Source organism: Diceros bicornis, chromosome 20 (assembly GCF_020826845.1).
Source record: "Diceros bicornis minor isolate mBicDic1 chromosome 20, mDicBic1.mat.cur, whole genome shotgun sequence".
In the NCBI taxonomy this organism is placed as follows: Eukaryota; Metazoa; Chordata; class Mammalia; order Perissodactyla; family Rhinocerotidae; genus Diceros; species Diceros bicornis.
In genome coordinates this window covers 2,433,999-2,494,946 of record NC_080759.1, presented here as the reverse complement: position 1 = coordinate 2,494,946, position 60,948 = coordinate 2,433,999, and the positions used below count along the sequence as shown (strand labels likewise).

The following is a 60,948-nucleotide window of genomic DNA, read 5'->3' as shown; positions in this document are numbered from 1 at the left end:
CACCTCACGCCCGTCAGAATGGCTATAATTAACAAGACAGGAAACAATATGTGTTGGAGAGGATGTGGAGAAAAGGGAACTCTCATACACTGCTGGTGGGAGTGCACTGGTGCAGCCACTATGGAAAACAGTATGGAGATTCCTCAAAAAATCAAGGATAGAACTACCATATGATCCAGCTATTCCACTGTTGGGTATTTATCCAAAGAACTTGAAAACACCAATTTGCAAAGGTACATGCACCCCTGTGTTCACTGCAGCGTTATTCACAATAGCCAAGACTTGGAAGCAACCTAAGTGCCCATCAAGGGACGAATGGATAAAGAAGATGTGGTATATATACACAATGGAATACTACTCAGCCATAAGAAACGATGAAATCCAGGCATTTGTGACAACATGGATGGACATTGAGGGTATAATGCAAAGTGAAATAACTCAGAGGGAGAAGATCAAATACCGTATGATTTCCTTCATTAAGTAGTAGATAATAACAACAATAAACAAACACATAGGGACAGAGATTGGATTGGTGGTTACCAGAGGGGAAGGGGGGAGGGAGGAGGGTGAAAGGGATAATTTGGTACATGTGTGTGGTGATGGGTTGTAATTAGTATTTTGGTGGTGAACATGATGTAGTCCATGCAGAAATAGAAGCACAATGATGTACACCTGAAATTTTTACAATGTTATAAACCAATAAAAAAATAAATAAATAAAAAAATAAAAAAGCAGTAAAAGATTGAGTGATATGTACCGTTGTGCAAACGTGATTCTCTTATGGATGACTGTAAGTGCACTTTTGACAAATGGATGCCCAAAGGTGCAATAAATTGTCGCCCTTCTGCTATATCATTGGGCACAAGGGTTATTAAATGTTGCCACACGCAGGATCAGTTCTCAGGAGCCTCATAGTCCTGCAGTAGAAACCCTGCGGGCACCCTTGACTACCTCCTCGTCCTGATTAGACATGGGAGCTGGCGCTTCTCTTTCTATTTGGAGCTAAAGTATAGTCTTCCCTATCTTTCCTTTAGCAAATCACTTTCCTGGATGGCTGTGCCATGTCAGGAAGGGCCTGGGCTGCTGGGAACCAGGATGTATGCTCAACACCAGCTTGCACTGTAAAGGCCTCCCTGGCAGAGTCCAGCCTGCTGTGTGTCTGAAGGACACTTGCAGCCTTCTGATGGAGGAGGATAGCTCAGAACTGCCAAGCAATTCATCTGGGCCTTGACTTACAGGGTGTTTCCAGACGTGATGTTCAAAAAGCCACGTGGGAACCCTTTAGTTCCTGGTCATGGGGTGGGTTCTCAGGGTGAGCTCAGAGCAGTGTCTGTTCACCACCAGATGGGAAGCACTTCAGTATTTTGATTGGTAAGACTGTGTCCATTCATGGCCATGGATCATCAGTGTGGTGGCATTCCCTCAATGGACCTGCCTACACCCTCCCCTCTCATGCCTCATCTTTCAAAGCTCCCAACAGGAAAGGTTCACAGCCCCCATGACACATAACCACAGCACAAGGCTGTGGCAAATAACACAGCCATCCCAGGGGGCTACAAAATCTATGGGTTCAGGCCCATCTAGCCCTTTAGGACACGTCAGTAAAATCATGACTGAATGTGTAAACTGGCGAATGTCAGAGACCATGGACTTCAGAACCACACAAACCCAGAAGTCACCTTGGTATGCAACGGAGAGGGTGGTGGTTTTCTGTGGCCAAATAGAGGGACCCATAGCCTGGGAAATGAAAACCCATCCCTGATCCACCAGATCAACTCCCTCAGGGAAGAGTGGCCACAATGTACCTGACAGAGGCTGGGGCCTCCAGGACATTTCCTCCTGAAACAGCATTACATAAGTACGTGAAGGGATGCTGGAGAGCCTAGTGTGTAGGCAGCATAGACATGACGGAAGGAGGCCCAGATGTAGCCTTAAAAGCTGCATCACAAATCTTCGCCTGTGGATAGAAAACAAGCAGGAAAAGGAAGTCAGAGACCTGGACAAGGATCCCAGGAGGATTCAAATCTAGGTCAGGGGTGAACACGGAGCCCCTAGAGGGGCCTGAGGAAGGAAAGTCCTGCCTGCCTTTAGACCATTTACAAGTGACCTTCCTCGGGCCTTGTCCTCTCCCTGTGCACGTTTTGATATTTTTACCTCGTTTTCCCCACTTACAGCTGATGCAATTCCAGAGGTTGAACTAGAAAACTACAAGTTCCTAAAATGTGATCAAAAGAAACCTCAACAAGATAAGCAGAATGTAGAAAGGCAGCCCCTGCCTGTAGCACGACATGGTCCTGGGTAGTGCTGTTTTAAAGACACCCACATTTCAGTGGTTGTTGCTCTGCCTGTGAAAGTACCTTCAACCTTTAAATCCCAACAGAATGGGCACCGGGCCGTGTCTGCTCCTGGAGCAGCTGAATGATACTGAAATGAACTTGTCCTCTGACTTAGGAGTGACCCCACTGGCCAGGGAAGGGGCTGGCCCTTCTCCCTTCTCCTACATACAATAAGCTGATGACCCAGAAGAGTTCTTGATTCAAGGAGAAATGTGAGATTCTATGTCTCCCTTACATGCCGACAGAAAGCGACAGAACCACACCACAACTCCCAGGCTATAAAGGGAACAGGACTTTAATATAATATTCAAATATGGCATTTATTATTTACAACACATAACTACTGTCACTCCCCAATGGGTGAATAGGCGCTGGGGTAGACATGTCAGGGAGCTGGGGTGGGGTCGTCCCCGCTCTCTTGGGGTTCACGGGGCCCCAGGAATCAGCTTGCAATGCTCCCCTACCCATCAGGTGGGAGGAGCCGGCCCGGTGCATCGCAAGCGTCCCAGCTGTGTCCCCGCTGCTGAGGATGCGGCTGTGATTGGCCACTGGTATGGGGCTCGGTGTTGGGGCCTGGGGGCTGAGTAGAAGAGTCGGGTTATCTTGGGGGCCCTCCCTCAGAACCATGGCGCCACACCCTGTCCCCACTGCACTGGGTGCTCCAGTCCCTGTGCTCAGTGCTGTCAGCCACCAGTACCCCATTTGTCCCTGTCACATGAGCGATCATTTAGTATCACCTATTTTACAGAGGAGGAAACAGAGTCTCAGGAAGCTGGAGAGAGTCACCCCAGTCACAGGACTGCTCAGTAGTGGAGCTGGGATTCCAGTGCCAGCTGTCCGACTCCCAAAGGCCACGCTTAGCCCGAAGCTTTACTGAACCCCTAGGAGTCAGTCACCCCGGCCCAGACACTCACTCACCCCTGACCTTGATGATGGCCGGTTCTTCTTGGCCTTGAGTATTCTGCTGGCCAACTAGGCCTGGGGCCCTAGCTGGCAGGACAGGCTGTAGCTACAGGACACAGAAGCACCTGTGAGCCTACCAGGAGCCACACCTCAGGTGCCCCCCCACTGCCTGCCCAGCAGCTGGAGTCTGGGTGTCCCAGAGGTCGCAACACGGTAAGGCCTGGGGCTGACCAGGGGGCCACGGAGACAGGCTCTCTGGACTGGCCAACAAGGAGGGTCCACCTCTGCCCTCAGCCAACTCCTGCCTGGCCTCACCTATCATTCTCCTTGAGCAGCTCCATGTCCTGGAACCAGGCCCCAAATCACTCCTCGGGCTCTAGGTTGTAATTCTTTGCAGCCACCTGGAGCAACAGGATCTCCCTCATGACTCGGTATTCCTGGGGCCAGAGGGAAGGAGAGGATGGAGACAGGGCCTGGGTGGGGGATGCTGCAGAGGCCTTGTGGGGGGTGAGGAGTGGGGCAGGGGACCAGTCCTGGGAACTATCCTTCCCTCCAGTCACATGCAGGCTCTACCTGTTCTCAGAAGGGGAATAATCAACCCCTCCTCCAGGAAGTTTTCCTTAACGCCATCCTCCCCTCAACTCACCTGCCAATTGGATGGATCTCCCTCTTCTCTGTTATCAAACTCTTCCTCTCAATCTAAGATACTGGGGGTGGAGCCAGGGACTGTTCTGCCCAGAGGGTCTCTGATTTCCACCTCCTTCCCCTCCCCTGCAGGGAGGGCCACAGCTGCTCACCTCAGTCCTTTTCTCAAGGTTGATCTCATTCCCCTGGAAGGCAGACAGCCAGAGTCCATCAGAGCCCCCCAGCCTGACTGGCCCTCTATGCCCACCCCTTCTCATGGTGCACGACTGCCAGGTCCCCAGAGGGGGCCGGGCATGCAGAGAAAACAGGACTTGGACCTAGGCTGGGCTCTGGGCTCCAGAGGAGGAGGACAGGGGGGTGAGGCTGAGGGATCCTCTCTGATGACAGACATGGAGGCTGAGGCCTCAGGCAGAGGGGACTGCTCAGCCACTTATGTGCTGCCTGACTTGGGGGGACCCGACATCTCTCTCCCCCATGGGCAGCATGGGACGGAGAGGCTGAGTCCAGCTTAGATAAAACCTCACGCAGCTGTGCCATCAGGCAGCTCTGAGCTTCCCCAGCCTGGGGATAGTTTCTCAAGTGAGAAACTATCAAAACCACAGCCTGCCCAGTCCCCCTTTCCCCCTCGCCCCTCCTCTCTTTCCAGACCTCCAGCCTCCACTCTACCTTGGTCATCAATTCTCTTCTCAAGGACTTGTCATGGCTATAGAGCTCCTTAAGTTTTTCTGAGCTCTCCCTGAGGGGAGTGGAAAGAAGGAAGGATAAATTGGGGGATAATGAGAGGGGTCTGAGTGCAAATCCCTTTTCTTTGCAAACCCAAGAGATGCAACCTGCCTGGAGGAGTGTTCTCACTGGGCTCCTCTGAGCGCTAAAGTCTCGTGGGACTGGGCGGGGGCTCTCCTGTTGGTCACTGGGGTCTCCATTCCCCAGCTCTACAGAGCACCTCTGTTTGACCACTTTGAGTTTCAACTGGGCATAGAGTTCTGTTGCCATAAACACTTGAAAATCTCCAATGTGGCTCAACCTTGGCATTTAGGGAAACTGAGTCCTGAAGCAGAACTGGTGCACTAAGGACCCCGGGAGGCTTAGAGACCCCCCACCGAGGCCCAGGCCCTGTCCCCAGCATTTGCTGCCTCCCAGGAGTTCCCACGTGACTGAGGGGGCAATGGCAGACATACGAGAGATCCCCCATCCACCCTGGTCCTCCTATGGAGAGGGGCCTACCCACTGGGAAACATCCACCCACTTGTTCTTCAGGTGGCTTATGGAGGTTTTCTGCAGAGCAGAGATGACAGCACGGAGTGAGGAGAAGTTCTTCAGGATCTCGCACTCCTGGGGAAGGAAAGAGAATGAGCTGTGAGGTGGGGTGCTGGAGACCCGCTTGCTCTAGCTTCAGTCCCCTTCTATTTAAATCTCTCCTCCTGGATGAGACAGATGCTCAGGGAGCCCCAGAAGGGCACATTTAGGACCCAGAGAGTAACACTCACAGGGAGGAGGATTTTAGCTCAACCCAGGGAAGGAGCCAGGGAGGAAGTGAGCATCCTCCCACTGGGACCTGGAGTCAAGGTCAGCGGGCCCCTGGAAGGAAAGGCCTAGGGACTGTGCAGGGGCTTAGACCACACACTGCAATCCTGGGAGCTGATAAAGGTGGAGAGGCCGTTCCCAAGGCTCCAGAGAGGGGCTCCACTGGGCCTCCCGCAGCACACCTGGGCCACTTGGATGCAGTGTTCCACCACCCTCGCCCTGTCCTGGGCCGTCATGCTCGGGTCCCCGAGGCAGGTGGTGACGACGAGGCTGACCACCCTTCTGAAGTGGTCAACGGTGGCTCGGACGGTGGGTGCCAGGTGCTCATTGCCGGGCTTGTTCCTCTTGCCCCAGGTGGATCCCAGGCACTGAGAGGGTACCACCTTCCGGAAGAGCTCCTGGGGAACAGGGGGAGTGTCACCCAGCCCTGCCACACCCCAGCTCCGTGTCTACCACCCCCAAAGTGCCGCACAGGGGTCACGGTTTAGAGCTGGAGCTCAGGAAGCTCAGGATGTGGTCTGAGCCTTGTGAGAGTCCCTGGGTTTTCTTCTCTGTCCACTGCAGGCACCCAGCACAGGATGACCCAGGACCCAATACTGGCAGGGAAGGGAGGGGGCATTTGCACCCAGCCCGTCCTGGCTAACTCCAAGCTCCAGACGGTGGCTCAACTAGGCTCATCCCAAGGGGGCATCTTCCACCACCCTGATGCCCCCTCTGGTCCCACTCCGATTCTGATGCACATTCCCCTGCGGCAGCTACAACCACAGGCTCTGTCTGTCTCCCTTGTAGTGAAGTACACATCAGGTCTCTAATAAATGCTGAGGCTGTTGAGCCTCCTGAGCAGCCGGTTGGGTCACCAGTGACCTGGCTGCACACAGTGAGTTCCCCTCCCCCACTGATGGGCCAGGCCCCGCGCAGCTTTCCATCTCTTCTACCTCATGGAGCCGGCACAGCCACTCTGTGCAGCAGGTCCTGTTAGTGTCCACCTCTACGGTCTGCAGGTGGACAGCAAAGCCTTGGGGGTTCAGAAAGTTGCCCAGGTCGTACGGTTGGTAAGGGGGAGCACCAGGATTTGGGCCCAGGTCATAGGAGTCCGGATCAGGTCTGGGGCACTGATGGCAGAGGGAAGGCCTGCCCCTCCGCCCTGAGAGCCCAGCTGCTCACCACATCCATCACGGTCAACAGCTCCGCCACCAGCTTAGGAGGGAAGGCCGTGAAGTTAGGCTTCTTCTCATCCTCCTTAATGGCCACAGGTGGAGATGGACTTCCCACTAGAAATGATGGTCCAGGTGACTCCAGCTCAGCAGCTCCCACTCCTGCTGGAGCCGACGTGGGCCCTTGCTCCAGCTCCAACACTGCTGATGGAGGGGACGCTGGCTCCAGCGCTAGAGGGGGTGGTATTGACGGAGCTGGAGCCAGCTCTACCTCCACCACTGTCCACTGCCCTGCTTCTGCCGCCGGCTGGAGCTCTGCAGCTGGCGCTGCAGCGGGATAAAGAGAAAGGTTCACCCACATAGCTGACTTTCCACGTGTCCTTCCAAACACAGGAAAGATCCCACTTCCCTTCCGGGAATACCCAGCCTGCAGGCCGCCTTACCCTCTGGCTCTGCCTCAGTGGCCTCCAGAAGCTCACACCGGGCAAGGGAAAGAGGGTCACAGCAGCTCATCTCCTAAGCAGGCAAGGTGACCTGCATGTACATCCCCTTTAGCTTGAAAAAGGGACAGCCCCAGTCTGGTCCCTCCCTAGTTCTGGTCCAAGCCCGGCATCTCAAGGTCCTGAGTGTGGAGACCCTCTGCTCCTGCTCTCATCTCAGAGCAGCACTGGATGGTGCGGGTGGCCTCGTGCACCTGCCCCTTGTCTAGTGAGTTGGTGGAGTCGAAACCATTGGGCAGCTCCTCGACGACCTCCTGAGTGGAGTTCTGCAAAGACTGCCCGGGAGCTGGGCCAGAAGGAATCAGGGGCTGCTTGCACACTGCCACTGGGGCCGACCCCCAAGAGAAAGTCTGCTCCTCAGTTCAGGCACAGGGGGCATCCCTGCAAAGAACTGTGGTCAGGGAGGGAAAGAGATGAAACCTCTAGGGCTCGGTAACATATGAGAAGAGGAGCTCACCTTGTCACGCTGCCAGCCATGACCCTGTATGAACATGACAGACCCACCAGGCTTCCGACACCGAACTACCAGCTCCTGCCTAGGAATGACCCACCCCTCATGCCCTGCCTTCCCCCCTCCACACAGACACATGCACACACACACACACACACACACACACACACACACACACACACGAAGAGGGGCAAGGAGTGTGGGGCTGATCAGGTGGGATCACAGTTGTGTCCTGGCCTGCACTAGCCTTTCCTGGGCTGCCCTGTTGTTATCTTTCGCTGCCTCCTGCCAGATGCCCAGAGGCATCGGGGATGAGGGCTGAGCCAACGTCGGCAACGACGAAAAAGATTCTCTTTCTGGGCTTTTTTGAGCCAGATCTTCCAAAAATCGGGACACAACAACTAAACATCTTTGTCTGCTGACTGTCGCCAGTCAAGTGAGCTGGATGGGGGTCTGTGGGTGCCTGGTTACCAGAGTTCTAAGATCTGTTGAGGTCTATGACCAAAGAAGTGAGGTCATTTTTCAAGATTCCATTACCTGGGCCCCTTCCCTCAATCAGACTTGCCCAGAGCTGCCCCCTGCCCCCAGGCTGCTCACCCTCCTCCCCCATGTCATCTCCTGAACTGTACACAAGGAGCCCACACAGCCCTAGCCACAGCTCCCTGGAAACCTCACTCGGGTCCTAGCTTTGAGGAGACAGAGATGAAGGCAGACCTCCTTTTTCTTACCAGTTCTGCATCCTGGGAAAGTCACTGTGCCTCTCAGGTCCTCCCCAGTCTCCAAACCTGTACCATGGGGATCAGGCTAGAATCTACTTCCTAGGGACGTCACCCAGTGTATATGAGATAATATCTATTACCCCTGTGGGCTAGTGTCACTTGTACCTAAGGCCCAAACTTAGAGATGGAAGAATAATAATGAGGGGTGACACGCAGCACAGAACACCACTCAAAACAGGCCTGGGTTCCAGGAATGTGATATTGGGACAGTCACATCCAACTTGGCCTCATTTTCAGGTCAGCATCATGAGGGGGTAGAAACTAATGGAAATTCAGATATTGCCATACTGTGGCATAAAACCATTCAATTGTTTGCTGCTTTATGTAGAATCAGATCCAAGAGCCTCATCTTGGCCTATGAGGTGGACAGCCTCCACAGTGGTACCCAGTAAGCCCCACCCATGTTATACACCTCCCCGTGGAACCACTAAGTGGTTAGTCACTGGCTTCTGAACATAATAACAGCCAAAGTGACGGGATGTCTTGTCTAGATTTTAACTAAAAAAGTCTCTCACTTCCACTTACTCCGTGTCTCTCTCTCTCTGTCGAATCCCTGGAACTGAGGAATCAAATACCGGTGTTTTGGGACTGCCCAATGTGGAGGCCCATCGAGGAGAGAAGCAAGGGATTGCCCAGGCCAACAGACAGAAGGGAACTCAGGCTCTCAGTTCAAACTGAACCCTGAAGGCTGAGAGTGAACTTGGGGGCCAGTCCTCCCCCCGTGGAGCCTCAGTTGAGGCCAAAGCCCCAACCTGTTAAACTCATTGAGGCAGAGGCGCCCAGCTAAAACCTGCCTGATTGCTGATCCACACAAATTGTGAGATAGTCAACATTTGTAGTTTTGAAATGCAAGGTTGCGGCAATGAAGTCAGAGAGGGAAAGGTAACTGACACAGCCCACCAGGCCCTGGCCCTACCTTCCACCCCAGCTCCTGTTCTCTCCTCCCAGGCTCCCTCCAGCCACACTGGCCACCTTTCTAACCTCTTCCGGCCAAACTCACTCTTGCCTGCAAGACTCTGCATCAGTCGCACCTTCTCCCTGACACACTGCTACCAGGCTCATGCAGGGCTGGCTCCCCCCTGTTATTCTGGTCCCAGCAAATGTCACCCCAGTGAGGCCTTTCAGACCCTCCTACCAGTGACCCCCAGCCCTCCCTCACAACCCCCTGCTGTGTTTCTCTACAGCACTTGCTCTTTTCTTTCTCATGTCTTTGCTTTTGTCCCTTTCTCCTCTAGATTGTGAGCTCCTGGCGGGCAGGGACCACTTGGTCATTTTCATCCTGCGCTTCGGCCCACCAGGGCACCCAGCACAGGGTGAGTGCTCAGTGCACAGTTGCTGAATCAGTACATGGGAAGCTCTTGCACCCCTCCCCCTGCTTATGACCAATTTTGATTGTGGAGATGAACACTAGTAAGAGGAGGTACAAGTTGTTTCTGAGGCAGGGGGACAGCCAGAAAGACCTCTGCTTGACTCTTCGCTGCTCCAGGTGCTCAAGAAAAGTTCAGTGGACACTGTGTAAATTCCAGGTTTACAGCAGAATGACTTGATATATATATATTATGTAACGGTTACCAAAATAAGGTTAGTTAACATCCATCACGAAACAGAAATAAAAGCTTTTTTCCTGGTGATGAGAAGTTTTAGGATCTACTCTCTTAGCAACTTTCAAATATACGACACAGCAGTGTTAACTTGCACAGTGCTGTATATCAAGTATGTCTCAGTAGAACTGAAAAAACATAAAAACAAAAACTCACTGGCAACCACTGACACAAGAGGTTGCCTGCCTCCTGGTGGCCAGCACTAGCACTGCAGCCCTTGCCAAAACTCCACCAAACAGAAAGGAACTTTTCTTCAGGTGTCCTCAAGGCAGAGGCTCTCCAGGGTCCCAGGGGTAAAGGAGCAGGACCTGTCGGCTTCGAGGGAGTGGGAGCAATCTCGGGAGCCTACCTTTCCCCCCATCTTGCTGTCCTGCACCAGGTGTCCTCTTCACTCCTGAGGCATCCAACCTCAACCAGGACAATGAATCTCCCCTCCCTCCAGATGAGGGCCCCGACGGTCCAACAAGGACTGGTCTTCTCCCTGGACTCTGGACTTGGTGTCCAGTGCTCTAGCATCTTCTTCCTTATCCCCAGTTCTCATCCACCCAAGCCCCCAAGCCTCCTCAGTTCTAAAGGATCTCCAGGGGGTGGAAAGCATTTTCTCAGCATTGATGACAGTAGGTCATCGACGGAGAACCCACTCCAACAGACATGTTGCAAGCACATGGAACGCTTGGAGTCACCTGCGGGATGCACTCCACTTTATATAGAAGGACCCTCATTGAGGTCTTCTCTCCTGTTCCCAATGCCTACACTAGGGGAGGATGGGCTCATCACAGTTCTGGGTGCCCGCAGAGGTGGACTGCAGGACCCCAGTCCTGTGCTCCCCAGGCTGGGCCAGGGATGGGTCTGGAACAGGTAGAAACCTAGGAACCTTACACATTCCTCTGCCCATCTCTGCGCCCCTGGACACGTATCTAGGAGAACGGATGTTACTGCCCCGTGGGAGAGCTGCCTGCAACCTCTCTCCCTCTTGCCTCCTGTCACTTCCCCGGTGTCAGCTCTTTCTTGACTGCACCTCCGTGGTCCCCACATGAGAAGTCAGTGAGAGTGGGGGTGCCTGTGCACATGCGATGATGAGGGGAAAATGACCCCATATGGAGAAGGGTGGGCAGCAATCCCCTAGGATCTTAATGCCTCTCATTGCCAAAGGAAACCTGAGGGAAGGGGTGGAGCCTTGGCCAAGGAAGCTGGAGCTCTCTCTAGTCTTCGGGACCCGGACTACCTCCCGTGGTCTGGGCCAGTACCTGCCTCTTCCTGGGCCAGTTTACCAACTGTACAGTGAAGGGTAAGATGTGCAACAGCACAAACATGTGCTCGGCCAGGACAAGTCATCAGGCCCCATAGATACATTAAGTACGCTTTAAGTGTATTGAAGACATTAATATTGCTGTGCAATCATCACCACGATCCATCTTCAGAACTCTTCTCCTCTTGCAAAACTGAAACTCTATACCCATTCATGAATAACCCCCCATTCCTCCTCCTCCCAGCCCCTGGCAAACACCATTCTACTTTCTGTCTCTCTGAATCTAGCGACTTCAGGAACCTCATAGAAGGGAAATCACACAAGGTTGTATTTTTGTGACTGGCTTATTTCATTTAGAGTAATATCATGAAGGTTCATCCATGGTGTGCCATATCTTAGAATTTACTTCCTTTTTTAAGGATGAATAATATGCCATTGTATGTATATACCACATTTTGCATATCCATACATCCCTGGACAGAAACCATAACCGGGCCCAAAAGCAAGCCCAAAATAAAATGGGGCCCCAGCCCGATTTTCATCAACTGTCCCCTGGAGACTCCTTTCTTAAGGCACGTCTCATATGATGTTTACTAAGGATCTAATCTTGGGCCGTGAGTTGTTTTTTTCAGAAACTCCGTTTTTGCTCCTTGAGCAAGTTTCAACTGGTTTGAGCCAACGAGACCACAAGATGGCTGGCAAGACTCAAACCACGAGTGCACAAGTGACTGGAGAATGACCTGGGGGACCAAGAACTCCCCTGTCGATGATGTTAAGGACACCGCCTTTCGAACGGGGGATGTATGACAAAACATGAAAATCTTCTGCGCTTGCAGAAAATGCCTAGGACTGCCCCCAACCTTCCTGCACCTGCTGCTTTGCCCTTAAAAAGCCCTTTTCAACAGCCCATCGGGGAGAAAGATTTAACCTTTGTCTGCTGTCTCCTTGCTGGCCAACCACGTAATACAGCTTTTTCCCTTCTACAAGAGTGGGTATCCCATGTTTGGCTTAAGGGGTGCATTGGGCAGCGAGCCCTTCCTCGGTTACAATACTTGGGTGGCTTCCATGTTTTAGCTGTTGTGAATAATGATGCTATGAACATGGGTGCTGAAATATGTCTTTGAAAACATGCTTTCAACTGTTTTGGGCGGGGGTATATGCCCACAAGTGGAATTGCTGGATCCTATATAATTATATTTTTAATTTTTTTTAGGAATTGTTATACTGATTTTTACAGCAACTATATATTTTATATTCCTGCCACAGTGCACAAGGGTTCCAACTTCTCCACATCTTGGCCAACACTGATTCTACTCTTTTTCTTCTTTTTTTGATAGATGTCATCCTAATGAATGTGAGGTGGTCTCTCACTGTGTTTCTGCTTTGCATTTCCCTTATGATTACTGATGTTGGGCATCTTTTCATAAGCTTATCGGTCACTTGCAGATCTTCTTTGAGGAAATGTCTATTCAAGTACTTTGTTCATTTCTGATTTGGGTTGTTTGTTTTTTATTGTTGAGTTTAGGAGTTCCCTATTTATTCTGGATAGTAAGCCCTTGTCAGATACATGGTTTGCAAATATGGTCTCCCATCCTGTGGGTTGTGCTTTTACTCTGTTGATAATGTTTTTTGAGGCACAAAACTTTTTAATATCCATGAAGTCCAGCTTGTGTATCTTCTTATTTTATTGCCTGCTCCTTGGTGTCATATCCATGAAATCATTGCCAAATCCTATTTTGTCAAGTTTTGTCTTATGTTTTCTTCTAAGGCTATTATAGTCTTACATTTAGGTCTTTGATCCACTGGGAATTAAGCTTTGTATATGGTGTTAGATAAGGGTCCAAGTTGATTCTTTTGCATGTAGATATCCACAATTTCCAGCACAAGTTGTTGAAAAGACTGTCTTTTCCTCATTGAATAATCTTCGCGCCCTTGTCAAACATCATTTGGTCATATGGGTGAGGGTTAATTTCTGGGCTCTCAATTCTGTTTCCATTGGTCAACATGTCTGTCTTTATGCCATGACAATGTTGTTCCGATATTGTAGATTTGTAGTAAGTTTTCAATCAGGAAAGAATGAGTCCTCCAACTTAGTACCTCCTTTCAAGATTGTTTTGGGTATCTGGACTTACTTGAGATTCCATAAGAATTTTTGGATGGGTTTTTTTTCTATTTCAGCACAAAATGTCCTTGAGATTTTGATAAGGACTGCACTGCATTTGTTGATCTCTTTGGATAATATTGACACCATCACAATAAGGAGTCTTCCAATCCATGGTGATGGGATGTCTTTCAGTTCTGGTAGTGCCGGGCGGTTGTTCAGGTTGACGAGTGCTCGAGGTAGTCATGCAGAAACCCACAATTCCTCCTCACTGTGCCTTCACCATTTCCTTAGAACCCATCGACAGTCAACAGAAGGCAAAATGCATGTAAAATGCACGTGGGAAGTTTTCAAGGACTGGGTGTGCATGGAGCACACATTTCTTCCACTCCTCTCCATTAGCAAGAACCACGGACTGAACTAGCAGACCCTAACACAAGGGGCCTGCAGACTCAACCAGCAGACCCCAACAAATGGGGACTGTGGACTAACCAAGGGCTAAGACTGATGCTCTCTTAGAGCATCTTGTCAGTCTAGACTGACCCATTGACCCTGGACTGAAATGCCAGTTAGATCGGGAGCTCAACACAAAGACAGTGGATCTCAGATCCGAGAGGAACTTACCCACGGCCCTCAGAAACAGCGAAAAAGATGGAGACCTCAAAGGTTTTGCAGGTACCAATGCCTGTGTTTCTCATCTCCGAAGCCATCAGATGAGTCCTTTGAATCCCACTGCTGCCACCAAACTGTTACAAAACAAAATTTAACTGAGTAAATTTTAAACATCTTATTGGCTTTATTCAACAATTCATGAATCAGGCAACATCCAGTCTAGCAGAGAGAAAGGAGCGCCAAGGAGCTGGACAACATGAAGGACTTTTATAGGCAGAAGGGAGCAGGAACAAGGAAGTTACACTAGACACAACAGCGGGTTGGTTACTGCAAGGTTACCTTCCTTTAGGGGATGGCAGGGCTCCATCAGGAAGATGACCTACCTGCTGCTCATCAGGCGATCCCCCACTGACTGGTTTAAGATTCCATTCCTGGGAGGGCCAAAAGTCTAATTAAGTCTCAGCTTGTTGACATGGGGCTTAGCCTAAGCGGCTCCATTTGGGCCTGGTGTCTTGTTTTAAACACATGACTTCTGCTGGTCCCTGCTTTCCCCAGTTACCCCCCGGCTGTCCCTTCACTGACCATTGTTGGTCACACACCCACTGCACCTGCCTCCAGTCCTTCCCCCCCAACACCGTAATCTCACACACAGCTCCTCCCGACAGTATCATGACGTCTCCCACCACACGTCCCCTATACCTTCCACACTGCCAGCCAGATGCTTCACAAACACCACCACCATTTATGTCCAATGGGCTGAGAGGGCTGCCCGTGCACTGGGAATCAGGAGTCGCAGGGTCTGTCACTTGGCCTCCAATAACCTATTGTACCCCAGCTGAAGTGCTTACCCTGCGGAGAGACTCAGTTGTAGCCAACTCCATCGAACAACATCATCTTTGCCCCAGGCTTCCTTCAAAATGCTCCCCCCACTTTCTGCCCCAACCGCTCCTTGAGGGGTCATTTTGGGGTAGCCTTCGAGGCCACCCTGGTGATTTTGTGCCCAGGCACAAACATCCCTCGGCCCACAAACACTTTAACCATACCCCCTGAAATCATATAGCACAGGTAACCAGTCAATGGATGCAAATTACTGGTTTTACCTCCAAGACCGCTAATGAATACTTTACACCAGGAGCATCCACATTTGGGTTTTACTGTGGGCTGATATCACAAGGCTCTCACCCAGTGAGCTTCTCTCTTCCCCAGCCCTCTGAGCAGCTTGCTCCAGGATATATTCTGCAATACATCATTGTCTGTCTCTCAGACTGCTTCCCTCAGGTCGCAGGAAACTTCCCCTGAGTTTCCTGCCCTGACTGGCTACCACCAACCCATATAGACACTGTCAGTCCTATAGCACTGGGTGTTCAGTTCTACTAGGACTGACTGACTGGACTGGGCACAGGTGCGGTGGCCCTACCCACACAAAATCAGGAAACTGAGGCAACCAAGAAGTATCGACAACCTTAACCCAACATGGACAACAACTCCGTAAGACCCTATCCTAGCCCTTTTACAACACTCTCATGAGTCTCTTGCCTAAATGGCTTTAGAAAACGGCCTGGCCCTAGAGTGTCTATACCAGCTAAGGAAGGAGGGGTTTGTGCCTTTCCTGGAACCACTTGCTGAATGTACATCAACACACAAGTCCAAACCTACCACCACCAGATGACCCAGGAGGTTAAAATATTGCATAATATTACCCAAATCTTGAACAGATACCCAAGGCCCCTGAGATCACTAACCTACTTTCATGGCTGGTCTCTCCAAGTTGGGGACAATGGAAACGGACTGGATTTTAGACTGTTGCTTGTACAATCACAGGACTTGTTTCTATAGCCCTCATCAGATGTTTACTCTCTTGGCTACAAGATGCCCTACCCCTAATAACTCCATTAATTGCCCTTATTAAATATCCCAACCAACTTAAAATTAACTAAATTAAAATTAATCAATACCCTGATTAATTTAAAAACTGTAAAATTTTTATCCAGGAAAATCTGCTTAACATAGAATACACCGTTGAGAGCATTTTAAAGTATACAGTTCAGTGGCTTTTAGTACAATGATTATGTCGTGTGGCTATCACCACTATCTAATTCCAGAACATTTTCAACACCCCCAAACAAACCCATACTCATTCGCACTATTTTCTCCTAACCCAAGCCCATGGAAACAACACATCTGTTTTCTCCCCCTATGGATTTGCCTATTCTGGACAGTGCATTCAAATGGCATCATGCTATCTGTGGCCTTTGTGGACGGCTTCAGTGAGCACACGTTTCAAGGTTCATCCATGGCTGAGCATGTAGCAGTATCTTATTCCTTTCTATGGCTCTATAATATCCTATATTATGCATAGGCCACATTTGGTTTATGCAGTCGTAACTGGATAGAAACTTGGGTTTGTTTCACCTTTGGACCATTGTGAATAATGTTGCTTTGAATGTCCATGGACAAGTGTTTCTTTGAACATATGTTTCCAATGCTCTTTCGGACATACCTACCATGTGACTCTCCAGGTTAATGGTAATTCTAGGTTTAAGATTTTAAAAAATGCCAAGCTGTTTTCTGCAGTGGCTGCATCATTTTACTTTCCCACCAGTAATGTTATGTGGGTTTCCCGTTCTCCACATCTTTATCAACACTTGTTATTTTCCATTATGTTGAGTATAGCCTTCATTTTGAGTGTGAAATAGTATCACACTATCCTTTGGATTTGCATTTTCCTAATAATTTATGATACTGAGCATCTACCTAGTGCTTATTGGCCATCTGTGTATCTCCTGGAGACATGTCTATTCCAGTTGGTTACCCATTTTCATTGGTTTCTTTGTTTCTTATAATTGACTTCCAGGAGATCTTTATATAGTCTCAATATTAGAGCCTTCTCAGTTACATAACTTGCAAATAGAGGAGACATCAGTACCCCACTTTTAACACTGGATAGAATATCCAGACAGAAAATCAGGAAACAGCAGACATGAAAACATTAATGGACCTATCAGACATACACAGAACATTTTACTGAACAGCAACAAAATGCACTCTCTTCTCAAGGGCACATGGACTATTTTCCAGAACAGATCAAGTGTTAGGTCACAAAACAAGTCTTAACAAAATTAAGAAGACTGAAACCATACCAAGTATCTTTTCCAAATACAATGGCATGAAACTAGAAGTCAATAACAGAAGGAAAACTGGAATATTCATAATACATGGAAATTCAACAACAAACTCTTAAACAGCCACTAGATCAAAGAAGAAATCAAAACGGACATTAGAAAATAGCTCCAGAAATACAAAAACAAAAATAAAACCACCAAAACTTACAGGATGCAGCAAAAGTAGTACTAAGAGCAAAGTTTGTAGTGATAATCTTGTACATTATAAGAGAAGAAAGATGTCAAAGAAACAACCTGACTTACAACGCACAGCATTAGAAAAAGAAAAAATGAAACCCAAAGTTAGCAGAAGGATGGAAGTCACCAAAAAGAGAGAGGGAAAAAATGAAAGAGAGTATGAAAGATCAATAAAAGTAAGACTTGAGTTTTTGGAAAAAAATAAAATTGACAAACCCTTAGATAGAATATCGAGGAAAAAGAAGAGAGATGACTCAAATAAAGTAAATCAGAAATGAAAGAGGAGGCATTACAACTGATGCTTCAGAAAGAAAAAGATCAGAAGAGACTATTCTGAACTACTGTACACTCACAAATTGGGTAACCTAGACAAAATAGATAAATTCCTAGAAACAACCTATGAAGGCTAAATCATGGAGAAACAGAAATCTTGAACAGACCAGTAACAAACAAGCAGACTGAATGAGTAATCAAACACCTCCCAACGAAAGGAGAGTAAAGTGAATGCCCGACTTCACCAGACCCCTGAGCCAGCCTGCCCCAGCCCCAGGCTGACTCCCGTGGACCTAGCTGGCTCCCTGCAGGCTTCTGCAAATCCAGGCCCCTGGCTCACCCTGGAGCATGCCAGCTCTGGTGGCCTCAAGCAGCATCTTTGACACCAGGCTCCCACCATGCTCCTGGGAACCCAGGGCCCCATCTCAGCCTAGGGGCTGCCATCTTAAACAGCCCAAGGTGGCTCCTGTGACCACAAGTGGTGTCCTTGGCACCAGGCTCCTGGTGGGCTCTGGTGAATCCAGACCCTTGCTCACCCAAGTTCCTGCCTACTCCAGGCAGCCACAGGCAGCACCCACAGCCACAGGCAGCTTCCGCAACAGGGCACGCAGTGGGCTCCCACAAACCCAGGACCCCAGATCACTGCAGCACTTACCGGCTCCAGCAACCCCAGGTAGATTCCATGGCATCAGGCTCCCTCAGGGCTACTGGGAAGTCAGGCCCATGGCTCACCACACCACCTGCCAGTTCCAGCAGCTGTAGACAGCTCTCATGGAACCAGGCTCCTGGCAGGCTCCCAAAAACCAGGCCCCCTGCTCACCCAGGTGCTTGCTGACTCAGGCAGCCCTAGGCAGCTCCCACGGCACCAGGCACCAGCAGGCTCCCATGCACCCAGGCTTCCATCTTGACCCAGCACCTGCTGGCTCCTGCAGCCTCAGGCAGCTCCTGTGGCACCAGGCCCCCAGCAGGCTCCCAGGAATCCAGACTTCTGGCCTACCCCAGCACAAGCTGTCTCTCATGGCGCCAGGCTCCTGGCAGGCTCCCGTGAACCAAGGCTCTCAGATCATCCCAGCACTGGCCAACTCCCATGGCCCTGGATGACTCCTGTGGCTGCAGGCTCTCAATCAGGACCTGCCAAACCAGGCTCCAGTGGAGCTACTCATGAACTCAGGGTCCCAGCTGTGCCCAGGGCCAGACACAATACCGTGGACCCAAGCTCTCCACTCACCCCAGTACCAGGCTGCCCAAGGACTCCAGCAGCAAGCCTGCCCCTGGACACCACCAGATGGCCTACCCAGGACCCCTAGATGGGCTGACTGTGAAGGCTTTGGTTTGCTAAAGCCAGTCTGTAAAGAGTGGAAGAGGTGCCTACTTCTTCAAATTTGCAGACACCAATGGAGGCCACAAGGATCATGAATACTCAAAGACCCATGACACCACCAAAGAAAAAGAATAAAACTCCAATGACCGACCAAGAAATGGAGATATAGGAACTATGTGACAAAGGCTTCAGAACAACCCTCTTTGAGAAACTCATAAAACTATAAGGAAACACAGATAGACTACTAAATGAAATAAGGAAACAGCACATGAGCAAGTGAGAAGTTCAACAGAGAAACAGAAATCTTTAAGGAAAAACAAACAGAAATTCTAGAGTTGAAGAACACAATGACTAAACTGAAAAATTCAATAGCAAGCTTCAAAATCAGATTCAACCATGTACAAGAAATAATTAGTGAACTAGAAGATGTGTCATTTGAAATCATCCAGTCAAAGAAGCAAAAAGTAAAAAAGGAATGGATGGGAACGGGGAAAGGCAGTGTGAATTACGGGATACCGTGAAAAGAAACAGATAAGCATTATTAAAGTACCAGAAGAGAAGACAGGGAGAAAGGAAAAGAAAGTTTACTTAAAAAAATAGCAGCTGGGCCAGCCCCAGGGCTTAGCAGTTAAATGCGTGTGCTCCGCTACCAGCGGCCCAGGTTAGGATCACGGGTGCGCATCGACACACCATTTGTCCGACCATGCTGAGGCTGCGTCCCACATACAGCAACTAGAGGGATGTGCAACTATGATGTACAACTATCTTCTGGGGCTTTGGGGAGAAAAGGGGAAAAAAAAAACCAAAAAAAAAAAAAAAGTGATGACTAGAAGAAAGAAGTTAATTATGGGAGGGAATGGAGGTGCTAACTCACTGTACTGTGGTAATCCTTTCACAAATCATCATTTTGAACACGAAAACTTACATATGTTATATGTGACTAATATTTCAAGAAATCTAAAAAAAAAATCTCTCAACAAAGTACAACCCAGGACCAGATGACTGCACTGGTGAATTCTACCAAACCTATAAAGAAGTATTAAAAACAAGCCTTCTTACGCTCTGTCAAATGTTGAAAAAGAGGGAACACTTCCAAACTCATTTTACGACGCCAGCATTACCCTGATACCAACACTAGACAAGGACACTAAAAGAAAATAAAATTACAGACCATTACACCAGATGAACATAGATGCAAAAATCCTCAACAAAGTACTAGCAAACTGAATTGAACAGCGTATTAAAAGAATTATACACTACGACCAAGTGAAATTTATTCCTGGTATACAACGGGAGTTCAACATAGAAAAATCGATCAGTGTAATATACCACATCAATAAAATGAAGGGGAAAAAACATGACCATCTCAATGGATGCAGAAAAACCATTTGACATAATTCAACACCCTTTCATGATAAAACACTCAACAAACTAGAATAGGAGGAAAGTGCCTCACCATAACAAAAACCATATATGAAAAACACACAGCAAACATAATACTCAATGACAGAAGGCTGAAAGCTTTTCCTCTAAGATCAGGAACAAGGCAAGGATGCCCACTTTCACCATTTCTATTCAACACAGTACTGAAAGTTCAAGCCAGAACCATGAGGCAATAAAAATAAATAAATAAAAGCCTTCCAAATTGGAAAGAAAGAAGTAAAATGGTCTCTGTTGGAAGACGATATCATCTCATATGTAGAAAACACGAAAGACTCCACAAAAAAGCCGTTTGACCTGCGGCCGGCCCGGTGGCGTAAGCGGTTAAGTGCGCGCGCTCCGCTGCGGCGGCCCGGGGTTCGCTGCTTCGGATCCCGGGCGCGCACCGACGCACTGCTTGGTAGGCCATGCTGTGGCGGCGTCCCATATAAAGTGGAGGAAGATGGGCACCGATGTTAGCCCAGGGCCGTCTTCCTCAGCAAAAAACAGAGGAGGATTGGCGGATGTTAGCTCAGGGCTGATCTCCTCACAAAAAAAAAAAAAAAAAAGCCGTTTGACCTAACACGAATTCAGGAAAGTAGCAGCATACAAAGTCAACACAAAAATCAGTTGCATTTCTATACACGAACCATGAGCTCTCTGAAAAGGAAATTACAAAAACAATTCATTTATAATAGTATCAGAAAGAATAACATGCTTAGGAATTAACTTAACCAAGGAGGTGAAAGGCTTGCACCATAGAAACTACAAAACATTTCAGAAAGAAATTAAAGAAGACATACATAAATGGACACATATCCCATGTTCATGGATTGGAAGGCTTACTATTGTAAAGTGTCAATATTACCCAAAGCAATCTATAGATTCAATGTAATCCCTATCCAAATCCTAATGATTTTTTTTGCAGAAATAGAAAAACCCATCCTAAAATTCACATGGACTCTCAAGGGACTCATAATAGCCAAAACAATCCTGAAAAAGAACAAAACTGGAGGACTCACACTTCCTGATTTCAAAACTTACCACAAAGCTACAGTAATCAACAGTATGGTATTCGCATAAAGACAGACATAGAGACCAATGGCATAGAATAGGGAGCCGAGAAACAAAGCCTCACATATACGGTCAAGTGATTTTTCACAAGGGTGCCAAGACCACGCAACGGAGAAAGGTTTCTTTTCAACAAATGGTGCTGGGAAAACTGGATATCCGCATGCAAAAGATTGAAGCTGGACCCCATCCAACACCATATACAAAAATTAACTGAAAATGGATCAAGGACATAAATGTAAGACCTCAAACACGAAAACTCTTAGAAGAAAACATAGGACAAAATCTTCACGACAGCGGACTTGGCAATGATTTCTTGGATATGACACCAAAGGTACAGGTAACGAAAGAAAAACAATGGACAAATTGGACTCCATGAAAATTTTATAAGTTGGTACATCAAGAGGCACTGTCCACAGAGTAAAAAGGCAACCCAAGAGAGGGAGAAAATATTTGCAAATCATGTTTCTGACAAGAGACTGATATCCAGAATATACAGAGAAGTCCTAAAACTAAACAACTAAAAAACAAGCCAAGTCAAATATGGGCAAAGGACTTGAAGAGACATTTCTCCAAAGAAGACTTACAAATGTCATATAAGCACATGAAAAGATGCTCAACACCACTAATTATTAGGGAAATGAAAATCAAAACCACAATGAGACACCACCTCACACCCACTAAAATGAGTGCTATGGAAAAGACAGAAAACAACAAGTGTTGGCCAGGGTGCGGCAAAATTAGAACCCTGGTACACTGTTGACAGGAACGTAAAATGGTGCAGCCGCTATGGAAAACAGTATGGATGTTCCTCAAAAAATTGAACATAGAATTATCACGTGATCCAGCAATTCCACTTCTGGAGATACATCCAAAAGATCTGAAAGCACAGCCTTGAAGAGATATTTGTACACCCATGTTCATAGCAGTATTGTTCACAATAGCGAAAACGTGGAAGCAACCCAAGTGTCCACTGACGCATGAATGGATACACAAAATGTAGTATATCCACACAAAGGAACATTATTCAGCCTTAAAAAGGAAGCAAATTCTGCAATATGCCACACATGGATTAACCTCGGGGACATTATGCTAACAGAAATAAGCCAGTCACAAAAAGATAAATACTGTATGATTCCACTTACACGAGGAACTGAGAGTAGTCAAAATCATAAGAGATACAAAGTGGAATGGTGGCTGCCAAGGGATGGGGGGAGGGGAGAAGGGAGAGTTATTGTTTAATAGGTATAGGGTTTCAGATTTATAAGAGTTATGGGGATGAATGGTGGTGATGACTGTACAATAGTGTAAATGTATTTAACGCCACTGAAGTGTACACTTAAAAATGGTTAAGATGGCACACTTTTTTGTTATGTATATTTTAACTCAATATACAAAAAGGGAAAAAAAAAAAGAGAAATGAGCTATTAAGCCACAAAAAGACATAGTGGACCCTTAAATACATATTGATAAGTGAAAGAAGCCAACCTGAAAAGGCTATATACTCTGTTCCATAGTTTTCATGTATTCCAATTACACGACATTCTAGAAAAGGCAAAAGTATAGAAACACTATAAAGATCAGTGTTGCCAGGAGTTGGGAGGCAAGGAACGAAGAGGCAGAGCACACGGACTTTTAGGGCAATCCAACTCTTCTGTGGGATACTGTCGTGGTGGACACATGAGATTATGCATTTGTCAAATTCCAAGTACATGACAGCGAGACAGCGAACCTTAATGTAAACTACGGACTTGGTTACGAACACTGTAGCAGCATCAGCTCCTCACCTGTGAGGAATGAACCGCACTAACACAGGTGGTCATGCAAGATGTTAACAGTAGGGGAAACCGCAGGGGAGGAGGGAGAAATGCTCTGCACTATCTGCTAAATTTCTCTGTCCATCTAAAACTTTCCTAAAAAACAATCTATTAATTAAAAATTAATCAATGGAAGGTAGGGAGTGGGTAGAAATACGCACGAAACAAGAATATCAGAACACTGATAAATGTTGAAGCTGGGTAATGGGGACATGGGGGGCTATCACACTTTTCTGTTTAATTTGTGAATGTTCAAGGTTTTCCACAATAAAACATTTTTAAAGCTCCAGATTAAATCTAGATTATATATACAAGGAATCAAAGAATATGAAGAAAGCAGATATTTTTGAAGCAAGTACTCAAGGGGCACACTGAGGGAACGTGCAATCACACTGGATAGAGAGTGAACGTCCTGGTTCCACCAGGAAGGTTTGGAGCTCAGTGAGCAAGGCAGGCGACAGCACAGTCAGGCAAGTGACTGATAATGAACAAGGAAAATGTTCACCCTCACTGGTCACAGAAATGCCAACGATGGGCCCTGACAGAACTGCCCCAGGATTTACAACGTCGAGACACCCAGAGTTAGAGCGGGCTCAGGGACAGAGCACCACGTCCTGTGAGAATGCCAATCAGCACCGGCTTTCTGGAGGGCAAACCCCCCGAACCCTGGAACCCGCAGGCCACTGGCCCGGCTGCTCTGTTGTATGGACTCTGTCCAAAAACAAAGTGATTGGGTAAAGATGATGGACTGAATAAACATATGTAGAGCCCCTCTGACATAAAATCCCTAAAAAATGACCGAAAGATTCCTTCATTGATGAACAAATTCATAATAGCCCTGGGAACCATCAAGAGAGCCAAAATTTGAGGAAGACATCAAAGAGAGACAACAGCTGGTGACCGGGGACCCCAGTGGGGGGCTCTGGGTGGGCCATGGAGACCCAGCCAGGGCGCCCTCTCTTCCTCCCCCTCTTCCCCCTGCCGCTCACCTAACACCTCCTGCATCGCCCCTCCACTCCCAGCCACTGCCCACCTCACGCTCCAGGAATACAGGAGCAGAGGCGCAGGGCACCCTTTCCACTAGCACAGCTGTCCTCTTGCTCTCTGCGCCTCCCCAGGCGGCGGAGCCCAGCCCTGCACCTCCTCAGGGCCCAGCACGCTCCTCCCGGGCCCTCAGCCTCCTCCTCTCCATCTGGTCCTCCCTGCAGCACCTGCTAGCTCATCTCCACCTTACAAACAAACTCTCCCTTGGACCCATGCTCCCTTCTGGCTACTGTCCACTTGCCCGACTCCCCTTCATGGCGAAACCTCTTAAGTAAAGGGCCTCATCCCTACTGCCCTCCCATGGCTCCCCTTCCCCCACTCTAGACCCAGCTTCATTCCCACCCTCTCAAGGAGACTGAGGTCACCAGTGATCCCACGTGGCCAAGTCCAGCCATCTTCTCTCCATTCTGATCAGAGCTGTATCCCACCCAGCTGAGCACCCCTCCTTTCTGCAATACCCTTTTCCCCTCGTGGCTCCTGCAACCTCATGCTCCACCATTTCAGTCCCCTTTCCTGGACCCTCTTCAGCTACACCTCTGCAAACACTGCCTGCTCCTAGGCTGGGCCCGGGGCCCTTCCACAGCTGCAGTGTCTCCAGGAAACCTCATTCAATTCCACGTTTTTAAACATCTCTGACCTCATCCTCACTCTGCAGACACACCGATGCAACTTCAAGAGCTTAGGTGCTAGCTCCCCAGCATCAGCACCTAAGGAGTATCTCAGACTCGACTCCTCTCAAAATTTCACTGTCATATGAGTTCCAAAATAGCATCAAATATTTCCAAAAAGGAGGAAAAATTTGCATACAATAAATAGTGGTGAACAAAGTAACCGATAAAACGTATACTTACACCCAACCATGGTTGCTTGATGGGGAAAATAAGAACACAGAACTGTGATCAGACAGTCTCAAGCTGGGGAGTGGAAGGTGAGGAGCTGAGAGTGTAGAACACAGGAACTGATCAACTCTAACCATTTCCAGAAAGAAAGGCAGAAACTGTTGTTCCTAAAAGCTGAAAGACACCCACTAGAAGAATAGAAAAATCATGAGAAAACCTAACAAATTAAAAATTAAATTAAATGGTAGACTCAACTTCCAGTTTATCAATAATCACGATTGCGAATGGAGGAAATTGCTCTATAAAAAGACGAAGGCTCTCAAGTTGAGTTGAAATATAGTCATAAAATAAAGGGATATAATATGGTTGAAAATGAGGAGATAAAGAAATAAGATTTTAAATGGACAAAAAGGGGTTTTCTGTGTTGCTGTCAGGAACACTTATGCACCCAACAATATGGTCTTGAAACATAAAGCAAAACTGGACAAACAAGAAGACACAGGCACCTCCAGAATCACAGGGAAACCTACCTTACCTCTCTTAGAAATCCACAGGTCATGGGGCGGCCCCATGGCTTAGCGGTTAAGTGCGTGCGCTCCGCTGCTGGCGGCCCAGGTTCGGATCCCGGGCGCGCACCGACGCACCGCTTCTCCGGCCATGTTGAGGCCGTGTCCCACATGCAGCAACTAGAAGGATGTGCAGCTATGACATACAACTATCTACTGGGGCTTTGGGGGAAAAATAAATAAATAAATAAATAAAAATTAAAAAAAAAAAAGAAATCCACAGGTCAAGTGATACAGTAAGTTAGGAAACAGATCTGTTGACGAACACAAAAAAGCTAGATCTGGCCTCAGCCCGAGGGACAACAACGTAAGCAACTAGTGGAGAGGATGCATTCTCCTCAAACCACAATGAAACAATCACCACAATGGACTGTGTGCTAAGCCACAATGAAATCTCTAAATTGTCCACAAAGCAGAAATCTATAAGTGACCATATTACTGGACCTTCAAGCAATAAAAGTAAAAAATAATCACAAAATATTGGCTCCCCTCCCTCAACCTATCCACTTGAAAATCTGTCCACACTCTTCTAAATCTCTCAGGTTAAAGGGCGGATCCAGACAGACAGACAAACTCTTTAGAAATGAACAGCAAGGAGAGCAGCATGAGGCAAATCCATGGCATGGGGACAAAGGGACAGACGAAGGGACACAGCCTCCACTGCAGGTATCAGGGAATATCACCTGTACACGAAGAAGCTGAGCACTTCCCTCCAGGAGCCAGAACAACACCACAATAAAACCAAAGACAGAAGAACGAAGCGAGGATTCACGAGGCAGGAACAACAACGTAGACCTGAGCAATGGAGTCAAGGGCTGGCTGTCTGGAAAGACCTGTAACAGTGAGAAACCTTGCGCAGTCTGACCAAGAGGAACAGACAAAGGCACCAAACTGTACCATCAGGTATGACAAACTACAGAAACAGCTTTAACGTGATAGGAGAACATAGCAGATAACTCTGACCAGGACATCAGCGGTCCTCAACTGGAGCTGTCCTTCCCCCAGGATGCATCTGGAAACACGCGGGATGGGTTTTGTTTCTAGCTTTGTGTTGTCCTAATGGTTGTTGCCCCGGGGGTCCAGGAGGTCCTGAACAGCCTGTCACATAGAGCCATTTCCCACCTGACGTGTTACTGACATCTGGAAAGACAAGCACTGATCCAGATTAAATGAACAATGTGGCTGAGCAGCCCAGTGGCGTAGGGGTTAAGTGCATGCACTCTGCTGTGGTGGCCTGGGGTTCGGATCCCGGGCGCGCACCGATGCACTGCTTATCAAGCCATGCTGTGGTGGCGTCCCATATAAAGTGGAGGAAGATGGGCATGGATGTTAGCCCAGGGCCAGTCTTCCTCAGCAAAAAGAGGAGGATTGACAGATGTTAGCAAAAAAACAAAGAAAGAAAGAAACAAACAAATCAATCAATAAATAAACAATGTGGTAGGGAAATGTTTTCCATGGATGTATAACAGGCAAAAGATGGTACCCTCAGTACGTAAGGAATATCGAGAAACCAATGTTTACAACTACTAAACTGTAAAAGAGTGGGAAAATCAGAAACATAGCCAATAAATACATCAAAAATATATCTAACCTATTTGTACAGGTGGAGAAATATGTATGTAAAGCACAGGAAACAGTCTAGGAGATGACACACCAAATTTTACCATGGACAAGGACAAAAGTTGGGAGATAGGTGAGAAATAGGAGTTTTTACACTTCTTAGTTTATATATTTCTGTAGTTTTAATTTTTACAAAAGTGAACGTATTCTACTCAAACAGATGTTTAAAATTTTAAAGAAATTATTAAAATATTCGAAATGACTTCAGTTCAAGGATATTCATTAAAACATGAATGGGAGGAGTGACGTCAGCGTCACGGCGGAGTGAGCTTTCCCGTAAACTCTTCCCCCGATAAGATACAACAAAAGGAACAGTCACAGACCAACAACAGAATCCTAGACAGTGAAAAGCAAGATCAGAAAGATCCACACTGCTGCACATCTCAGAGAGGAACGTGCTAGGCCCCCAGAGGAAGTGAGGAGAGGTAAGGAGAACTCTTCTCCCTCCCCATCAGATCAGCGATCCCAGTCCACATGGCTCCCAGTGAGGGGATAGGGGCAGCCCTCTGCGGGGAAACCATAGCCCTTCCGGCTCTCTCCGCCAGTGGGAAACTCCCACACAGAGTACTCAGAACTGCTACGGGGTACCATCAACATCTGAGCACCCCAGGAGAGCGGATACCGAGGGGCGAACGAGAAGCCCCCCACACCACGGACCCAGCAGGCAAAAGAGAGAGCACCTCCCCCGCCCGCAAGCTGGACCCTGCGGATCAAAGCGAACAGCTAGGGCAGAGTGCAGGGGGCACAGATTACACAGCCCTTTACCCCCACACAGTGGCAGCGGGTGGAAATTGCAACCAGATATTTCCAGGATGAGGAAAAACAAAGCCAATACAGGAACCACAATGCAATGGTACAGGAAATCACCAGACCAGAAGGAAAATGACAAGCACCCAGAAACCAACGCTGAAGACACAGAAATCCATAACCTAAACGACAGAGATTTCAAAATAGCTATCATTAAAAAACTCAATGAAATACAAGACATCACAAACAATTCAATGAGATTAGGAGTTTCTTCACAAAAGAGATTGAAATCATAAAGAAAAACCAATCAGTGCTGATGGAGATGAAGAACACAATGGAGGAGATAAAGGAGAACCTGGAATCTTTAAAGAACAGAGCTGACAACATGGAGGAAAGAATTAGCATTATAGAGGATAGGAATACAGATATGCTCCAGATGGAAGAGGAGAGAGAACTAAGACTAAAAAGAAATGAAGAAAGTCTCCGAGGAATATCTGACTCTATTAGGAAATGTAACATAAGAGTTACAGGTATTCCTGAGAGAGAAAAGAGGGAAAGAGGAACAGAGAGCCTATTCAAGGAAATAATAGCTGAGAACTTCCCAAATCTGGGGAAGAAGCAGGAAATACCAGTAAGCGAAGCCAACAGATTACCTAAATATGTCAACAGGCAAAGGCCCACTCCACGACATCTAGTGGTAAGGCTAGCCAGAGTCAATGACAAAGAAACAATATTAAGGGCAGCTAGACAAAAACCAAAGATAACGTACAAAGGAACTCCCATCAGGCTCTCAGCGGATTTCTCAACAGAAACTTTACAGGCTAGGAGAGACTGGAATGATGTATTCAAAATACTTAAAAACAAAAACTTTCAGCCAAGAATAGTCTTATCCAGCAAAAATATCCTTCAAACATGATGGAGAAACAGTAACTTTCCCAGATAAACAAAAGCTAAGGGAGTTCATGGCCACGAGACCCCCCACTACAAGAAATACTCAAGAAGGCCCTCAGGCCTGAAAAAAAGAAGAGAAAGGGAATACAAAGCTTGGAGCAAGGAGAAAAATAGGTAGACAAACTCAGAAAAATAGTAGATCTTTACCAGAATAGGTTAGCAACCACTTAAATACCAAAATCAAAGATCAAAGGAAGGAATTCACCAAAAATAAATTTAACCTTATCACTGTAAACACACAACCACAACACAAGATAGAATAAGGTATAACAAGAACGACTTAGAAGGCAAAGAGGAAAGTGATTGAATTGACTTAGTATAAGGAAATAGGAGGCCATCAGATAATGGACTATCTCATACACAAGATTTTTTATACAAACCTCAAGGTAACCACTAAACAAATAATCAACACAAAATCACATATGATAAACAATGAGAAAACTAGAAGAGTCATAAGACAGAAGAACCAAAACTGAATTGGCAGTCCGAAACAAATGGGACAAGAAACAAGGGAAATGCAAAAGAACCAGAAAATAAGTGACAAAACAGCAACATTAAGCCCTCATATATCAATAATTACCCTAAATGTAAATAGATTGAACTCTCCAATCAAAATATACAGAGTGGCAGGATGGTTTAAAAAGCAAGACCCAACAATATGCTGCCTCCAGGAAACACATCTCAGCTCTAAAGACAAGCACAGCCTCAGAGTGAAAGGATGGAAGACAATACTCCAAGCTAATGACAAACAAACGAAAGAAGGTGTTACCATACTCATATCAGAGAAAGTAGACTTCAAGATAAAACAGGTTAAGAGAGACAAAGCAGGGAAATATATAATGATAAAGGGGACACTCCACCAAGAAGACATATCACTTATAAATATATATGCACCCAACATAGGAGCACCAATGTACATGAAGCAACTATTAACAAACCTAAAAGGAGACATTAACAACAACACAATAATAGGAGGGGATCTTAATACCCCACTTACATCAATGGATAGATCATCCAGACAAAAAGTCAATAAAGAAATAGTAGACTTAAATGAAAAACTGGATGAGATGGACCTAGAAGACATATACAGAGCACTCCATCCAAAAACAGCTGACTACACATTCTACTCAAGCGCGCATGGAACATTCTCAAGGATAGACCATATGTTGGGAAACAAAGCAAGCCTTAATAAATTTAAGAAGATTGAAATCATAACAAGCATCTTTTCAGACAATAATGCTATGAAACTGGAAATCAACCATGAAAAAAAACTGGGAAAGTGACAAAAATGTGGAGATTAAACAACATGCTACTGAACAACCAATGGATCATTGATGAAATTAAAGGAGAAATCAAAAAGTATCTGGAAACAAATGAAAATGAAAATATGCCATACCAAACCACATGGGATGCAGCAAAAGCGGTCCTGAGAGGGAAACACATAGCGATACAAGCCCACCTTAACAAACAAGAAAAAGCCCAAATAGGCAACCTTAAATTGAACTAGAAAAAGAACAAAGCCCAAAGTCAGCAGAAGGAAAGAAATAATAAAAATCAGAGCAGAAATAAATGAAATTGAGACCAAAAAAACAGTAGAAAGGATTAATGAAACAAAGAGTTGGTTCTTTGAGAAGATAAACAAAATTGACAAACCCTTAGCCAGGCTTACTAAGCAAAAAAGAGAAAGGGCTCAAGTAAATAAAATTAGAAATGAAAGAGGAGAAATTACAATGGATACCACGGAAATACAGAGGATTATAAGAGAATACTATGAGAAATTATATGCCAACAAATTGGACAATCCAGAAGAAATGGATAAATTCTTAGACTCATACAACCTCCCAAAACTGAACCAAGAAGAAATGGAGAATCTGAATAGACCAATCACAAGTAAAGAGACTGAAATAGTAATCAAAAACCTCCCAAAAAATAAAAGTCCAGGACCAGATGGCTTCTCCGGTGAATTTTACCAAACATTCAAAGAAGATTTAATACCCATCCTTCTCAAACTATTCCAAAAGATAGAGGAAGATGGAACACTTCCTAAGTCATTCTACGAGGCCAACATCACCCTGATACCAAAGCCAGACAAAGACAATACAAAGAAGGAAAATTACAGGCCAATATCGCTGATGAACATAGATGCAAAAATCTTCAACAAAATATTGGCAAACCGAATACAGCAATACATTGAAAAGATCATACACCATGATCAAGTAGGATTTATACCAGGGACGCAGGGATGGTTCAACAACCGCAAATCAATCAACGTGATACATCACATCAACAAAACAAAGAATAAAAACCACATGGTCACCTCAATAGACACAGAGAAAGCATTTGACAAGATACAACATCCATTTATGATAAAAACTCTCAACAAAATGGGTGTAGAAGGAAAGTACCTCAACATAATAAAGTCTATTTATGACAAACCCACAGTCAACATCATACTCAATGGGGAAAGACTGAAAGCCATTCCTCTGAGAACAGGAACGAGGCAGGGCTGCCCACTCTCACCACTCCTATTCAACATACTGGAGGTTTTGGCCAGAGCAATTAGGCAAGAAAAAGGAATAAAAGGAATCCAAATAGGTTACGAAGAAGTGAAACTCTCACTATTTGCAGATGACATGATTTTATATATAGAAAACCCTAAAGAATCCATTGGAAAACTATTAGAAATAATCAACAACTACAGCAAAGTTGCAGGGTACAAAATCAATCTGCAAAAATCTGTTGCATTTCTGTATGCTAATAATGAACTAACAGAAAGAGAACTCAAAAAGATGATACCATTTACAATTGCATCAAAAAGAATAAAATATCTAGGAATAAATCTTACCAAGGAGATGAAAGACCTATACAATGAGAACTACAAGACATTATTGAAAGAAATCGATGACGACATAAAGAAATGGAAAGATATCCCATGCACGTGGATTGGAAGAATAAACATAGTTAAAATGTCTATATTACCTAAAGCAATCCACAGATTCAATGCAATCCCAATCAGAATCTGAATGACATTCTTCACGGAAATAAAAAAAAGAATACTAAAATTCATATGGGGCAACAAAAGACGCAAATAGCTAAAGCAATCCTAAGAAAAAAGAACAAAGCTGGAGGCATCACAATCCCTGACTTCAAAACATACTCCAAAGCAATAGTAATCAAAACAGCATGGTACTGGTACAAAAACAGACACACAGATCAATGGAACAGAATTGAAAGTACACAAATAAAACCACACATATACGGACAGCTAATTTTTGACAAAGGAGCTAAGAACATACAATGGAGAAAGGAAAGTCTCTTCAATAAATGGTGTTGGGAAAACTGGACAGCCACATGCAAAAGAATGAAAGTGGACCATCTGCTACCGCCATTCACAAAAATTAACTCAAAATGGATCAAAGACCTGAAGGTGAGACCTGAAACTATAAAACTCGCAGAAGAAAATATAAGGAACACACTATTTGACATTGGTCATAGAGGAATCTTTTTGGATGACATGCCTACCCAGACTAGGGAAACTAAGGAAAAAATAAACAAGTGGGACTTGATCAGATTAAAGAGCTTCTACAAGACAAACGAAACCAGAATCAAGATGAACAGACAACCCACCAGCTGGGAGAGAATATTTGCAAAACATACATCTGACAAGGGGTTGATCTCTGTAACATATAAAGAACTCACACAACTGAACACCAAAAAAACAAACAACCTGATCAAAAAATGGGCAGAGGAAACGAACAGACACTTCTCCAAAGACGATATACAGATGGCCAACAGGCACATGAAAAGATGTTCAACATCACTAATCATCAGGGAAATGCAAATCAGAACAACACTAAGATATCACCTCACACCCGTTAGAATGGCTATAATCACCAAGACAAAAACAACAAATGTTGGAGAGGATGTGGAGAAACAGGAACCCTCATACACAGCTGGTGGGAATGCAAAGTGGTGCAGCCTCTATGGAAAACGGTATGGAGATTCCTCAAAGAATTAAAAATAGAGATGCCCTATGATCCAGCCATCCCACTACTGGGAATCTATCCAACGAACCTGAAATCAACAATCCAAAGAGGCTTATGCACCCCTATGTTCACTGCAGCATTATTCACCATAGCCCAGAAGTGGAAGCAACCTAAGTGTCCCTCGACTGACTATTGGATCAAGAAGATGTGGTATATATATACAACGGAATACTACTCAGCCATAAAAAAAGACAAAACCGTCCCATTTGCAACAACATGGATGGACCTGGAGGGTATTATGTTAAGTGAAATAAGCCAGAAAGAGAAAGACAAACACTGTATGATCTCACTCATATGTGGAATGTAAACCAACACATGGTTTACTGTGTTACCAGGGGCAATGGGGGTGGGGGGTGGGCACAAGAGGTGAAGGGAGACATATATATGGTGATGGACAAACAAAAATGTACAACCCCAAACTTCACAATGTTATAAACTATTAAAACATCAATAAAATTAATTAATTAAAAACATGAATGGAAAGAACCTCCCCATTACTTTAAGAGTCTCCCATAACTTTTCTAATAGTTTATTATGTCGATATTATTTCACATTTAGATCCTAACTCATTGGAATTTACATTTGTGTGAGAGATGCAACAGAAGCTGACTTTCTCCTGTTCAAGTGGAAAACCAACCATCCAGGCACCATTCATTGGGTAGGTCTGGCTTTCACAGCTGACCTGCAATGCCTCCTTTCCCACCTGCTAAACCCTGACAGCTACCGCTGCCTCTCCAGTGCCCTAGAGCAAGCGGGGTGAGCTCTGCAACCTGGGCTCCCTGTCTACGAAGGGCGGCTACCAGCAGAGCCTTCTCCCAAGACAGCAGCAGGCATGCTGCACACAGAAGTGCTCAGGGGCCGTCTGCTGCATAGCAGGAAACCCCTCATGATGAGCAGGCAGTGGGGGAGCCCCGAGCCCCGGGACTGACCTTGGCTGGGGGCAGCAGGCTGCTAAGGCAGGGAGCCCCCTCCCTTCAGCTCATCTAGCTCCTCCTGCAGCGTCTGCACCTGGCTGTCGGCGGCTGCCCCTCTTCAGCTCGCCGTTCTTCTCCACCTGCCCCTGCAGGCGGCACCCATGCTCCTGTTCCCCCGGGAGCAGAAGCAGTAGGAGTGCAGTGAGTCGAGGAGTTCTTGGGCCCCCAGTGCTGACAGGATGAGCCCGCTGAGGGACGTGGGGCCGGTGTCGCTGTGCTCGCCCTGCACAGCTTCTGCGGCTGGCTTCGGGGTGACGTCTGTTGGAGTGGAGGGGCTCTGGGAGGGTTTCTGAGGCATCATTGTGAATGATGAACTTGGGGGCTCTGGGCCAAGCCCTCGTCAGGCCTCAGGCTGGTCCCGCTGCAGCTGGGCTCCGCGTCTCTCTTCAGCCTCCTTCGCTCGACAGGCTCTGGGGGACAGATGGCCTCTCTCGAGTGTACACTGAGGAGAAACTGTAAGAAGGAAACCAGCCAATAAATCTGCATGCCCCAGATCCTGGGGGTAAAGTCACCCACGGAAATGCCACTCTTACCCAGCAGCCCCTCGCTGGGAAGAGGGGGTTTCATCGCCAGCATCTACAGCAGACGTGTTTGCATCTCCCTGGCTGCCTGATGCTGTGGAGGCCACACTGTCTCCTGGAGTTCCTTCCAGAGATTCTGCGCCCGCTTCTGACTGGCGGCTTCCCGGGCAGCCCTGGCTGCGGGTTCACCCTGCAGAGGGGCTCGCTTCAACTTGCGGGACCCCGGCTAGGCCCTCAGGTTTTCCCTCGAGGACGACGATGAACCTGCAGCTCCTTTCCCATCTGCCTCACTCACATGTTCCCTCAGGCCCCCGGCGGCCTTCCTGGTGTCCTTTCTCCTGGGGCGGCCAGGGCCTTCAGCCCCCTCTTCTCAGTCAGGTGGAAGATGGAGGGCACGGCCGCAGGTTTGTGCACGTAGTACTGATCCTCCAGCCTTTCCGAGAGCTTTTTTTGCTGAAATGTTCGCTACAGATGAAAGAATGCTTAGTGGGGTCCAGTCATCCCTGTGAACAGCTTTTAACCACTGGACCACACATTTTGAGCTCTTTATGCAGAGCCTGCAAGGATAAATGAGAAAGTAATTAGAAAGAAAGAATTAAATGTCTCGCCCTAAAATGATCAACTATGAAAGCAAAACAAGTGTTTCTGCGGACACCCAAATCTGTAGCGACTTTGCCCATTAAACCTTTAGTAAAGATTTAAGGACTCTTTAGTAAAGATTAAGGCACCTTCTGCTTGCAAGTTATTACTGGAATAGAAAGATGAAAGACCCACTGTCTACCTTAAGAAGCTCACCATCTGTAGGGCAGAGAAGAAAGGAAGGGGAGGACCTCCTCCCAGGCTGTGGTAAGTGCCCTGTAGGGACACAGATGCTCGGGCAGATAGCACAGGATGGCATCAAGACAACAAGAAAGGCTTCAGGAAGCCCCGGACATAGTTCCTAGAAGCTCATGGCTGCCCAAACCTCCTGCTGTCCCTGGGATGCAGGACTTGGGCTGCTAAAACAGAGATGGTTGGTCCCCCCATTTCAAAGCCAGGCCAGGGGTCGGCCAGCAGAGCCTCCCAGGCACTCAGCAGGGCGCCTGGCCCCAGCTCTGCGCAAGCAGCTGAGGATGCAAGACCGCCGCCAAGAGGAGGTCAGCCCCAAGAGCTGCAGTTCCGTGTTCCTCCTGTCCTTCCACTACCAGGAGAAAAGCTGCTCCCTGTACAAAGCAAGCAGCCCCTGCAAGACACCGACCAAGACACTTCATCATCTCTTCTCCTCATTAAGGTAAAATCTCTATTTAGACCAAACTATGCACATGGGTGGGGGCGGGGGGTTGGAGGGAGTCTCTCCCGAGGGCTGTCTGCTCCACCTGAGGTCATCTAGCCCCCTGAGGCCGCTGTGGACCAGACCAGGTGGATACTAGGTCCTCAGGGAGTTTCAAGCAACATGACCTTCTAACCTTTCTCAATGCTTTGTGACTAGTTACCAAAGGACCCCCACCTCCTTTGCCCCCAGACCACGTTAGACCACCACACGTGCCAAGAGCAGCCTTCTCTGCAGTGCTTTGCCTCATTCTCAAAAACAGTAACAAAACTTTTGGGACACAGGCTCTGAAGGAAACTGTCAAGAAAGCATGGTGGCTAACCTCTGAAACAAGCTCATGTTACTAGTTCTTTGGATAGATTGTAACAACTTCCGACTTAGAACAAACCACTGTAAACTTTCAATAAGATTACAGACAACAAGTGCCATTCAGGTCTTTCAAACTTCAATAACAACCTGCAACACGAAACAAAAGGATCTGCCAGGTTTTCAAAGTAGAATGTCTTCAGCGCACTGTTCTGGGACCTCCAGTGTGGAGTCCAAAGGACTCGGTGAACTGGCTGAATTCCAGAAGCCCTCCTGAAGGGAGCCAGGCCAGGAGGAAGGCAAACCCCTCACCCCGCTGTGGGAGCCCAAGGAAGAGGGTGGAGAGAGAAGCTCCTTCCCTGAGCCCCCAGGGTAAGTCTCCCTGTGAGGAGTGGGCTGCGCCTGGCTCTACCCAGGATGCTGTCAGATGCCCAGTCTGCAGGGTCAGCCTCCCCGTAAGGAGTGGGCCGCGCCCTCCTCCACCCAGGATGCTGTCAGATGCTGAGTCCGAGTCCGCACCATCAGCCTCCCCGCGAGGAGTGGGCTGCACCCTGCTCCGCCCAGGATGCTGTCACATGCAGAGTCCGAGTCCACAGGGTCAGCCTGGCCCGCAGGGTCAGCCTTCCCGTGAGGAGTGGGCCGTGCCCTCCTCCACCCAGGATGCTGTCACATGCAGAGTCCCAGTCCACAGGGTCAGCCTGGCCAGAAGGGTCAGCCTCCCCGTGAGGAATGGGCTGCGCCCTGCTCCGCCCAGGATGCTGTCAGATGCCTCTCCAGGACTCACCTCCAGCACAGAGCCACCTTTCTGTGCACTGCCAGGACCCTTCTGCACTGCCAGGACCCTTCTAGCAACAGAGCGCCGGGAGGGACGTCCATCAAAGAGGTACAAGCTGCATTTGCTCAGCCGTATTCCTGATCGCAGAGATCAAGGCAGGCTCCATGCCATCAGAAGAGCAGAAAAGTCACAGCAAATGCAAAAAGATAGTGACCTAAGGAAGAGCGTTTCCAGAACACCCTGTTTCTCGACATTGTTGGCCCCAGCCGGAATCAGTGGAGACCAGGGTGGCCGCGGGGTGGGGGTGAGAGGGTGGTGGAGGCCATAAAGTGGGCGCCAGTGGCCGTGGTGGCCCGAGGCGCCCGGACTAGAGACAGTGGCACAGACAAGGCCACACAGCGCCCGGCGCTGACTCACCCGCTGGACCGGCCCGAGGACAAAGTGCCGCACGCCTCGGGCTGGACCGCGCGGGGGTGCTGACTGGGCGGCAGCGGCCGGTTACCTGCGGAAGGAGACGGCGGTTTCTCCTGCTGCCCGGCGATGGGAGCAGTTCGCGGCCGCACAGCGATCACCATCCCGGGCCTCAGGCTATCGGGCCTCAGGCTATCGCGCCGCCATGCTCCGGCCCCCTCCTCACCACCCCACAGCGGGACCGCCACAAGGGTAAGGGCTCGCCGCGACACTCTGTGGGACGTGGAGCTGATCCCCGAGGCCTGCAGGACGGCAAGATGGCGGCGCGCTCCTGCCCGTCGGCCGTAAAGCAAGATGGCTGCGCCCATGAGCCTAGGCAAAATGCCGGCCAACGCGCCCGCCCAGGGTCGCGCTGCCCAAACGCGTCTGTTCCGCTGCCCCGATAGGTCGCTGCTGCGGTGTTCAGAGCAAACGACCCAGACCGCGGGGGAGCTGACTGTGCGGGCAGGCCCTCTACGCAGGGACCTGCCGTACGCCAAGATGGCGACCCACGCACTTCTGCCTGCACTTCCGGCCTGGCCCGCGTTGCTCGGCCGGATTGGCCCCAGCGGCTGCCCGTCGCGTGGCGCTCATTCTCCAGGGCAGCGGAAAGAAGAACGCGGGTGAGGGCGTGCCTGGGCGGGGCGGCCTGGGAGGCTGCGCTCGCCTGGGCCCTCGGCCGCCAGGACTGGCCGGCGCGGTTTGGGGCGGGGCCGCGGGGCGGAGCATGGTCCTCGAGCAGAGCGGGTGGCGGCGCCTGTGGTGAGACCGGCGCCTCTGACAGCCCGCTCCCTGCGGGTCTGGACGCTCTTCCACTCCGCCCGCTGCGCTCGGGCGCCGGCCTGACAGGACAAGGCCGCTGGGGCGGGTGGGGGGCGGCGAGGGGTAGTGGGGCGTTGGGGAGGGGAGGGGAGGGGAGGGGTGCGCCAGCGGGGCTGGGGCGCCGGCCTGACAGGCCAAGGCCGCTGGGGCAGGGGGCAGCGGGGCGTTGGGGAGGGGAGCAGAGGGGAGGGGTGCGCTGGCGGGGCTGGGGCGCCGGCCTGACAGGCCAAGGCCGCTGGGGCGGGTGGGGGGCGGCGAGGGGTAGTGGGGCGTTGGGGAGGGGAGGGGAGGGGTGCGCCAGCGGGGCTGGGGCGCCGGCCTGACAGGCCAAGGCCGCTGGGGCAGGGGGCAGCGGGGCGTTGGGGAGGGGAGCAGAGGGGAGGGGTGCGCTGGCGGGGCTGGGGCGCCGGCCTGACAGGCCAAGGCCGCTGGGGCGTGGGCGGGGAGGCGGAGGCAGCGGGGTGTTGGGGAGTCTGTGGCTCTTTTCCACGAGAGGGGAGCAGAAAATGGCTGCCTGGAATCCTTCGTATGAAGTCCCTGTGCCCCTCCCAGGCTCTCTCCTGGCACAGACATCCTACGGGAAGGCCTTGGAGTGGAGGTTCCTCTGTGCAATCTTTCTTGGGTGTTCTGGCCTGTCAGCACTGCTCCTCCCTGGGTTTGTCACCTTGAAAAGATTTACTCACTTAGTGGAGCTTCAGGTTTTCAAAAGTTAAAGTTTATGTAATCAGTGGCCTTGAAAAGCAGTATAAAATATTTCCAAAGAGGCAAGAAATAGGTACTTCAGAAAAAAATAAAAGATTCTAATATTACATTGAATGTGTTAAAAATTCTGGTTTCCCCCTTGAGCGTGTGTAGTCCTGTTCTGAGGTCAGTTATTTTCTTTGGGATGGGGTGTTCCAAATGGAATTCCAGGGCTTACGTTTGAACAGCAAAAGTGTTAAGTATGATTAATTGTTTATAAAACAGTGTTTTGCCATGGAAATAACAATTAATAATATTTTCTGAAACTAATAAATACATGTGGCTTTTCTCATTGTACCAGAAAAATGTTGTATAACTTTCTTCCCTCCTTTCCACATAAACCGTGGGTTTGTGTGACCTTGCTGGATTCTTCAAACACTGGGCTGTGCCATTTACAAGATCACTGTGGTCCAAAGCGACGTGACTGGGAGCAGAAGCCTGGGGTCAGGGTCTCTAAGCTAAGCCCCCCTTGAGCCTGCACAGGGAAGTACTTGAGGGCCCACACGTTCTTCCTGGGTGTCCTCCCTGGTCATACCCACTGCAGAAGGAGCCTTTCTGCTGAGAGAAGCTGCAGAGCCCTGGAAAGCTGGGAAGGCACCTGCACAGGGGGAGGGAGTTGCTGCCCTTCCTGAGGTTGTCCCTGTGCTCCCCTTGGGCCTGTGTCTACACGTAGGGTGGAGTTTTGCACCCACAGTGCAGGTGCCTGCAGAGGGTAATTTATGCACATTGGGAAAGTCTGTGAAGTCAAGAGTTCTGTGTCTGGATTAGGGTTTATGAATTTAGGGTTCATTTGGGTCACAACCTTAAACCGCATCCTGCCGAGAGTCTCCTCACTTGTGAGAGTGGAAGCTGAGAGAGGGAGCCCTTCTCTTCCTCCCCGGGCGGAGGAGGGTGTGTGAGCTCCCAGAGTCCATTCCTGTGGCTGCTCAGGTGTCCCCACCCTCCTGCACCAGGAACTGACCCACTCAGGGCTTCTGTCCCCACCAGGAGAGTTTAGAATGTGTTTAACTTTCTGAATGTGGCTTTCCTTCTGTCCCTGGGAAGCAGGCTGCTTATCTGTCCTGATTCCAATATTTGTGTTTCTTTGCTTTGGATTCCTGTATCGATTGAACAGTGCAGCCCTGTGCCTCTGGTTTCCCTTAGCACCTTGTAATTTTATTTCCTATATAACAAATAACATTTCGAGTTTCTTGGGCTTAAAAATGTGAATTGATGGAGAGATCTAATGTCAGTAAGGCAAGAAAATTGTGGAACTAAATAGAATTTTTGTCCCTTTTAGGCAAGAGACTCTCAAGATGTGAAAAGAATGTGTTGAAGTTTACAGGTGCAGTTTTCGTCTTTACATCAGTGTTTGCGTGTGCATGTCCCTAGAGAACACTGAGATTTAAAAAGCTAAAGCAATGGAATTTCTATTTTAATTGATGTGAAGAAAACTAATCAAACTAATCCTACTATGTTTAAGGAGCTAAACCCAAACCCCTGTTGCGTTATAATATGCCACTGATTCCTGAAAATACTGCCTGTGTGAGATACAGTGGAAGGACAAACTAGGATGCACCTTGCCCTTTTAGTTAGCAAGCGATATGAAAATTTCATTTCCTCTGGTTTACTCTTTTGTAACCGTTAGTGTGCTAAAGGAATTAAATCTTAGAATGGTTTCCTATGTACAAAAGTTAAAATTAAAGAAAAACTATTAAATGGGAAAACATGGTATGTGTAAATTTCTGTTTATATTAGATAGATCTGTAAGATAGAAAAGTCTAACTTCAGAAGAGTCACTGCCAACACTTCTGGGTCCCCTCCAGCGCTGTTACTCCAGCCACCCCCAGTACACAGTTCTGATCATTCTTGAGCTTCCTGTTGGTGTTTCTTTATATAAAAACAAGCCATTGTGAATGCTTATATAAAAACCAAAAAAAATGTTTATATAAAAACAAGCCATTGAGAATGCATATTTTTGTACGCATGTTAGTCCTTGTAATGAGCGGTCAGACTCCACACGTTTTGATGTGTGCTGACAGCTTACGCCTCTCCTCTCCCTCTTCCCCTCGTGTCCACACCTGGACAAGCTGAGGAGAAAGTCCATAGGCTCCCTTCTCTGGCATTGGCTTTGGATCCAACCACACAATCCCCTGTCTGTGTGCAGAACTCTTGCCCTGGTCTCACCCCTGGCAAAGATTTCTTGCTTTGACCAAACTTTAGTCAGGCTCCTGAATCTTCTTGTAGGCCTGTCTGTGCACTTCCTTGTAAAATCCAGTTTTAGCAAGAACCTTGCTAAGTCAGTTTAACCAGAACCCACACCCGTATGTCTGATCGCCCTGGCCATCTGCTCAGGCTCCTCCTCTTCCTCCACCATCCCTCAGGTGGTGTCTGATCACTCTGGCCTGTGTTCCGTAAGAATCCTGTTAGGTCAGGTTAGCCAGTAACCCAACACTTGTTTTTTCTCTTAGTAATTTTCCATGCCCTGACCCCCACCATGCTGCCTTCGCCGTGAATTCCCACTCGCCCATGCTGCATTCAGAGGCGAGCCCAATCTCGTTTCTCCCCCACTGTGAATCCCATCATGGTGGTCTCTACGTATCACAGTGGTTCTGAATAAAATATGCCTTACCATCTTTGACAAGTGTCATTGAATATTTTTCTTTAAAACCCCCAACCACAATAAAAACCCAGGCCAGGCTCCTTTCCTTGCTCCCTCAAGCCATTTCAGAGCTGCTTGAGATTCTGGACCTGCTCTCCTGGGAGACCTCTATTATGTGAGTCATAAGACTTTTCCTAACTTCTGTGTGTGTGTGTGGAGAAAGGCACACACCAGCATCAGTCTCTACATGGGAACCACAGCACTTGCCAGTGAGCAGTCATATTTTGAAAGGAAGCTCTTTCTCTGAGTGGTAGGTTTCAACAGTGGGCTCAAAGTATTCAGTGAACCATGTTATAAACAGATGTCCTGTCATCCAGGTTTTGTTGTTCCATTTGAGCATTGACTTTAACTTAAAGTCACCAGATGCATCACACCTAACAAGAGAGTAAGCCTGTAGAAAGGCCCGGGGTGGGGGTGGGGTGGATTGGAGGGGGAGGGGAGAGAACAGGATCAGTTAGAGGAACCAGAGGTCAGAGTGTGAGACAGGAGTTGGAGAAGGGGCCAGAGCAGTCCGTAACAGCACAGCAGCCAGGTCAAGGCCCTGTGCACCAAGTCTGGGAGTCAGGACCTTCTCCTAATTGCAGTCAGTGGGGGAGCCCCACTTCTGGTTGGATCCCTGGGGGACAAGAAGGCAGTGTCTTACCACGTCTGTCTGTCCACAGCTCCCAGACCCTGGCCAGGGAGCACGAAGCACTGATGCAGAAGTACCTGCACCTGCTGCACATCGTGGAGACGGAGAAGACAGTGGCCAAGCAGCTACAGCAGCAGATCGAGGATGGGGAGATCAATATCAAGCGGCTGAAGGCAGAGGTGACTGCTGGCTAGGGGTGCAGATGAGGCTGGCCAGGGGGCCCAAGGCACAGGCCCAACACCTCACATTCCGGGCTCCTGCAGGATCGGGGGGCACATGACAGGCAGGGAGCCAGCTTCCAGTCACAGCTAGGCCAGCCTCCAAACTTAAAGTTAGTGATGCTGGCAGAGTGGGAAGGGCCTTAGTCAGATCTGAGTTCAGATCCTACCTCTGCCACTTGACAGTTGCAACCTGGAGTACGTCCCCCCATCCTCTGTCCCTGCATTCCTTCATCTATAAAACAGCCTTTCTCTACTTGCCTGACAAGAGTGTGAGGATTGAGTGAGGTTATTTATGGGCGAGTTTTTAATTACTCTGCTGATGACCACATTGACTAAGCATTCCCACATTATCAGCTGAAGTGTCCGAGGACACAGGGTCCTGGTAGGTCATCATAGTGTGGGCTCCTGGCTCAGTTCCAAGCAGTCGTTCCCTCTGACTGTTGTAAGAGCTCCTACAGGGGCTCACTGGACATCAGTCTGGAGGCCACACTGTTGCTAGGTTAAGCCTTCTAGAACTTCACTACTCAAAATGTGGTCCATGAAGCAAGAGCATGTTAGAAATGCAGAATCTCAGGCCCTGCCCAGACCTCCAGAATCAGAATCTGCACTTTCACAACATCCCAGTTGATTGCCATTTACATTAAAGCTTGAGAGGCGCTGGCTCTCTGTCCCTTAGATGCCCCTCACCAGCTGTCTACCCCAGCGCCGAATGATGTGATTGCCTCTCCCCCCTCATCTCACCATGCTCACCAGATGCTCAGAGCCATTTGGCCATGTCACACGAGGACCGTGGACGCTGAGCTGAGGACGGGAAAATGGAAACATAGATTCTAACCAGGTTCAGCTGCATGATTTGTAGGGCCTGAGGCAAGGGAAAAATGCAAGGCCCTAGGGAAGTCGACCTCCCCTTCTCACAGCCCACCAACCCACCCATGGCAGACAGGCGACCCCCCAATATCAACCTCCAACCTCCTCTAACCTCTGTGCCATGATACACTTGGTACCTAGATGAGGGGTGGGCAAGAGGCCCATGCTGAGTCACCCACCTAGTGCCCAGGTATTGTCTCCTCCCCCTGCTCTGAGACAGCATTGGGTGTGCACTGCACCCACCCTTTCTGCACCTACCCCGAGGCCCCTGCAGAGGGTGGAGGGTGACTCACGGTGGGATGTGAGTCTTCCTGGCTGACTCAACCCATTTACTCCCAGACAGAGGGTAGAGGAGGTCATGGGTTCTGGGGTGCCAGCATGTGGGGAGCGAGCAGCTGAGAAACAATCCCAGGGAGGCAGCAGGAGGCAGGAACACATGAGGGCTGAGTCCCACTCCCCTGGGGCGTGCTCAATTGTTCCATCAGATGTTACTCCTGAAACACAAATTCAAAGAGAAATGGTTAAGAACTTCAAGGTGGCAACCACAGAACTTGAAGCCCCAAGCATGGGGCCTTCTGAGCATAGGACCCCATCACACGCCCTTGAAGCCAGCTCTGCCTGGAATGTTCAAAGATCTGAAATTGCCAATTCCATCTTATGGTGCCGCTGCCAAGCTCTGAACTATGGTCACATTAGCTTGGAACTTGAGTTTGAACAAAAGTTTCAGATTCCACACACCTCTTCTACCCTGCACCAGGCTCTGTCAGACATGCTTCCTTAGTCAGTCCCCACAACCATCCTCATAGGATCGAACGAGGAAGCAGGCTCAGAGAACTCAAGTCACCTGCCCAAGCTCACACAGCTGGGAGGTGGCAGAGGCAGGACTAGAACCCAGGTCTGCGTGTCTACTTGCCAGTCTTCCCACTCTACTCGTAGCCTCTTCCCACATGGCTCCTGGGATGGGGGCTTGTCCCGTGTCTAAACCATCTGGTTCATTCTGAGATCTAGCCTAGCCCTACACATATCCCTGAAACCAAGCTGAGTCCTTGCTAGGGACCAGGGAATAGGTCTAGGGACCAGTATCAAGTTAGTGGCATCATGATCAAGGGTGTTATTCACTCACTCACTTGTTCACTAACTGCCTAAGATCAGCTGACCACTGCCTAATCCTGTTCCCCAGGCTCCTCTTCCCTCAACACTCGGGGCTCCAGCCAGTGATCCCTGGTCATGAGCTGAGCACCTCTTGGCCTTTGCACATGCTGGGGCTTCTGTTTGGAGTGCCTCTGCCATCCCTAGGCTTCTCTGCCTGGTGGAATCCTACCAAGCTCGAATGCCTCCTCCTGGGGACTCTCATCCCAGAATGTGCTCCATGCCTCCTGCTCCAACGGCTTTCCCACTGTAAGCATGCCACATCAAAGCCAGCTCCTTGGGTTTCTGTACCCCACCAGGCATGGTGGGACCTCCATGAAGGCAGAGTCATTTATCACTCTGTCCCTTCTGCCTCTCACATAGTGGGTACTCTGTAGGGGCTTGATGAATGAATGGACATCAGGCTCTGTGGTAGACAGTAAAGAGATGGAAGTTCCTACCCTTAAGATCTGATTGTGGTAGAGTGTGCTTGGTGACATATTAGAGCTTGAGGAGTGAATCCAGGTAGATAATGAGTCATTTTATGGCCAAAGAGGGTATGGGTTCATGTCGCATATGGCCTTGAAAGATTTTGGGGGTTGGTAGGCCAAAGAAGGGGTGGGTGCAAAGGTCAGGGCCCTCTCTGGTGCTGGGGAGCACAAAACTGGTCAGTTTTGACTGAAAGTGTGTGTGTGCTTGTGTGTGTGTTTGTCAGTGTGGCAGCAGAGGCCTGTTTGGTGGGAATTTGGAGCAATGTTTCCAACTGAGTGCATTACTCTCCAGGGCAAATAAATTTTTTAAAGAAGACTTTGAAAGATCAGCTTGGTAAAGCTTTCTGGCTGTAGTCTCTCTCTCCCTCCCTTCTTCCCTCCTTTTCTCTCTTTGTCTCTCTGTCTCTCTCTCTCACACACACACACAGACATATCCTGCCGGGCAGAGGGCACCTGTGTGCTCTGGAGGGGCTCCAGGATGGTGAAACAGAGCCCATTTCCCAGGAAGTAGGCCATCAGGTAGGCAGGAGGCGCTGACGAGCCAAATAAGTGAGGAGTGACGCCCATGACAAAGACAGAGGGTCTTAGAACGTCAGAGCTGGGAGGGATCTGAGAACTCTGAGGTCCACAGAAGAGGAAGGGACTTATGCAAAGTCACTCTAAGGTCACTTCCAGCGCTGGAATCCAGGCTTAACCTTGGGTCTCCTGGTGTAGATCCTTGGCCTGTGGCTGACCCACAACTTATTCCTTCCTTGCTGGGGAGACGGGCCAGATAAAAGGTGCATGTTCGGAAACCACTGCGTCACCTGGATGGCTTCAAGCTCTCTTGGGCCACATTTCCTCTGATAGCCAGAAAAATTCCTCAGGCACCATCCCACATATTCCTGAGGATTTTCTAGGGTCTTCCATTTTCCTGGCCACATCTGACTTCCAATTCTGCTCTCCTGACTTCTTGTATCACTTCTCACAATGGCTGTCTTCACTCAGTCTTGACTGCTCCTTACCCCCGTGTGGTCACTCCATGTGTCCGTCAGGTGGAGCTAGATTCTACTGCAATTACAAACAACCCCCAAGTCTCAGTGTCTTAAAACAACAAAGATTGCTTTCTCTCTCACACTGTGTTCATTGTGGGTTCTGCTCCACAACATTCTCAGAGACAGGGACACAGGCTGACGGGGCTCCACCATCAGGAAATTCACTAGTCCCATGGCAGGGGAAGCAATGTGGCAAATGGTGCCTGACAGCTCTGCTCACATTTCATTGGACAAAGCGAGTCACATGACCACACCCGACTTCAGGGTCCTGGGCAGTACAGTCCTGCCCTGTCCCAGGAGGAGAACCAGAGTATCCACGAAAGCCCTAATGACATCCGACTGACTCCTCCTTCAGTCCCCAAGACCCCGACACTGGCAAGTATGGACCAGACTCTCTGAAAGGCTTAGATACAGTAGAGGGGGTTTCCAGTACTGAAACAGAAAATGGCTTACAGGTGAATAGAAGACATCCTTGCCCTCCTGTCACTCAGCCTTTCCTGCTACAGGGATTTCTTGCTGACCTCCTCTCCTGACACTGACCTCTCTCCACATGCTTCCAACTGCCATTTTGTTGGTGGTGGGAGTGTTCATAATCCCTTTATCTGTCAAAACCCTCGCCCCCGTCCAGTGATGTACCAGAGCTGGCTCATATCAACTTGCAAGTTGGTTGTGAAATTTTCAAGAATCTTGCAAGCTTGTTATTCACCCTTTGGTAGATTAAAATGGGCCAAGGTAAGAATGTTTACACCATGGAAATCGGCCAGTGCTACCAGTCAGAGTTTTTCTTTCAGAGAGCTGGTCGTTAATCCTTTACCAATATACCCTTGTCTACACCTTTTTTGAGGACCAGCTAAATACTTTGCTGGGCCCAGTGCAAAATGAAAATGCAGGGCTCTTAAGAATTTCAAGGCAGCAACAGCAGAGCCTTAAACCAGGCATTAGGCCCTTCTAAGCAGGCTGTGCACAGGTCACACATCGAGGACACTGGCCCTGTCTCTACTCCTTCTATACTCTCCACCCCCAGAGCCCGCACCCACAGCCATCTCTCCCTAGAGGTAACAGGAGATCACACCCAAACAAAAGTCTGCACAAAATTTATTATCGAAACTATCCAGCTCTGCTCAGTCTCTTCTCTTCCATCTAAACAGCCCTCTTGGGCCCCATCTTTGGTAATCAAAAAGCTCCAAGGACCATCTAAAGCAACGGGACCATCCTCCTCTAGGAAGAATCCTCCGCTTCTCTAGAATCCTCAGTTTGCCACCATTTCATTGTTTTAATAGCTATTTTTCTCCCATTTATGATTGGAAGTAAGTTGGGATGGCTTAGGCAGCCCTAAAGGGCAGGGTAGGAGTTTAGAGACGGTTGTGGTATTTTCCTGGCTTGGGAGCACTCAGAATCCTGGAAGGCTGACTCTGCAATAAACTGCAGCGATCTTAATTCATGGTTTAAGGTAAAACTGTAGCCGTGGAATCAGGGTTGCAAACCAACTTTGACATAGAGAGGGCCGCCTTGACCCCTTCCGAGGCAGCCCCTCTGCAGGGCCCACTCTATGCCTTGAGTCCTGTTTCCCATGTTCCTCCTGCCATCCACACCCCTGCTGCCCTGCACTCAACACCCTGTCATACTCTGCATCTTTGTTCACACCATCCCCTCTGCTCCAATTCCTTCCATCCTATAGCACACCTATTGGGCACCTTTTTTTTTTTTTTTTTGTGAGGAAGATCAGCCCTGAGCTAACATCCATGCCAATCCTCCTCTTTTTGCTGAGGAACACTGGCCCTGGGCTAACATCTGTGCCCATCTTCCTCCACTTTATATGGGACGCCGCCACAGCATGGCCCGACAAGCGGTGCGTCGGTGCAGACCCGGGATCCAAACCTGGGCCGCCAGCAGCGGAGTGTGTGCACTTAACTTCTACACCACGGGGCCAGCCCAGTTGGGCTCCTTTTTTGTCCTGCAAAACCTCTGGGTAGCGCTTGTGGCTTCCATGGTGAGACCCTCCCACTGCAGTAGGGGCACACCTCTGTTCTGGCCTCACCTTGTTGGAGTATAAGTTACCTCTGTGGGTATCTGACACCCTTCTTAGGCTGGAAGCTCCTCCAGGGAAGGGATCTGACATCCACCTCCGGCTGTGTCTCACCCATGCCCAGCATGGTGCCCACCACAGAGACTCCATCAGGCATGCTGACAGGATTGGCGCAAAGGGAGACAGAGATGGGCATCTCTTAGGCTTGTAAGAGGCCAGAGGGGATGGAGAATGAAGGAGAGAGAACTGAGTTGTGTGGCAGCTGTTGGAAAAGCGAGAAGTACAGAGATGTTTAGCAAAACCTTGACTGCTAATAAACAAGAGAAAACCCTGGACTAATTCCCCCATCAATGACTGCACTGACTAAATGCATTCTGGATTAAAGACACTGTCTCCAGACAGGGGACTGGGGTGTGGCAGGAGCCAATGAGCAGTGCTGCTAATGGGTGTGGCAAATGAGGATTTGCCTCTGATGGGCCAAGAAGGCCAGACTGTTGGATGGCAAGTGGGCAGGGCTCAGCTGAGATGCCAGGCATTGAGCCAGGTTGGGTAGCCAGAGCTGGACTCTAGCAGGCGAGTTGGGGTGTAAGCCCGAGTCCCAACTCTCCATCGCCATCGTTGACAAGGGTCAACTGAGCTAGCCTTGGACGTCAGCCAAGCCAACCCGGATCCAAAGCAAATGCATCCCCAGAAGGGACCTGCAGGGTAAGAGAAAGGCAGCCTCTGCGAGCCCAGCAGGGCTGGGGCTCTTACCTCCATCCTGACACTGGTTCATAGCAGGGATGGGCTGTGGCCCAAGGCTTCTGCAGGGTCCCCAGGCTCACAGCTCTCCAGAGCTTTGCCCACCTGGCCCGATCTTTAAATCCGACTCCCAGACTACTGGTGTTGCCTGTGCAGGGAGCAGAGCGCCTGACCTGACTGCGTCTGGTTTTTGCTCTGGTCCCTGTGGAGTAGATGTCCTGTAGATGTCTCTGAGAAGAGCGCCATCAGTTTTACATACAGACTACTTTTACCCACACACCCACCCACACACACACACACCACCATCCTAAAGAGAAAAGGATACCACGTCCAAATCCCAGAACTGGCAAAGAGAGCAGACTGGCATGGGGGTGATGACATCAGGGCAGTGAGGGTGCTGACTGGGCATCCACGTGTCTCTGAGCTCTGCACAAGCCTGTGTGTGTAAGTCTCTTAGCTCTTTAGAGGTCAGATCCAAGAACAGCCATTATTTCATGTGCCAAGGTTCTCAGAGAATCGAAAAAATAGAAAAGCCTGCATCGGCCCTGAATATTTCTCCATTAGATATTTTCAGCCGCTCTTCAAGCACAGGCCGGGGTAGTTTTAGCAACCCGGAAGTGGACAGAGGGTAACTGTCCCATTTTGCTTTTAAAGTGCTCCATTCGCTCAATTGTCAGAGCCCATTCATCCTGCGGTTCAGCAAGTGGCCTTGAGGGGACAAAGCCACATGCCCTGAAAAGGGAGCAGAGCTGGCTCTGTGGCACATTTGTGATTTCCTGAGCTACTATCTTTGGATGTGTGCCACTTAGCTCAGAGGTGTCTCTGCGCCCACTCAGCACTTTCCACCCCCTGCTCTTGTTGTACTGCGCGAGTGAGACCCCAGGTGGGGGTTTGCCCTCAGGGCACAAACTGCTGTGAGAAGGCACAGTCCCCTGTGACAGCTCCCCTTGGAGGACAACACTAGGGGCCTCCAACAGCCAAAGTGCTGGGTCATCACAGAGAGATGGAACAGAGAGCACACATGGAGAATGGGACCAGGAAGGGGCATCTGATGTGGCAGAGAAAGACAGAGACCACTGCAGGGAGATGGGGACAGGCTCCTAGGCTGGGGCTACCCTGACTCCTGGAGGGGTTCACTCTTTCTCTCTGGGCTTGTTTTCCTGTCCACAAATGGAGTGCATGACAGGGTCCCTTTGGCTTCCCCTCTGTCATTCAGCTGAAACCCCAGACACATTGGGGAGGTTCCCAGGTCTCCAGGGAGGTAGGAGCTGGGAGTGATGAGCAGGGGCAGAGGAGGAACAGTTGGGAGGGGAGGGGGATGCAGGAAGTAGAAGTCTCTCTGGCATCCTTACAGCTCATCCTGGGAGAGGAGACTCGGGCTGTGTTCTGGAGCTGGCTGGCTGGGGAGTACGGGCGGGGAAGAGGGTGCTGGGAGGGGAGCCATGGCAAATGTGGCTGCCAGGGTTGCTCAGGGGCCCCTTACCCAGCCTGGTGCTAAACTGACAATGAGAAGGCATGTTCCCCAGGTCTCTTTAGGTGGTGACAGAGCAGGTGCTTGGGAGAATCCAGGTGTTTTTGCTTTTCTAAGTTTCCCCCCAAAAGGGAGTGGTGGAGAGCTAGCATTTACTGAGCACCTTCTCTGCACCAGGCCCTGTTTTGAGAGGTTCAGGGGATTCGATTGGAGATGTAAAAGAAACTTGCCACTCCAAAAAAATGGACTGAAGGTATATTTTATTATACAGAAGAGAGTAAAGGCGATAGTCCGCAAACAGATCCGAATAGGTCAAATAATAAGAGGGAAAAACACTAGCTCAATTGGAAAGGGAAACATCGACATCGACTGAAGGGAAATGACACAAATCAATCAGAAATTCAGACACCAGGTTGACTGAAAAGAGTACACATCAGATTGGTTACTCACAACATCCACTCCCCACTGCTGGGAGAGTGCCTTCAATTGACATGGCTGGGCGGGAATCCAATCATCAAAAGTCCTGGGCCAGGTGTCCCCTTCACAGGTGAGACTCTCACCAGGCCTCAGTCTCCAGCGGTTTATATAGCGTCAGTAGTTTTCAGAGTAAACAGTTACAGAGTTTACAGAGCAAGCATTCAGTGTTCCCATGCACAAATGGTTATCAGTGGCATATGTGCACTGAGCCTCCTGGTTATTGTCCCAGCCTGGCAGTTGTGCATGTGCATTGTTTTCCCTGGTTATGGTCCCAGCCCAGCACAGATGGCCAGTCTGTCCCAGGCTACAATGCCCAAAGGACCTTGAGATGTTACAAATTGCAACTATCTCCGTGGGAGAAAGGCCAGTTCCCACCACACAGAAAGCAGCTTTATATTTCTTTGTGTGCTGGTGGCTGTAGGTCAATGGAACGGCCAAACATGGCTGCACTCATGTCAAGACAGGCCCTCAAATTGTCCCATTACTTGCAGGAGTGACCTCATTTCACCTTCATATTTTACAGAAAAGAGGTTTTCTGAGGTTCAGACATGTTAGGCATCTTGCTAGAGGTCACACAGCTGAGAAGCAGCTGCAGAAGAAGAAGCAGCATAGGGCAGATTTGAGCCTGCTCTGTGTGGGTCTCAAGCCCTAGCTCTTTTCACATCATCAGTGGCATTTCCTCTGAATTCTCCAGAGCCCTGAGTTCCTCTAAGATCCCTCAGGGTCACCCCAGCAGGTGGGCACTGAGGGTGCCAGGAAGGCTGGCAGTGAGAGCAGCTCCTGTCCTCTGCCAGCTTCTGGGGTGTGTGACCATGTTTAGAAAAGCTTGTGTTTGGTTTAGTGCTCTGCTGTCACCATCTTGAAATTTTGTCATTTTTTAAAAAGGGGTCCTGCTTATTTGCTCTGCACTGGACCCCACAAATTACATAGTGTATCCCGCTGATGAGGTTTTCACATAAGGTGTCACATGAGAAAGACATTTGCTGCTAGAGTCCCACGGGTGGTGGCAACCTCTGCCCTCTCCCTGGGCCCCTAAGCTCTGCTGGACTTGGGGGCGGGGAACCCTTGGAGGGGCAGGAACTCCATGGCCGGAGCTTACCCTGTGCCTCCTCTGTCAGTGAGGCCATCGTGTGTTTGCACCAGGTCTCTACCAAGGCCTGAAGGCCTGCATCTCCAGCTGGCCCACTGGGGCCTGGGTGAGCAGGAAGCCCTGGCAGAGGTCCCCAGCCCCACCTGCACCCAAATCCACCTGAGAAGTCCCTCTCCAGGGTCCACTCCTCCAGGCTGGCGGCACTTCCATCCTCCCGGGGTGTAACAGCGGCCCCTTAAAAACACACAGAATCCCTCAGAGGGAGCAGAAGAGGAAAGACAAGTTGGCAAGCTGTTTTTCTAGGACGAAGCGAGGTATTTTTAGTTTCTTATCTACTTTTCCCCTTTTAAAAATTATATATATGAACCCATTTGAGAAAATTTGACAATCTAGGAAAGCAGAAAATGTTAAAAGCTATAACAGCCATAGTTCTGCTTCCCAAAGAAAACCACTGTAAAGACTTTGGTGTGTTTTCTTCAAAATTTTTTCTGTGCACAGGTCTTGGGGTTTTTACCCCCATTTTATTTACATAATGTCACAGGGGCCGGCCCGGTGGTGCAAGTGGTTAAGTGCATGCACTCTGCTGCGGTGGCCCGGGGTTCGCTGGTTCGGATCACGGGTGCGCACCGACTCACCACTTGTCAAGCCATGCTGTGGCGGCATCCCATATAAAGTGGAGGAAGATGGGCATGGATGTTACCCCAGGGCCAGTCTTCCTCAGCAAAAAAAGAAAAAAAAAGAGGAGGATTGGCAGATGATAGCTCAGGGCTGATCTTCCTCACCAAAAAACAATAATAATAATAATGTCACACATGAATATTGAATTTGAATCTTGATGTGTTTTTTTTTACTTAACATTATAGCACAAATGTTTTCTCATGCTGAAAGTATGCTTTTTGATGGCTGTATGATGCTCCAGTACCTGTGAGCATGCCCTCATCCATGCAGCCATCTCCCATCATTGGCTCTTAAAGTTGTTGCAACTTGTTGCTACTACAAACACTCATCTCTGCATCTGAAATGTTCATATGGGAGAGCATCTCCTTGGGACAGGTTTCCAAAAGTAGAATGACTGAAATAAAAGGTAGAAGCACAGTCAAGGCTCCCACTCCGTCCACCCTGCGTCACTGCTCTCCGAGCTGGCTGTACCGCCATGACGGCCCCAAGGGCTCCACAGCAGGACCCCTGCATTGCGCCTCTCCCATACTGAGTGTGACATTTTGTTGTTCACTTCCCTAAGTCAGAGAGCCCCGCTTTTCTCCAAGGTCACAATGAGAAGAGGCCCTAGAAGGACGAGGTCTGCACTTCCTGTAGTTGCGTGGTTGAAGGTGCTGTCCCTTGGGTAGTGGAATGCCCTGCATAAGCTCCCACTTAGAGTTCATCGCAAAGAAAGCACATTTTTCTTTTTTAATGGAGTTTGTAAGCAGAGGTTTCAGTGGGTCCATCCCTGCCAATCAAATACTGAGGGACAGGTTTGGGGAGATTGGCTGGTGTTTCAGGGGCTGGAAGGCAGGGTGTTGTGTATCCAGGAGATTGGGACAGAGCGGGCCAGCAGCAGACCCAGGTTGCTGAACCAGGGGAGGCATGGAAGGACAGGGACACATGGATAAAGGGACAGACAGCTGATGGGACGTGACTCGGGAGGACATGTCATATGGGGGAAGCCCTGGAATGGGGGACTCAGGAGACCTGGTTCCAGGCCAGCTATTGACTCACCTTATGACCACGGATGGGTCACTTCTGTCACTGGTGGGGCACTCTGGGAGGGAGGCCTCTTGGGAGAGCCAGGGCCAAGGGGGATGTGGAGCTGCAATTCAGTTACCACAGAGGCCTCAGCCGAACCCCCAAAGCTCCGGAGCTGAGTGGCCCTTCAGACCCTCAGGCGGCGAGGCACACCACAGCACCCACAACAGCCCTCTCTGACCTTCCAATACACAGGTGTTGGACTAGACACGGCCACATCTCTATAAAGATCTGTGACTCTGATGCAGTCCCGATGCCTGGGGCCACCTATCTGGCCCTGGATAGGGCAGTGGTGCCAGAGTCATCCACAAAGGCAAAGGTGTCTCTGGGTGGGAGCTCTGAACCTGGACCTGACCTCCGTGGGTGGGGCTGGGTGACCGAGGGCTTGTGGGGCATCTCCCGAGCAGGTCCGTTGGCCATCCTGCTGCTGATGGTCAATTTCTATCAGGAGTTGGTCTCCAGCCACCAGTACAGCCTGCAGATCCTGGCCCACTGCAAGCAGAACAGCGACGTGACTTTGACAAGCTGCTGAAGCACTATGAGGCCAAACTGACTGCAAGGAGAGGGTGCTGGAGGCCTTCCTCACTGACCCCATGTTCCAGCTGGCACCTAGCCCTGTCCTTGAGGGCGCATGCCTGGGGAGCCTACTGGGGACCAGGGCAGTGAGGGCCCTAGCTGGGAGGAAGCCACACCTGGGGGCACCAGGGGGCCATGGCCGGGACAGCCCAGGCCCTAACAGGCCCCAGCTCTGGGCTGCCTGGAGAATGGGGTTAGAGCCAGACCCTGACCCAGCGGATGGCAGGCCTGTCCAGCTCCACAGAGCAGGCAGTGTGGGAAGGTGAGGGGGAGCTCCTGGTCCTGAGCCCACTTCCAGGCCCTTCCTCCTGCTAGCTTAGAGCCTCAAGCTTTGGGCTCTTGGCCCAGACAAGACCCTGGAAGAGGCTCCACGTTAGAGTCTGAGATCAAAAGTGCTGTGGGTGTCTATCCTCAGCCCTGCTGGTGGGAGTGCTGGGAGCTGAGAGAACCATTCTCTGTCTCCTTTGTCTCTCTCTCCCTCGCTACGTTGCTGCTCTGTCTCTGACTTGCTTCATCACTGTCTCTCTCCTTGCCTCTGTCTCCCTGTCCCTCTGTCCTTCCCCATCCTTGCCTCTGTCCCTGACCCCTGCCTCTCCCTGCTGCAGATTCCCAACACATTCTGACACTGCACGAGCTCCTGGCCCACTTTTCATCAGCACATCGAGCCAACAGCCTGGACGACGCCAGGGCTAAATTGGGGGGGCTGTCTGGGTGAGCCCGGCTCCCAGGTGCCCCCACCAATGGACAAGCCAGGACTGAGGATGCTCCCCAGTGGGAGTTTGCTGAGCCCCAGATGGTAAAATCTCTTGTTCAGGTTAGGATCCCAAGGGGTGGTGGTTGGGGGACCCCCAGCCTGCCCCACCTGGAAGCAGGGCCCCTGGAGCAATCTGAGGAGTTCACAGCTCAAGCCCAGGGGAAAGTTGGTGGGATGGTGTGGGTGGTGTGCTGTCCCTGGCACAGATGGGTTTCGAGGAAGGGCCCTGAGCACTCACGTGGGCCCATCTGCCAGGACGGGGATCCGCCCAGTGACTCGCAGGCACTCTGCCAACTTCCCCTGTTCTCCAGTGTCAGTGTGTCACAACGTGTGGTATAGGAGCCCCAGAGGGGAGCCTGGGTGATGGGCCTTCATGTACCCAAGGCTGCAGTCAACAGCAGGCAGTGTCATGGGTGGACAAGCCAATGACTTGTCCAGTGTCAGAGGCCCCAGCCCTCTGGTCAAGGCCCCTCTGCTGCCCCTCTTTCTGTTCCCAAAGCCCAGAGGGAACCTTCCTCTGCCAGGGCAGAAATAGATGGACCAGGGAAGAGGCCACTACAACAGCCCAGGCAGCAGTTGACGGTGGCCTGCACCAGGTGGTGGCACTGGAGGTGAGGAGGAGGTTCAGATTCTGGGTGTGTTTTGAAGATGGAACTAACAGGAGTTTCTGATGCATTAGATGTGAGGTGAGAGAAGATGGGACTCAAGGGTGATTCCAGAGTTTTTGGCTGAGCATGCAGAAGGTTGGAGTTACTGCTAACCGAGATGGAAAAACTGGCAGGATGGGTAGGTGTGGAGGGGAAGTCTTTCTTGCTTCACTGGAGCTTGACTGGGGGCATGTTGAACTTGAGATGGACAACAGTGGTGGAGGGGACAAGAAGGGAGGAGGGCGTTTGAGTCTGGAGTGTAAGGGAGCGAGCCATTCGGGAGCCATCAGCTCGGAGATGGTATTTAAAGTCATAAGACTGGTGAGATCACCAGAGGAGTGAGTTTAGGCAGGATCGAGATGTGTACCAAGAGCTGAGCCCTGGGGTCTCCACTTTGTGCAAGCCAAGAGATGATGAGCAACCTTGTAGTCAGTGATGGGCTGCCAGAAGCTGCAAAGGAGGGTCGGTCTGCAGCGTGTAGGGTCTAGTCCCCAGACCTGCCAACCACTCAGTGCCCTAAATGGCTTCCTGAGTCCAGCAAAAGGCAGCCAGTAAGGCCACGTCTCCCAGCTGGGCAGAGGGAGGACCAGGCTGGAGCAGGACAGGGCACTTGCCCCAGAGTGGAGGTTCATTCAGGGAGCAGATGTAATCAGAGTGTGATTGCAGACTAACAAAAAGCATTGTGGGGTGGGGACCCCAGTCCTCTCCTGCCCCAAGGAGCCAAATCCTGTACACTTCCCCAAGGAGAAGACTTGGGGCTCCAACGAGGCTCCTTGTCCCTGCGGGATGCCCTATCCCGGTGTGGGCAGTGGTGAGGAAGCTACATGGGTGCCAAGACGTTTGTCCCAAGACCCTGATCCCCTTTCCCGAAGCCTACTCGTCTTTTGTCCCACCTGATCACCTGCACCTGGCCTGAACACAGCCCTAGTGACACAGATGAGGGTTTTCCTGTCGCCCTGACAGCAGCCCTTTCATCCTCCTCTCTCCCTCCCTTGGGGGACTGAGGAAAGCTCCCAGCCGGGCAGGAAGCCAGCAGATAACAAATCCTCCCTGGCTCTGCTCAGAAACACTCCTCCCCTGGGGCTGACTCTCTCCTACCTCTGGCCTTTGTCCCGCTTTTTCTCCTGAACCTCATCTCTTGGGCTCACTGTAACCCAGGTCGTCAATTCCAGCTCCCCCGGCAGACTGCGGCCCTGGGCACTCCTCCCCAGCTGCGGTGACAGTGTGGCTCTCAACACAAACCCCAGCAGGGGCTGGCAGCAGTCCTGAGCAGCTGCATCTGGCACTTGTCTAACAGTGAAACTAGTGTTGCTACTGTGGGATCGCCCCCTTGTTTGTAGCAAATACAGCCCTCCTCAGCAAAATCCCCACCCTCGTCAAAAGAAATGGTTCTGCTTACCTTTGCTAACCTGCAAAAATGAGTCCATATCCAGGGAACTAGCATATCCTTGAAAGGTGCCTCCCTGTACCCTGTCCCTTCCAGAAGAGGGCTAGGGCCTGGGCTGCTGAGAAGAGAGTTGCTGGGATGGAGGGACTGAGGCTCCTAAGAAAGAGACCCCATCTCCATGCTTCAGTCTGATAACCAGAAAACAACGATAACAGTAGTTTTATAATAACACCTTTGCAACCAGTGATACTAGAAACAGTGATCACTGCCCTTTACTCAAGCACCTGCCATATGCTGGGCCTGAGGTCAGCACGTGAAATGCATTCTCTTCCATCCTCATCCGACCTTCTACAGATGAGCAAACTGAGGGTCAGAAGGGCCCAGTCATTTGCTCATCACGCTGAGTTCGTTAATCACCGATCCAGCTCGACCAGTGTCATCTCTCACTGCTGGGAGAGTTAAGTTGGACAGTGTCTACTAGAGAACTTCGTTAAGCCACGCATATTAACCAGCCCTCTTGGTGATCTGGTCGTGGTTGTAGAATTTGAGGCATCAGTAGACAAATAAGGGGTTTTGTACTTTTCTTGGAGTAGGTGGAGTACTTTTTCCAGACGCTCCTCCCGCCAAAATTACTAACTTCCTAAGACTCCTGAAAACCCATCAAGGCTCTTAGCAAAGTTGGCAACTCAAACACCTCTTTTCCCAGCAATGCTAGTTTTAAAAAGCAGTTAAATGGCGCCACCTTCTGGAGGAGGGGTGTTGCGGCAGTCAGAAGATGACAAATAAGAGTGTTGTCATTATTCTCAGATTGAGGGGCAAGGTGTGTCTTGCTCCCCCCAAGACGTGCTGGAGCCTACTGAAGTCAGTCTTTCTGTGAGCCAGTGGGATTGCCAGGTGTTCCAAAACTAAGCCATTCCAGGGCCTGAACATTAAGGAAGCAACTGTATAAAGTGCATTGGGGGAGGGATGGAGACAGTAAGTGCAAAGGCCCTGAGGCAGGATGGGTGGGTGGAGTTCTATGGATGGAGATAAGGCCAGTAGTGGTGTGGGGGGCAGAATAGTGAAGAAAGGTTCTTTCCTCTACTCCGGTCCTCCTCCTAGTTTTTCCATCTCTGTTCCACGAGGTTTAGACTTTTAAATCAGACCTGTTTTCTAGCTATTAATCTCCATTTCCTTCACTCTGAAATAAGAACACCTTTCTCTTTGGCCTGTCAGAAGGATGATGTGAGCTTATGCCCATAGAGTGCCCAGCACGGTGGTCATTCAATATGCATTCTCTCTCCCCCTTCGTGACCACAGGCTCCACCTGAGCATCCTGGGTGCCAGGCCTTCTTCCTAGGTCTGGCCAGAGGCCCAGCATTCCCTTCTCCCTGAGAGACGGGGGCAGCCTGTCTCTGACTTATTTTGTGTCCCCACAGGATAATGCACAATGAAGTAAATGAAACAGAGAGCATCCAGGAAAACATAGCCATGGAGGGCATGATGGTCGAAGGCTGTGAGACCCTCCTGGACACCAGCCAGACTTTTGTGAGATGGGGCATGGCACCCTGCCTCCCCCCAACATCAAGGTAGGCCCCAGCAGTGGTGGCATTCGGGGACACCACCAGTTGGTTTGGCTCCCATGTGCCAAAATCTGCCAGCGTGATTGCGGAGTATTCCGGGGCTGCTGGAGGAATGTGACAGCTGTATGTAGATGTCGGTATCTGCACACATGGATGCAGATATTACTGGTTTTCACAGTTCCCTTCTCTCCAGATGTACACATGATTCTTCCCAGATGCCCTTGATGTGTCTGTGGATGTCATAGTAAACACTGACATGTCCTTTTGGGGAGAGAGGAGTGGAGGATGAGGACCGATACTGATTGGCCCCATGAATCACAAGCATGTTCAGCATCTGAGGGGAAGTCGTGTGGGTCAGTCCCTCTGTCCCTTTCTCATCATCCTTGGCCCCTTGCAGGAGGCTGTGATCACAGCGGTTCTCACGGGTAGGAGGGTGCCTTCACCCTCAGCCTCCACTCACGCACAGCCCTGTCAGGGGGCAGCTAGAGGCTGTGACTGAGGGGACTGACTTCCAACTTGGAGACGTTAGAGCTGCACGACATTTGAGGTCACCTCTTCAGATTCCACTTGCTGTGGGACCCTCAGCTTCTGCTTACATGCCCCCGAGGTGACCTCCACCTCAGATGGGCCTCCTGAGTTCCTTCTATCCAGCCCTGGAACACTCTGAGCAGATGAAAAGCTCAAAGGCTGTGCAGCTGCCTTTGGCCCCTGCTGCCCTTAGCAAGGGTATCGTCGACTTGAAGTTTTGTCCTGAACCCCTGTGTGTGGCCCCCTGTGCCCTTTCCCTAGGCCGACCCTGTGACCTGCTGAGTGCAGGGCCATCCTCCCTGTGTCCGACCCCCTGTGCCCTTTCCCTACGCTAACCCTGTGACCGCTGAGCGCAGGGCCATCATCCCTGTGTCCTGGCTCCCCCTGAGCTGCATTGGGCCTAAGCTGGAAGTGACCAAAGAATGACCTCTCCTGGGGTGGGCAGTGTCACCACAGTCTAGGAATCTGCTCCATTGCCCTGAGCCTAAGCATTTCCTCCCCTCCTGATGGGCTGGGCTGGATGTGGAGAACAGACAAGGGAGCCCAGCAAGGTTCCAGGCAGTGATGGACATGGGCAGAAGGCAGAGTGGTGGCTCAGAGCAGGCCTGGGGAGATGGAGCGTCAGGGAGGGCTTTCCGAGGAGGCATCACTGGAGTCGACTCTTGAAGGGTAAGTAGGAGTGCACAGGGTGGATGGGGTGAAGGAAGGGCCTTCCAAGCCAAGGAGCAGCACTCAGGAGCCACAGGTAACTTGCCCTGGAACTAGAGTGGGAGCAGAGAGGGGAGGTGATGGGAAGGAGGGAGAAGAGCTGGAGCAGCCTGCTGGCGGGCCTTGAAGGCCTGAGTCCCGAGGACAGTGAGGAGCTGGCGGAGTAAGTGGGGAGAGGAGGCCTGGAGCATGTCTTAGGGGAGCTGGGTTGGCAAATGGGTTCATCACAGTCCCCTGCTCTGCCCGGGAGTGGCTTTGGAGAGCACATTGTCGAGGACTGGGGGCTCTGCAGCCCAGCACGTCGTGACTAATTGGTGATGTCTGCTGCGGCTGTGTGTGGCAACAGGTGCCCTGTGTCTCTTGCTCATCCCTCTGGGACAGAGCCAGGTCCACACTTGTTCAGCCTCCTGCTCACCCGACCCAACCCTAAAGAGGTACAGCCTTTTAGATACAGGCTACAACCTTCCTTAGAGAGGGAGTACAAACAATACCCTAGTTGGCCTAAATTCAGCTACAAATTAAGAAAGCCTTCAGGTTCAACAATATACTTATCTTAATTTCAATCACAGAAACTAACTCCTAATCTAATGCTGCGTTAATCTATTAATTCATAGAAGTAGTACTGTTACTATGAGGAACAAGAATTATTTCTCCTTGCATAATCTTATATCAGAACAGATAATCACCGAAAGTTGACAATAAAATAAATTCAACCCAATAATCATTTATTACATTAATCATTAACCCAACACAGGTAGGCATTCAAGGAAAGATTTCAAAAAGTAAGAGAAATTCGGCAAACACAGCCCCCACCTCTTTACCAAAAGCATCTCCTCTGGCATTTCTGGTGTTACAGGCACTGCTTACCCAGTGACACGGTGTAAAGGCTGCAATGACTGGACCCTGCAAAGGCAGCATCATCATTTGTTGTCTAAATGAGGGCTTGTATGAACGGCCACTCGAGGGTTTTACTCTCTCTTACCTTTAATCAGTGATATTGACCTTTCCCTGAAGAGGCGGGAATGAGAAAATAAGACGAGAAGACCCTATGGAGCTTCAATTCATTAAAAAAAAAAACAAAGGTAAGCCAAATCAAGGGATAACAAAACTTAAATGGACTAACAATTTTGGTTGGGGTGACCTCAGAGAAGAAAATAACCTCTGAGTCATTAAAATCTAGACCAGCTAATCAAAATATTTTATCACTTATTGATCCAAAATGTTGATCAACAGAACAAGTTACCCTCGGGATAACAGAACAATCCTATTCTAGAGTCCATATCCTCAATAGAGTGTATGACCGCGATGTTGCATCAGGAAATCCCAGTGGTGTAGCCACTATTAGTGGCTCATTTGTTGAACGATTCAAGCCCTGGTGAATTCAAGCCCTGAATTCAAT

At 49.4% G+C, this 60,948-nt stretch overlaps 1 protein-coding gene, 1 long non-coding RNA gene and 1 pseudogene across 2 annotated transcripts; all 3 read right to left on the bottom strand.

The window, feature by feature from the left end:
* Positions 1-2,613: 2,613 nt before the first annotated feature.
* On the bottom strand, positions 2,614-3,484 carry LOC131418968 (uncharacterized). The gene is made up of 2 exons (XR_009223111.1): positions 3,255-3,484; positions 2,614-2,916 (listed from the first exon to the last, which is right to left on the bottom strand). It is a non-coding gene; the product is annotated as an uncharacterized LOC131418968 (long non-coding RNA).
* A 1,606-nt stretch (positions 3,485-5,090) lies between these two features.
* On the bottom strand, positions 5,091-33,977 carry LOC131418833 (ral guanine nucleotide dissociation stimulator-like). The gene is made up of 6 exons (XM_058563428.1): positions 33,858-33,977; positions 14,555-14,704; positions 14,239-14,286; positions 13,923-13,989; positions 6,573-6,889; positions 5,091-5,216 (listed from the first exon to the last, which is right to left on the bottom strand). Exons 4-6 carry the CDS (start codon positions 13,951-13,953, stop codon positions 5,091-5,093), a joined length of 474 nt encoding a protein of 157 aa, XP_058419411.1. The 5' UTR covers positions 13,954-13,989; positions 14,239-14,286; positions 14,555-14,704; positions 33,858-33,977.
* Positions 33,702-37,388, bottom strand: LOC131418832 (peroxynitrite isomerase THAP4-like; annotated as a pseudogene).
* Between the last annotated feature and the right edge of the window lie 23,560 nt (positions 37,389-60,948).

What these genes read in the sequence shown, in the direction of transcription:
- LOC131418833 (XM_058563428.1), bottom strand. Translation starts at nt 13,953, where the DNA reads ATGGCTTCGGAGATGAGAAACACAGGCATTG. An exon ending in GATGAGAAACACAGGCATTG is followed by an intron (nt 6,890 to 13,922) that starts GTACCTGCAAAA and finishes ATCCCGCTGCAG; the next exon opens with CGCCAGCTGCAGAGCTCCAG. An exon ending in TGTTGACCGTGATGGATGTG is followed by an intron (nt 5,217 to 6,572) that starts GTGAGCAGCTGG and finishes TTCCTTCCCCAG; the next exon opens with GAGTGCGAGATCCTGAAGAA.